Below are 72,089 nucleotides of genomic sequence, written 5' to 3' on the forward strand. Positions count from 1 at the left end.
TGCTTAACTTGAATTGATGTTCATATTGATGTTTCGACATTTTGTCATGAGATTTTTCAAGACCACTGTACTACACATATCTAAGACTCAATGTAGCATGTTAAATGTTTTGTCAATACCATGCACAAATCATACCATATATCATATGCCAGTAATCAATTCAGTTATTTTGCTCTGACATAATATTTTAATTTCATGAAATGTGTTCATTTTAATGTATCTTGTGAATATACATCATAGGAAATGTTCAGTTCACTGTCATTGTAATCTATGGAAATGGTGAATTGTGGATTATGGTTGGGTTGATTTTGGTTCAGTCATCAAAGCTGGGTCTTTTCTTATTAATTTTTAACACGCAAAAACTGAGACAGGCTTAATTTTGTTCCCTTATTGACATGCTTCAAGGAGTTATTAGGGAAGTATTTAACATTTTTGCCCAGTTCAACACCTGAACAGGACATGACCATATTTAGCACTGAGAAAAAGGAGAGGGATCCAAGACAGGGATCAACTACTGAATAATTCGTAATTGGAAAGAGGCTGTCTTGAGTTGCGGTCAACTGGGGTAGGAGTAGGGGTAACATCCGTCTGTGTGTGTGTGTACGTGTGTGTGTGTACGTGTGTGTGTGTACGTGTGTGTGTACGTGTGTGTGTGTACGTGTGTGTGTGTGTGTGTGTGTGTGTGTGTGTGTGTGTACATGTGTGTGTGTACGTGTGTGTGTGTGTGTGTGTGTGTGTGTGTGTGTGTGTGTGCGTGCTGCTTGCCAGAGTATGGCCAGCCCTCTCTACAGTATGTGTGCCAGCAGACAGCGGGCTTCTGTAGCCCGGGAGACAGACAGCTGCTCTGCATTAGAGCTGCTCCCTGCTCTCTGCTCTCTCTCCAGGTCGTATCACTGTACACACTTCTCACTGCCAGCTCCACCGACTCACTCCCTCTCTAAAGCCATGTGCTGCTCAGCCCCTGGGCTGCAGCGTGCTCCACACCGATCTACTACTATCAGAGGGCTCCGAGAAATTAGGCATGTAAGGAGCTTATTTCAGGGGTTTGTTGATAGCGTCCCACAAAGAGATTACACCCGCGTGAATGAGAGTGAAGGGAGTATGTGAATAGAGATATGTGTGGGGTTCTGAGGAGGAGACCCCCAGGATACCAGGGATGCGTCTGTTGGATGGTAATTGTGCATCAGGGGGAGATACAATCGCAATGTATTACCTCACCTATCTTTTAAACATGTACATAAAGGTAGAAGCAGGATCCACTTATATACAGTATCTACTGCTCCAAAATGCTCAATTTGCCAATTTAAATTTGGAATCAGAAATGTGCTGTTTGGGGGATTTCTGTTAGAATAACTACAGTGTCTTGTGTATTTAAGTGGCGGTTGTTCTTTTACCGTAGTAAGCTAAGAAATCTGATATGTTGAGTTTCAGTATTCACTTGTGATGTGTGTAGAGGGCATGTTTTAGTGCCAACTGCTTGTGGCGGTTGCTGAGGCTTGGTGTGTAAATGTTTTATGATGCTATTGCTATGTACAGGGTAGTCATTGACAGTGACACTGAGCACCGTGATGAGTGGGAAACTGGCCTTTGTTTAGACAGCTGTTTTCTCCCAACGCCCCATGCTTGATAATGCACTTGGAGAGGGTGACTGTATTTACCCCCACTTAGCTCCTCTGCTGGTGACTGAGGAGGAACAATAATGGTGGTATTCATGCTGACCCCAGGACGTTCCTCTATACATGCTAATAACTAGGGAGGAATACCAGGAAATTATGGAGCTTGGATTAAAGTCAGGACCAATTGGGATTTTTGCTGGACAAAACGACTGCCATCTTCAAATCCAACCATCCCCTCCCCCGCTGTCTCTCTGGATCGACATTGTCATTGGTCTCTCATAGAAGCCTATACTTTAGCTCTTCGTAAAGTGTTCATTTACAGACACTTCAACATACATTTGTGTTTGGAGTTCTGGAGATGTTATACACATTTCACCTCGACTAGCCCACCTTCTAGCAATATCACCTGTCTGCCAGATGTCTATTCCAACAAAGAGAATGTATTAAATGTTCTGGTACCTGAATTCAAGTAACCCATAACGTGCAAACCAAAACAGTGCTGAAAACATGAGAAAAGAACACAGTGTTTGCTTGTAGATTGGATTGAGTAGTGTTTCCCATGTGAAATCCCACCTTTGGCTATGAATCCCATCTTCCCCTTTGACAGGACTTTCTTACTCAATACACATCAAGCTTTCAATCCAGTAGATTGACCTTGGTGTATTGTGCTCGCTTTTGCGCTTTGATTTTCTGTTATATCTGCTGGTCACATTTGAGACTGACACATACAAATGTATTAGCCTTATAAAAGGCCTTTTCCTGTGTCATTCTCAGAAATTGGCCCCGACTAGACAAAAAGGTCCTGACAGATTAGTCATCACCAGGGAACAAAGATTCTTTCAAAAGAATCCAATGTCTTAAAGTGCTGGAGTCCCAGATGGTTTTAAATGTCTCTCTGATGCAAATGTGAGAGGGAGAGGAGTGGAGCACTGGGTTCTGTGTTCCGGGACCTTTTGTGTTGCCAGCCTCTCCATTGGTGGCGTCCAAGAGATGAACACATGTGGCTGACCCTGCTCTGACACTTTGCCTTTGCCAGTGACCCTGCATTTTGGAATTCATGCACCAAAACGTTCCTGTGACAAGCCAGCCCTTTTGAGAGGAGCAGACAATTTAAATAGGGAAATGGTAAAAGAGAGACCCATAAACCCCAGACCTGGGGTTCATTTGGCTCATACAAGTGTCTGAATGGATGACACTCTCAGTTAGGACACACGACACACGTTAGGCTTTCATTACAGACGAGGACAAACAGATGTCCTCATATCACGGCCAACATTCCTGCCTCGCCATTTCTGAGTGGGAAATATCCTTCCTGTGAGGATGGAAGAAAATAATAAAGCTAATTTTGGCTATTCTGCAATATGCATAGAAGAACACACATTTTGTGTCCTTAAAAAATACTTAGGATACCCTTGAATAACCCCCCAAAGTCCCATTATCAGTTGCATACAAAAAAGAAAAAGACATGGAAATACATCATTTTACTTGGTACCTTTTCATCAAGTTGTCTGCCTCCTTTACCAGCACATTTGTCATACTCATAGTACAGGACTGCATCCACAGTTTGAGGGGGTCGGAACTAGGACCAAGGACAGAGAAAGTCCTCTCTCGTCTGGAACACTGCTGTCGTGCAAGTCATAAATCAGGGATTAGTATAGTAGATGTTCCCCAGACAACATCTATATAAGGTGCTCTTTACGAAAGGGAATTTTCTGTCCACTGTTGACAGATCCAGATTGTCCCTGTCTACACATCACAGGAAGTGAACAATTATTGGGTCGTAAAGCGAGAGGCATGCTGAGGTATTGTCTGTCTGTGAGTGAATTGATTCATGCTGTCCGTTTCTTTATGCATGTTGTGCCTGCTCTTAATGCTACTTTTGTACTGTAAGCAATTACGTTAACAGTCACTAGATGTAACGTATATGCAGAATGACCCAACCCCAGCTCTCTTGGTGTCGGACTGCAACGAGATTGCAGTTGAGCTCATCTTGCAGCCATATTTGATTACCTGTGGTGAGGTGTTAGTTACTTGGTAAGTTTATCTGTCTTCAAGGTTGAGCCAAAATACTGTTGTACAACATTACAATATATCTAGCCAAGCAGAATACAAGCTGATTTGTATTGTAATTGCAGTGTAAAAATGCAGGAAAGCAAGTGAAAGGAATGGGTGGTTTTGTTGTTATGACTGTCTGAGCGAATCAGTGATTGTAGATATATTGTAAAGGCAGCAGAAGAGGTTAGACTAATACGTAACACAAGGTGACCAGCGAGCTCATGAACAATGACTAACATCTATGTTCTCCATCTGGACAGGGCTAGAACACCAGCATGGGGCAGAGACATGGTGAGGCAGTCGTAAAGAATATTGATGGGCTCCCTGTCAGGAGATCTTCACATAATAAAATGGGATTGAGCTAAGCCTGTCTATCATGCATTTCCCTCCCCATGTGCATTCACAGAATCATTATTTGTCTCTGTATCTCAGTGTCAGAGTTGGAAATTGCTTTCAGTGAAATAAATGTATTTTTTCGGTATCGGCCAGACATGTCAGGATGGGCTCCAACCTACCCTTGTGGTTCTATCAGTGCGATACTGCTCATCCTTGGCAAAGTGATCTCACAGTGCATGCAGATAAAGTGTGTCTGCTGGTATCACAGGCATCCACCCCCAGCCTGCCTTATCAGACATGAACACACCAACCCCCCCCACTCCCCCGCTATCTATGCCATCAGATCCGCCAGGGTCACAGAGGACCAATAAACCAAGCTTGAAGTTTTATGAAATCAAGCCTTTTTATCCTGAAGAAAAACAACCCATACTCCCATTTCATTTTCATTTAATTTTATGCTATACAGAGAAAAGAAATGATAAAGCGTGGGATGTAATCAAACATTGAAACAGTTAATTGATTTAATGTGCTTGGACCGGTTTCCTCTTAGTTTTGAGTTGAAAGTTTGTTAAAGTTGATTTAGTGGAATTTGATGGAATATTTCCAATTATAAATGTCACGGAAATTAGCCCAGTTAAAAAGACTAACGAGCACTTGACTATTAAGTTGAGTTTCCTTTAGTACCTCTGTGGTCTGTCAAATGGACGAAGATGAAATACAGGGCCAATTTCAGTGTCGTTTACTGGGCCTTTCATCCATACAAATGGAAGCTAGTGTTCATTACGACTGCTCCAAGCTATTTGTTTGAGTTCAATCAGTGAGCCTAAACCTGCTACAACTGACTGCCCTTTGAAGTATGTACCGGCCAGACAACATAAATGAGCAAGGGTCGTCCACTACCAGAGACTGAGAGGTCTTGTCTGGGGGCACTGGACTGTGTTACAATGTCTAGCCTTGGGCAGAGTCAGTACCATATTTAATCCCCTCACACCCATCACTCTATTTAATCCTTTTCTCTGCAGTGTGAACACATTTGACATGCAAGATGAGATGATATTCATTGATCGCCTCATCTGCGGTGTATGAATTTCTGGGGCAGCATTCTCAATCTCACCGCTCAGTTTGCTCAGCTCAATGCTGTGCAATATCAGCGCAGGTCATTTATGATAGATGAAGAGAGAGACAGAGAGTGTCTTCCACTGTGCAAGGGGATAACTTTGAAACCCATTTGGAGGGCCAACAACATGACCAAGTGCAGGAGTTCGCAATCGATCCACGCCTTGCAGTCGATCCATGTTATGAGTCATCCCGGAAATCCATTTCTGTATTTGATGATAATAACTCACAGCCTATAGTGCTGTCCTCAGCAACTTTCTATCTCTCTGATTATGACCTTGCTGTAGATTGGATCAAATCAATACTTAACTGCTCCAGAAGAGCCCATAAGGAGAACCCCCTTCACCTTGCAGGCATTTGATGATGATTTACGTACATATCAACAGATTTCAATATTAGCCAGTTTATTGTAGACCTACTCTTAAAATATTCATCTGGAGGAATGAGAGAGAGATACATATTTGATCTTTCTTGGCTTGGCAATGAATGGATGCTCTTAGTATGATGGTTGGTTGTATTTGCACATAAACTTTTGATGGAATGGCATTTTCCTGGTCATTTACTGTGGTGCACTATGACAGTAACCACCAATGCATTTGTATGGCGCCTCTGAAGGTGAAAAGACCCCCCAGACAATAACTGTTCATCCAGTCCTCACGGACGACCCAGATTAAAGAGCGTGTGCCAGAGAAGGCAAGCTGGTTTTTGTCATGGGTGACCTACAAAACTAGGCAAGCTTGATAATTCTTCAGAAATGAAAAGAAAGCATGCATCCCCTCTCCCCTATTTAACATACAGTCAAAGGACTTTGGTTGTAGTCATTGAATATTTACAGTTTTTACACATCAAGTGGAGCAGTCAGCTTCATTATTCATTTTGTTTGTTGTCAAGTTAACTTGCAGCTTCCTCCAGTACTCTACAACAATATATCTTCCTCCTATCTTTGAAAAATGTATACTGTATGATGTGTGTTAGCTTCCTTTAAGTCGTACAACACATGTAGCTGCTGCACAAAGTGATGAGGTGTACCTTCCTGTTTTACCAGTATTTAGAATTGTTCACCAACTGGCTGCTATGACAGCCCTGCTGAATGCATGGTGTCTTTGCAGTGATTTATCTTCGGCTCACCATATGGCAGAGTATTAGTAAAGGTAGACTACGGTGATGATTAAGTTTGTCAGCGTGGGGCCAGGCTGAGTTTGAAAGAAATCCTGGCTTCTGCATATGACGTCTGAAATCCTCTAAAAACGGAAATCCCTCTCATCAGTCATAAAGTGGTCCTCCAGAACCAATTGAAAGTAAAACTTGTGTCTGAAAGATAGGAGAAGGAAAGCAAAAAAAAGACTGGTAAAGCAATCATTGACAAAATGGCCATAACTCTTTATTTCCCATCAGACCAGTTCAAGTGGGAAATTAGATAGAACACTGATAACACAAATCTTTACCAGTCAATGTCAAATGTTGGTATTAGTTAGCTTATGGGATTTAAATGGACATAGTGTCCTGGTTTTACCCTCTTGCTTAGCTTGATCCTCTTCTCCTGCTTTGTGTTAAATAAGTGCATTCACTTGATTTAATGAAGGATTAAAATCCCCCTAGATTTACACAATATGGTAGTAGAAAAGAAATACTGGAGAGACACACAAGAGTATGCTTGTTCCTGTAAGGGAATGGATGATCGTTGCTTGCATTGCTTGGACATACTTCAACAAACCATGATTTTTACATTACACTAATGGAACAAGCAGGGAGGTATGGGAAGCAGACTTACGGGGATTACATCTAATCTCTATGGGATCTCACTGTCTCTTCTTTTCCATACAAATGAAGGAGCGTGCATATTAACATTTCTCACATGGTAAGACTGTTTGTCAGTTTAATATGTTTTTTTTTTTAAAAGATGGATGCAATATTACATTTACAGTATGCAGTATTGCCCATATTTCATAAAGGAAGACTGTGAGTATTGCATCTTACTCCTCACTCATGTATTGATTTTTCCATTAACAACTGCAGAAGGATTTTGGCAGGATCAGACGGTTGTATTTGTCTTCACTCTTTTTCTTTTTACTCTTTTTTTTCTGAAGAAAACTGTAGTCAAACAATTGATCATTCAAATAAATAGTTCAGATAACAAGTGATCAAAAAAGAGGGATGTTCAGTACTTTTACTTTGAATCAGATGCTTTTGAAGGGACATTGAAAATGTTTCCAGCTGCCCACAGTGTGAGGTAGAAAACCTTAGTATTGCCTCAGCACTCGTACAATACTGGGCTAATTTAGATCAGTTGCTCTAAATATGTGTGCCAGCAGGTTTCCTCTGGTAAAATTCTCCTCACATTGGCCACATGGCCGCCAACTGGCTTTGTTGCAGTCTGAGAAGCTAACAATAGAGTAAAAACAAGTGAGAGAATTAGAAAGCAGCAGCAGTCAAATTGTGTCAAGTCCAACTGAGTGCCAGCAACCAGCCGCATTTGCATAGTGCCATGGCCACAGGGGTGTCCTGACGGAAGTCCAAAAAGGGAGTCTGTTTTCTGTGTTTCTCATGGTAAAAGAGGGCTAAAACTGTATTCAAATTCTTGTCTCATAATAACCTCTGCTGCATAATGAAATTACGGTCATCAGTAGCTAGCATGAGAGTAGATATAACAGTTCTTAATTCAACATGTGTTGCTGCTTTCCTCTTATTCAGTTATTTTTGAATAATACTGTCTTTTGCCAGGACTGCAGATTTTCTAAGCGCTCACACAAAGAGTAGTTTGGTCTCTCAGGGTTGTTTCTCTCAGAGGTCCATGTGGAGAGTAGCCAGCCTCCAGAGTGAGAAAGCCAACCATCCGCCCAGAACTAAAACCCTAGTAGCAACTCAAAGCAATTTTCTGGCTATTTTGTTGATTTAATCCCTGGTTTGCGATGCTCAGACACAGCGGAGTGCGTGCGTGTGTGCGTGCGTGCGTGTGTGTGTGAGGTGGTGGTGGTGGTGGGGGGTTGCGCTTTTCGCACCCCTGAGGGCCCAGATCTTAGCGCTCCCATCAGCAGGCTACATTAGTGCTCTTACAGTGCGTCCATCACGGAGGCACTCATCCCTGTCTGTCTAATCAGGGGGCTGGGGCTGCTGAAGCCGTGGGATCCCTCTGACTGGAGCTCATCTGTCAGCAAGCCTAATCACACGTCAGCCCAGGTTCAGGAGACTGAGCAGCTCCTCACAGGAAATTACCTGCTCATGACCTCCCCTCCCTGTGCCAGTGCCAGTCAGCCTTCTGCTCGTTCACAGAGAAGAGTGCACAGAAGATTTATCATGGGCTGCTTCATGCTACTACATTCCGTGTGACTCTGACTGAGTGTGCTGTATCCTTTTTCCATTACCCCAGGAAAATTGAACTCCCTCCATCGTTATTCAATGTATATGTTTAACTGCTGAACATGCCTGGGATATGTGGTTGATGTCGGCAATCACAATTGTTTTCCATTGTTCGCTTTTGTCTCATTTTGGTTCATTGAAAGAAAAGCACATTTTGGTTGGAATGCTATATCGGCAATCATATAGTATATATTGAGCGAGCTATAGGTGCACTGTTCTTACCATGTCTGAGTAACACTAATGATATGGTGTCAGCATTTTTGACAAGGTGCAGAGTGTAAAGTTGGTATGTAATTAGGTGAACAACACACATGTTTTTGAAGGCAGGAAGTCCATTGTTAAATGGTAAAACTTTATTTACACTTACCTATGTTCCCCCTTTCTGTGTCCGTAATGAGATGGTAAAAAAAAACCTCAGAGGCCGAGAATGTCATCTTATGTCACTCTTCACAACTTCACAAAAAAATTACTGGAAACTTGATATTTAACATACCCTTAACAAGTGTCAACATCCTCCCTTGTGTTGATATAGTACGTGTAGTTAACGCTATACGTTCAAGCTCAGTTGCACACAGAGGGGAATACTTTAACTAACCTGCATATTTGATGTAACAACAAGATCAAAGAGAAGAAAAACATAAAGTTTTATAGCAGTCTCCATACCACAATTCAATCTCAGCACATTTTCCAGCAGACCGTTACTCTTAAAAGAAAAAACATGTCTCAGGAGCCTTGCGAAACGGCCCCAGTAACTTCTTGTGTAGAAAGAATCATGTTACCAAATGAAACGGAATGGCTGTCTGGAGAGTGGTCAGAGAATGCTGATCTGCCGGTTTGTGAATAGCGCAAGCCCTGCACCCCCGCGCTGGCAGGAACTCTGCAGATGGTCTCCCCCTCACCAGTATTAATCTGTCAGCTTGGGTTGTAGTCTGCGGTGTTGGGAAGGGAGGAGGGTCCCCACATGCAGGTGTTGCCTGCTGTTCATGGCAGCCTGTCATGAGAAACATGGTCAAAGAATAAGCTCCAGCACTCAAGGTCACACACACCACCCCTGCTGTAATTGCCAGTGCCGGTCCTCTGAGAAATAGTGAAAATAAGGCCCCATGTCATCCGCTAAGTGTCTGTCTCCTTCATTGTGAACAGAGGGGCTGAAATGGGTCGCAGGCAGCAACAGGATAATGCATAGGAGGTGGTCTTTTGTTGCGGGCAACTGTGGAAGGTTAATTGCTTTTAGTGAGATACTATGACATTTCACTGAAGCCTCATGGTCCCCCGTGTATGACAGTTTGGTTGGATCCATACTGAATGGCAAGGGCAAAAGACCAAATGAAAACAATTTCATAGATGTGCTTATTTAAATGGACTGATGTGAAAGGAATGTGTGAATATCATATTCAGCCAAAAGAATAACTACTGTAATCTGATTAATATGTAAGGCATAATGCCTTGCATTATGTTTGTGCTGTTTTCAAATGCAGGTAGTCTATGGGCAGTGACCTTCTCTTACGTCTATTCACACCATGCTTTCTTTCACGCTAGGACAAAAGGGCATCTGCGCCATCTCACAGATAGATAGACTCCATTCTCGTCCCCTGCTGCTGACACAACTGAGCCCAAGTGACAGGACGTCATCATGGGGATGAAAGGCCTGCTCCTGGGCTGTGTGGCTGTGGCTGTCCTGCTCCAGCTCTCCAACGCTGGCCTGGTGAAGAAGGTCATCCGCCACCGCAGAGAGACCCTGATGCCCACCGCCAATGAGAACATCACCCTGCCCAACCCAGATGCCCCAGTGGTCTTCAACCACGTCTACAACATCAACGTCCCCTCCAGCTCCCTCTGCGCCGTAGACCTAGACTCCCCCGGTGCCACCGAGGTGAAGCATAAAGCCGCCCCAATGGACATGCAGGACACGGAGCACCTGGAACACACGGTGGACGGGGAGAACCAGATCGTCTTCACCCACCGTATCAACATCCCCAAGCAGGCCTGTGGCTGTGACAACCACCTGCCTGACCTGAAGGACCTCCTGAGCAGGCTGGAGATGCTGGAGTCAGAGGTGTCCAGCCTGAGGGAGCAGTGTGGCAGTGGAGCTGGCTGCTGTGCAGCTCAGGTCACAGGTACAGTAGGCCCTCACTTATGTGATCATCACAATCATGTTGTGACTACATTCATTACAGTGTTACTACTCTCCACAGGTTGAGGCAATGTAAAATGTTAACACTATCATCCGGTTTGACCATGTTCCCTCAGGTGAAGTGGCCACCAAGCCCTACTGTAATGGCCGCGGTAACTACAGCACTGAGACCTGTAGCTGTGTGTGTGAGCCTGGCTGGAAGGGACCTAACTGCACCGAGCCAGAGTGCCCCAACGACTGCCAGGACCAGGGCCGCTGCGTGGACGGCAAGTGTGTGTGCTTCGAGGGCTTCGATGGGGAGGACTGTGGTATCGAGCTGTGCATGGTGGACTGCGGAGACAAGGGCCATTGCATTGAGGCATCCTGCGTCTGTGAGGAGGGCTTCATAGGTGAGGACTGCTCTCAGACTAACTGCCTGAATAACTGCCTGGGGCGTGGCCAATGCGTGGACGATGATTGCGTGTGTGACGAGCCCTGGACGGGCTTCGACTGCTCCGAGCTCATCTGCCCCAACGACTGCTATGACCGCGGTCGCTGCATCAATGGCACCTGCTACTGCGACGAGGGCTTCACCGGTGAGGACTGTGGGGAGCTCACCTGCCCCAGCAACTGTAACAACCGGGGGATGTGTGTCAATGGCCAGTGTGTGTGCCAGTCTGGCTACAGTGGAGAGGACTGCTCCAAGCTCACCTGCCCCGGCGATTGTAACGAGAGAGGTCATTGCTTCAATGGAAGGTGTATCTGTGACCCAGGCTTCGAGGGCGAGGACTGTTCTGTCTTGTCCTGCCCAGACAACTGCAACGACAGAGGCCAGTGTGTCAACGGGCAGTGCGTCTGCGATGCAGGATTCGAGGGCGATGACTGCGGTGATCTCTCCTGCCCCAACAAATGCCTGAACCGCGGCCGCTGTGTCAACGGACAGTGCGTGTGTAACAAGGGCTTCGCCGGGGAGGATTGCAGCATCAAGACCTGTCCCAAAGACTGCATGGGACGTGGAGAGTGTGTGGACGGCAAGTGTGTGTGCTTCCTCGGCTTCACAGGCAAAGACTGTGGTGAGCTGACTTGCCCCAACAACTGTCTGAACCGTGGGCGCTGTGTGAACGGCCAGTGTGTGTGTAACAAGGGCTTCGCCGGGGACGACTGCAGTGAGAAGACATGTCCCAGTAACTGTCTGGATAGAGGCTACTGCATGGATGGGAAGTGTGTGTGCTTCGAGGGCTTCACCGGCCTGGACTGCTCTGTGCTCACCTGCCCGGGAGACTGTCTGGACCAGGGTCACTGTGAGAACGGAGTGTGTGTCTGCGATGAAGGGTTCATTGGAGAAGACTGTTCTGAGGGTAAGAGAGACATCACATTTTGTGGAGGATCATTTGATGGGACATAATTGGTTGATGTTGGCAAATATATTCTGGAAACGCTCAACATTGGTAACATTACTATAAATGAATAATGTCAAATGGTGATATATGGTTTAACAACATTTTCCATGGCCATTGGTGTCATGGTGAATTGATGATTTGGTTTTGAAATGCAATTATATTTTCTGCAGAATAACTTAGATCAGAGAAAAATTTCAACACATGGTTTGGCCAATGGAAGCCAAAGAGTAGTCTTCTGAAAATCTTTTCACATACAGCAGAAATGTCTGTTATACAGGAATTATAGTTTGTATGTGTATTTTCTATGATTCGATATCCAGTACGAAACCCAACCAAGTTAATGATATTGGGAAGAAAGATTCAGCGCATCTTTGCTTATAGTACCACTTTAGAACAGTCATATTCTTTGTACTGTACATGTTCCCTAATTTGCTGTGGCTGTCTCTCTGCAGTCTCTCCACCCAAGGACCTGACAGTGATTGAGGTGACCCCAGAGACAGTGGACCTCACCTGGGTGAACGAGATGCAGGTAACAGAATACCTGGTCACATACGTGCCCACCGCCCTTGGTGGCCTGGAGCTTGACCTGCGTGTGTCTGGGGACAAGAAGACTGCCACCATCCGGGAGCTGGAGCCTGGTGTGGAGTATCTGATCAGTGTCTATGCCATCCTCAACAACAAGAAGAGTGTTCCTGTCAGCGCCAGAGTGGCCACACGTAAGTAATCTCTTTTATAGGCTAACAGCTCTACTGTACTGTAGGTCTGACGCAATTCAGTCAGTTACAATCTGATTAAACTTTTAATATCAACAAATTGATGTCTAGGCTCATGTGAACATCTGTTGTCAATAATATGTAATTGAATAACTAATTGTACTTGTTGTTTAGTGTTCTTGCCCTTGATCTATGCATGGTGGAACCAGCTAGCCATGAATCTAGATGTTTGGGGTCCTGAGGTTTAGTAAACAGAACATCAAATGCAGCTTGTGTGTTCCTATCCCCTCAGATCTCCCTGAGCCTGAGGGACTTAAGTTCAAATCTGTGAGGGAGACCTCTGTGGAGGTGCAGTGGGACCCCCTGGACATTCCCTTTGATGGCTGGAACCTCATCTTCAGAAACACTGTGAGTGAGCCGCACCATCTCCCATGATGCATTGAATGCCGTTAATGGATCTCTCCATATTCCACCAGGAGGTTGAATTCTCTAGCCCACAGCCTATCATTATCCCCATTTTCCTGTGGTAGAAACCATATACGCCCCATGACAGACCCCAATCCAAGCCTCAGTAATTGCCCAATGTGTCTATGTGAAACGGGGTGAATATCCTGTGGAAAATAGTTTAGCAGAGCTAGTGTGCAAAGACTGTTGTCTCAAAGTCAGCAGTTTATGTGACAAGATGTCCTGTGGGGCTGTTTCATTGACAACTCTGATGAGCATGTCATACAGAATGGTCATTGTTTATAAATGCTTTTGTAAGTCCTTATGTAAACAAGTGAACAATAGTCCTCCTGGAACATGGAAGCCGCAGTGAATTAATTTGATTCCCCCTAGTCCAAACATCACAAAACCCACCTAAGTTTGGTTTGGCTGTCCCATTCCCTCACCAAACATTATGCCAAAGCAAGCACTTGAGGTGGGTAGTGATTGCTGCTTTTTCGTGATGGCAGAAAGAGGAGAACGGGGAGATTCTGAACTCTCTGTCCCGGCCTGAGAACACGTTTGAGCAGTCGGGGCTGGGACCTGGTCAGGAGTACGAGGTCAAACTGGAGGTGGTGAAGAACAAGACCAGCGGACCTCCAGCACGCAAGAATATTGTCACAAGTGAGTACCCATTATTTATACAGAACTGACTATCTTGTCATTAGCTTAGTTGACTTAGCCTGTCAAATTGTCCCACTGATACACATTGGAGATGGTGAATGCAGGATTTGCTGAACGTCATGTGGGCCAATGATTTTCATACTGCAGCATTGAATGATTAATCCCTGAAAAAACCTTAGTATTAAATGTTCATAATTCAATCAGTATTACTGCCCAATCCTGCCAAGGCTGGTGATGCACAATTAAACAAGTAAATGAAAGCAATATATCAAAATATGGTAAGCTTTACACAGAGACCTGTCAGCCTCAAACATTGTCTTTGTATTCATAGCATATGGGAATGGGCCTTAAACCCTTCTTACGCCATTCTGACCACTGGATATTCTGAAGATATAATTTCCAGCAACAGAGACTCAAGAGGCAGCTTAAAGCCGTCAATCTTAAACACAAAAACACATTGTCACCTTGATACCAGGCATAGATTCAACTCTCTCTAGGGATCAGTCTCCTGGATATCCACTCTGTGGCTCAGACTGTCCTTCTAAGAAATCTTGATGTGCCAACTTTGAGTGATTAGCTCATTTCATTTCATTGCATCGTTTTGATTTACCAGAGGTAGTAAAAAGGCATCCCAACCCCCTCAGCAGGGTTGACTGTTATGAGGAAAATCATATCTCCATCAGGCTGTCTCTATAAAGGCTAATGGCGTGTATCGGTGAGAAGTACTTGGGGTTTGGGATCAATATAAAGCCAGTTTTGGGGTTGAAACTTGACTTCACCTGCCAGCTTGGCTGCTTTTACCAGCCAAGCTATTTTAGGTGGCTCAAGGGTCGGGTCAAATACTGCACACCAGCCCATTCAAGTCTCTGAGAATGTATTATTTCAAGAATAAGGTCTTGTAGGAACATTCCAGCCATGAAATATGAGCAGTACAGTGTTAGCTTTCACCCCTGTGAGATTTCTGTTTCAACAAATCTGAATAAAGCGATCCCAATATGCGGAGCAATGTTCATGCAGGTTCTACAGTAACTTTTATTGCCTTCTCTCCATTCAATGCGAGGTCAAGCTTACCCTGCTTATTTATGGTTACAGAATGGCCCACACATTGCCAGAGTAAACACAACGTTGCAAGGAAAACCCATTAGTTACCTAACATTTCAATCTCAGGCACCCTGCTTCCTCTTTTAGTTTGTAAATTCCACACAGAAATGCAATCATTTCTGTGTGGAAGTCTAGGGAGATGTTGAACACATGGGACCTGAGCACCATGCTGTGTGGTGTTAAACACACACACACATACTGTCGCATGACAGTGCTGGGATTATGGGGTCCCCAGATCTCCATGTCACTCAAGGCCTCTTAATGCCTGCCATTACATAGGCTTGTGCCAAATGCTATAGGATTTGCATTCTAGGGAACTAATTGCATGAAGTAAACCCCTCTCCTCCCCCCATGTCATGTGTGGGAGACACCACTCAGGCTCACAGGAGGCCTCCTCTCAGGAGACAATTATAACACCAGAATGTCACACATGCAAATCAAATCTGTGTTAAGCTCCAATTTTTGTTTTATCTACTTTCTGCAGAGTGTTGACTTTCCTCAAAGTTACTGCAGCATGTGACAAATCAATTCCACCCGCAGAAAGTGCCTTTCATGCTTTGGGGATTTGATCTGGAATTACAAGAAAAACCATATGAATACAAGAATATGGCATCATTTTATTTCCACTATTAGTTGCAAGCAAGTTGTGTTCTAAGTGAGGTATTCACTCCTATGTCTCCTTTCTCTCCCCTCCCCGTCCTCCTCCCCCAGTGATTGATGCTCCCAGCCAGTTGGATGTGCGTGATGTCACAGACACAACAGCTCTCATCACATGGTTCCAGCCGGTGGCCCAGGTGGATGGTGTGAGCATGTTGTTTGGGCCTAGCTCAGACCCCTCAGACAGGAACACAGTGAATCTGTCCTTCTCAGACTCCCAGTACCATCTGGGCAGCCTCAACCCTGATACTGAGTACGAAGTGTCACTGATGGCCAGGAGAGGAGAGATGACCAGCGTGCCTGTTTATGAAAACTTCCTCACAGGTACTGTAAGACAAGAGACAAGCCTGTCTTTCAACCTCTATTAAATTGACCACCATCTTTAATGGGTTAGGCAAACTAATACATATAGTTGTAAACAGCAGTGTGGTCTGTGCTCAACTGGGGATCTGGACCACACAGTGTATTGTGTTTACGATGTGTGTCTGAATGCCTTCCAGACCTGGATGCTCCACGGGACCTGCAGGCCGTGGAGCTGACAGACAAAAGCATCACTCTGGAGTGGAGGAACAGCCAGTCCAAAGTAGACAACTACCGCATCAAATACGGACCCCTCTCTGGAGGAGACCATGGAGAGCTGCTGATGTTCCCCACAGGGCCCAGGGACACCACCCAGGCCAAGATCACTGGTAAGACTGCTGTCTCTGGTTCTAGTTATTAACCTCTCAACACAGGAAGTGGACAGTGATTTAGGTACATTTTACCTAGATTTTTTTCACCCTTTTGGGGTTTTGTGGGTTAACATTACATTAGAACAACTGTTTAGCTATTCAAAAACTGGGCCCTTTTCAATATGAAAATCTCTACAACAACCACATTGTCTTTGAGAGAGTGAATAGACATTATTCAATGTAAAGCTGCCAATCCTGCCAAGTGTTTGTGGTCCTCCCTCCGAATTGTCAGTATCAAATTCAATGCACTTATTTCCAAATGGGCTTCTTTGTTTTTGTGTCATGAAACGTTCGGCCGACCACAAAAGCCCCCACTTTATAAGAAAACAGCCCGAGGCAGTTTGCATTCAGCCCTTAAATGGAATAACACTGCCGCTTGTTTCAATGTGAGATCCTGGTCAAACAAGAAAAGCAGGGCCATTTTCATCTCCATGCAGTGCTCCCATTATGCGGCCATGCTTTGAGGCGGACGCATTTTTTTCGAAACCATGCGCCACTGCATGGAAGGATTAGCCACCCTGAGAAAAAAAAAAAGGGTTTCAACGGGTAATAGTGTCTTTGTCTGGCCCCATTCTTTGTCCTTGGGAGGCCCATCCCCAGTACATAAGGCAGGGTGTCTATTCAGCTAATGTCCTCCTCAGCTCCACACACACCTCAGCATTTTTTTCACACAGTTATTATCTGTAATTGCCTTCACGCTTGTGATTTTATTGATAATGAGTTTCCTCTGCATTAGGTGTAATTTCATGCTGCAAGACTCCTGCGTGGTGACCTCTGTGGGAGTTAATAAAGGAATTAAAGGCATTTGGACTGAGAGCCCTTAATTGTTGGGCTAAGGGGATCTCAGAGCCTCTTGTATCACAGCAAATGTTGTTTCAGCCCCGTAGAGAGGCCCCCAATACATGAGCGCAAATACAAAATGGAGCTTCCAGAAAGAAGAGGCTGACGATAAACGCAATTATGCTTCATGCAATTAAGCCCTTCAAGAGCTTCTTTCCCATTGTTGTTGAAGCTATTAGCTGCAAACAGCTGTTTTTTTTTTTATAAGACTCTTTCAAAAGTTTTTTTTCAGGAAATAAATACATCTGTAAATACACGTGAGCACAAAAAAACAACAGTGTTTCTGTCGCGTTGCTATGTTTCATGCGGTCTAATGTTTCTTGTCCTTCTGTCCCTCTGTTGTGAAGGCCTGAGACCTGGGACGGAGTATGGAATGGGTGTCACAGCAGTGAAGGGTGAACGTGAGAGCCTACCTACTACCACCAACTCTGTGACTGGTGAGATGCATTAGAGTATATGAGATCATTATTCATAGTAAGAATTCTATCAATAACAGATTCTTACAAGAACTCCCACAATTTTCCTATAACCCACTGCCCACGTGTAGCCTACAGCATTCACTAAAATGAAACTATCGTCAGTAAACTACAGACTCCCCAGTGTTGTTAGCTGAACAATCCTACTGTCCGTCCCTCCAGCCCTCGATGCTCCTAAGGACCTGGATGTGGCTGAGGTGACTGAGACCACCATGAGGCTGGTATGGAAGAAGCCGGTGGCCAAGATTGACATCTACAGGCTGGTTTATGTGTCTGCTGACGGCCGCAAGGCAGAGGCGGTGGTCCAGGGTAGTGCACTGACACACACCCTGAGGAACCTGATGCCAGGCATGCTCTACACCATCACCCTGACTGCAGAGAGGGGCCGCAAGCAGAGTAGCCCTGCCACCATCTCTGCACCCACAGGTCAGTTTGGGCACCACAACGCTCCATATAAGCTTTTGAAACTGTGTTTACTGTACCTGGTATGTACACTTACAGGTTTACTAGCTATTAACATGCTTATCTCAAAAGACAGGGATTTACTTATATGCTTCATCCATGTTGGTTGAAGTATTACAGCACAGTATGGGTCTGAAAGAGAGTCTTTCAGGCTCTGTGTTTTGACTGTGATTTATGAGGTTTTGTACTGTTGAGCCTCAAGCCTTTTCCTCATTAACCATAGATTCATTTTTGCTCTGCAGCCCTGCAGCCAAACCTAGGGAATGAATCGAAGTCATTGTTAGGGCTTTCCATAAGTCTCTCTGTCTCTGTTTCCCCTCTGAGTCTTTCATTTGGGACATGTGGGTTTATTTTACTTTGTTTCTGAAACAAGGAAAGACAAATAAGATGATTGTGACATTTTCTAGCTCCTGTGGTCAGTGTCCTTCCAAGCTAAACATTTCAGGAGAAAGTCTTCCAGTTATGCAATGGGTTGCCCATTAAGTGCATGGCTATGGGCAAAATTGATATGGCATGAGGGAAAAGCTGGTATGGCTCAGAATAACTGTCTTTTGTTGGATTGAAATTGTGTGTCCCATACTGCCAAAGGTGAAGAATAGAGGCAGTGTAAATGTGCTTGCGTGCATGCGTGCATGCATGTGTGTGTGTGTGTGTGTGTGTGTGTGTGTGTGTGTGTGTGTGTGTGTATGTGTGTGTGTGTGTGTGTGTGTGTGTGTGTGTGTGTGTGTGTGTGTGTGTGTGTGTGTGTGTGCATGCATGCTCCATACAAAGCTCATTCATGTGATAATTGTTGGAGTGAGCCCACTCCCCTCTGGTTTTGTGCGATTTGACCACGATGAACTGTGGGGCTGTCAGATAAAAGGCCACATGCTGGGCCCCCTGTTACAACATTGTCTCCCAAATCACCACTCCCCCTAATCCGCAGCGTTCGAATCTCCAAGCTTTATCGTCTCCAGACACGTAGTGCAAACACAGCGCACACACGTTTGCAAGGATATAATGGGATTGGAGAGGAGGGGGGTGGGGGTGGGTGCACCCCAGGTCTGGGCTTTACTTGTGTTTGACAATCATCAGGCATTGAAAGGATTACAAGAATTTGAGTTCAAGTGTTTGGAGACCCACTGGAGTGAGCCAATGAGAGGTACTATACTGTACCTCCAGAGGACTAAGAGTGGTTCTAAATCCTAGGGCCATTTCTATTGCAGTACAAGTAACATTATTGAAGTGACTTGAAGGTGACACATCCGCCCGTCAGACATTTGTTGTTGATACAGGGAAATGAGGAGACAAAAAAACTAGGATTATCATAATTTAAGATAATCAGCAGATTCAGAGAGTCGTGGAGTTGTGGGGAGCCTTTGTGTAAACGGAAGGCTCAAGGACAATGAGAGAGAACAGTTTGAATGATAATATCTTCAGCAATAGTCAAAGGAGTCAATAACCAGATTTGAAGAATAGAATGAACAGGTATGTTGTTTTACCAATGCCATATGCATGTAGAGTATGAAAACAAGACCAAAGATCCTCGTGTTAGTATTCTCCGGTTGGTTTCACACACCTCACAAATTATTCACAAACTATGTTCAGATTAGAAAATATTGCATGAAAAATTGCTCCTCCAATTTGAGAAATGGAGCAAAAAGCATGGCCAGAAGATGCCCTTCATGTATTTGAGATGATCTTTCATAATTTATCTCATACCATCTCCATCTCCATCTCCATCTGCATCCCCATCTGCATGTGCTGAAAACCAGACCAAAGACCAATAGTTGCCTATCATGGCTAACAATGGGAGAAGAGTCAATGCATTTTCATATTCATTTTCATTAAACAGTTTAGCAACATTTCTCTGTCAAATAACAGTTCATGAAGCCCACACTACAAGAGGTTGAACATAGTACTCTTCTCCCATTTGAGCTTCCATAAGCAACGGCCAGGCTGGTGCTCGCAAAAGGTCATTCCCATCCTCATTGTCTTCCATTCCATGTTCTCTCTATTTTGCTCGTCACTCCACTGTGGAATGAAAAGAGGATAATGGTAGCCTTGACGTTTACCTGCCTCTCACTCGTGAATGCTGACACCGCACCATGGTGTTCAATTATAGGGTAGACTGCACTGCACTGCATGGCTTCTTCATGTGTTTGAAGTGGACTGTGTGTACTTCTGCTCACGTGGACTACACTGGACCTTCAAAAATTAATGGCTCCTTCAGGACCATTAATACGCAAGCTGTTTCCGGCAAGTCTAATTCAGGTGCACGGAAGATTTGACTGTTCCCACAGTGGAGCGGTGGTGGTAGCTATAGGCTATCGCTAATGAGTGTGTTGGTGTCATGGTGGTCTTTGTAGTGGTAATGCTGGCATATTTCCCTCCACACACACAGAGAAGGTCTTCTTTCATTTTCTGGGACATAGAGGTGTGATTGAAATACAAATGAGAGATGGCCATTGTTGGCCAACAGTTTCACTAACCTCTTTTCAACGATAATGTTGGCTTAGGTTTTATGAAATCTTCATGTTTTCTTGGCTCTTCTAATTATTTCTCCCATATTGCATTGAACACTGTATTTTGATTGATTCCAAATGTTCTAGTGTTTGTCATTGTTTGTTTATTGTGTCAATAATGAGGAGGGCATGTCTCTGAGAGAAGACCAGCCATTTCCCAAGCCTTCGTTCTATGTATGTGAATAATGCACGTAACATTGTCTTGATGTGTTTGTCATCCAGAGGAGGAGAAGCCTGAGGTGGCCAATGTCACAGTGTCCGACGTGTCGTGGGACAGCTTCCTCCTCGCCTGGCACTCCGAGGAGGGAGCCTTTGAGGGCTTTCTGGTAGAGGTTACAGATGCAGAGGCAGGGGTAGAGTGGCAGAACCACACCTTGCCAGCCGATGCCCAGAGCCTGGGTATCCTAGGCCTCTCTCCCAGCACCTGGTACAGGGTCAGCCTGTATGGGGTGTACAGAGGGTCCCTCTTAGAGCCTGTCTTTGCAGACACCATCACAGGTAGCCCCACACAAGTCAGCCCCAAATCTTTCTGTCTCACTCCTCTTTTGAAGCTCACTTCCTGACAGCTCTTTCCTCTGGGCAGAGGGTCGTTCTATCCTGTGGACAACATCCTGTCTCTATTGTACAGTACATATACACCCCACACACTAACCCCTTCATGGCTACACCAATAGCATTCTACTACTAATCTCTTTTCAAAAACAACTTCACTATCTTATGACGAAAAGGTACCAGTCCAGCCATTGTGGTAGTTCATTGGTCGCTAGTTTTTCGAAATACAGTGCCTCATCACCAAACAATGTATCCAATATCTACCCCTTTTTCTCTTTCTTTGATGAGGCAGTGATTGTAAAACAAACAAACACTCCCGACAGTACCACCCAGGCAACACCCATTCTGTTCTCATCAGGCCTCAGGATCCCTGTTTGATCCCACCTGAACGGCCAGCCTGCCTGTTGAGACATGTCAGGAGTGCAACAGCACCTGGACTGTGGTCTGAGCAAGTGTGTATAATCTGTGATCAGGTAGTGTGAGCAGGTCCACCAGGTGCACTGATGTCCTCCCACACAGCCAATCATAGTAATTATCAACAATTTACATTCTGGGAATTACAATATGGTGTCTTGACAATTTACTTTATCTCCTGAAATAGTGCTTTGATCTAAAGCTAAAATATGGATGTATGCATGTGTTGTGAGAATGTCAATATCTTACCCATCTGTTTTGACACCATAATGTACTGTAGCACAGTAATGAACTCAGCCAAGCATGCTTCTGTTATTATTTAGAGAGAGTAATACCTGTTATTTCAGACCAGTTAGCCCCATGCTACCGCCTACTCGCTCTCAAACACAGCCAGATACACATAGCTTTAGTCTTTTGAGGTCTTTCTTCAACTTGCCAAATATGGCCTCCATTTTCAGTTTTTACCTTCTTACATTTGTTCCATCGTGTATGCTATATTTGACTCATGACAGATGGTGTCTCTCATCTAGTCGCTTAGATTTGTTTTTATTGAAACTCATTGTAGGTTTTTCTTTTGAATTATTATCTGGAAACCATTTTAAAATGGTTAGGATATCAAAAATGGGATCGTATCATTATCATCATTATCGTTTTGTATCATAAACAGATGAAGACACATCCCTTGTAAACATTCGACAAATGGATGGAGGCTCATTGGATTGACAGAGGGAAAACCCTGAGGAGCTTTTGTCACTTTGTGTGAGGGCTCTTTTCTGTATGCACCCCCAGTCCCCCGTCCTAGACTGATCCTCATTCTCATGCTGGCATTGCCCCTCTGTCCTGGGGTTGGGGTGCCAGAGGCTGCAGAGGGCATGCTGAATGTGGGCACACACTCAAGTCTGCCTATTGTCTGCATGCTAATGGCTAGGGAAACCAGCCCAACATTTACATTAGCACCACTTCATCCATAAAACAGAGAATTATCCACACAAGCATCATCTGTCTGTATTGCTTGATACATTTATGGAATCCAGGCCTATGTTCACCACACGTCAAGAAATTTCTGCATTAAGAATGAGTTGTCCAGAAGATGGATGGGGTCAGGCTTGAAATAACAGGATGGTACTGTTACTAGCACCGTTAAACTTCTGCACGCTTCTGAAGCCGGATGACTCCCCACAGAGATGCAATACCTGTCAAAAGACTAGCTCAGTTGAAATGTACATCAACACAAGCTGGCCCTGAGTTCATCGCCCGCGACTGGGACTGGGACCGCTCGCAGAAACCTCTTTCAGCATGTTAGCTGGCGCCTTGTACCCCCTCCAATAACAGGCAACCCTTTGTCAGTGTGGATTGTGTTCCCTGAAGTCTGAGTTTATGGGGGGGTGGGGGTGGGAGGTGGTCGGGGGGGGGGGGCCGGGGGGTCAGTCAGTGGCGACCACATGTTACCACTCCTGATGGATATGGCCCTCCCTCTCCTCTCTGACTGGCCAACTACAGCAGCCTCGCTCCTAATGAAGAGTGACAGCTCCCCAGGATTTGTCTGCTCTGGTTCTCATTTCCACCACTTCTTCTTCACACAACAAATGCCTTGTGCGTTTCACGTCAGCCCGAATCCAATCAGAAAAAAAGGGGATCACACTGGTTCAGGACCTCGAGACCTTTTACATTTGGCGAAGTGTTTTAATGAGTTATATATCCACTATATCTAGACAAGGCTGCATTGAGTCCACCAGGATATGTCCATCATCTACTGTGTTCTAGCTACTTTAAAAACCACTCTGGCCCATCTCTCTATCTGTACTGCTGTTGTTCAGGAAGCGTCTCTTTCTAATGAGCAGACATCCCCTGCTGCAGAGCATTTCCTCCAACAGCTGTAGACTCCTGCTGTCTCAGCTTCTCTTCCCCTGCCATTATTAGCTCCTGCTAATGATTAGTTAGCGCTGCTAGCTTTTACAAGGCCCTATACACACAGTCCCATCTGTACACACATTGGTACAGACATGAACACACGTAGTTAGCTGCATTTTCAAACTGCTTTTTGCCATCATTTGTCTGGAAGGTGCATGTAAAACACTAACTCAACAATTCGCATCAATGTACTATTGAATCAATGCTGAATATTGGCACAGTATGCTTATTTGCAATTACAGCATCAGTAGACTGAGGCTTGTGTTATCTAATTCACTCAAAGTTGCATTGGTTGGCATTGCCAATAAATAACATCACGTCACTGCGCAAAGCAAGTGTATGGTTTTACTGTCAGAATTCACCACAGTGGCTGTGATAGGCACACACTCTAAGTAAATGGTTTTCTACTGCACCAGTGATGGCTATGTCAGAGACAGAGGACATGATTGGGTAAGACTGTAATTAGCAATTGGGCAAACATCAAATGGTCCTCTAGTCAACAAGAGGACCTGTAATGGCTTTGATGGTCAAGACGATAAAGTATCTGAGTGGTATAAACACTGAAAATAGCTGACAGAGTCAACACTGGTGAAACACCCTGTCAACATCAATATATCCCCACCTATATTTTCCTTTTCTAAGGATGGAGTAAGTAACCACTATTTACTCCCCTGTCTTGTGAACCTACTGATGGGTGTAATGTAATGGGTTTAATCCAAAACAATATTGTTATATCTGCATACAGTTTGACTACTGGGGCATACAATATGCAATATTACCCATTGCCTTTTCTTCTGCAATCTTCATAAAATCTTAAAGTACTCTTGAGGTCCACAGTGGAAGAAAAAACATGACATGTTTTGTCACTCAGAGGCTGAGCCGGAAGTGGAACATCTATTGGTCTCTGACGTCACCTCAGAGAGCTTTAAGCTAACCTGGACAGCTGAAGAGGACATCTTTGATACTTTTGTCATAATGATCCATGATACCGGCGCCCTCACCCAACCACAAGAGGTTGTCATGGCCGGCGAAGACAGAACAACAGTCATTAGTGAGCTCATTGAGGACACTGAGTACGCAATCGAGCTCTTTGGGCTAATTTCGGGACGACGCTCCCAATCTATTTCCGGGGTGGAAAGAACAGGTACACTGTATTGCATCACACCAGCAATGGCCTAAGGCTGGTGATTTAAGAATGATATGAACCTACTTCACTGTGTCCATTTCTTTCAATGTAAAATGTATTTATTCTTCTCTCTTTATGTTGTCAAGTTGTGTTCCTATGATAACAGCATGAAAACAGGGTCAAGAAGATCAATGTTCTAACAATTACCCTGAAAACCTTCACCCTAACCTCATAACAAAGTGATCATTTTTGTTCAAGGCACTGAAGGCAGCACTGTGGTCAAATTAGGATTGTTATCTTTAGAAATTGAGGTTAATAAGCCTATTTAATGGAGGATCCCATTATGAATTTTTGATTAAGGCCATCTCAGGCTGCCTTGTGTGCCTTGTCAGCAACTGTGTGTGATGTCTTATCTTGGTTTCTTATCACAACCCTGTCTGTTCAGTGTCTCATCATTTTCCTGTCTCTCTGTCAGCACTCCTGAGTGGTTCCAGTGGAATCAGCCAACAGCTCTCTCATCTAAAACCAGTCCCAGTATCTCTGAACACTGTCAGTGTAAACACTCAGCGCCTGACGGCCTGCCATTCACCCGTGTCCAGAGAACTGCTCAGGAGATTTACCCGATTCTTCGTTTTTCTCTTTTCCCAGTTTTGTCCATGGGTGTCTCCCTCTCTCTATAAGGGGAAAGTTGTCTGTGTCTCTGGCTGTCCCCTGTCTTCCCTGGGGGTATGGCTTTCCTCTTGGGTCCGATGGGCGCATGTTTCACTTTTGTGTTTTGGGAATGGGGGCAAGTTAATCTCCCTGGGTCTGTCACGCAAGATACTGTGGCTCAGCATTGACAACAGACGCCGGGAGCCCTGGCCCTCTTTGTCTCAATCTGTCTCCCTTTCTTTACTTTAACTGGAGATTTTCAATGGTGTATCTGCTCTCAAATAACAATAAAAAAGAATAAGGGTAACTGTTTTGTTCCAGAAAACTCACAATATTGTTTACTGTTACTCATATATGACATATCTAGAATGTTTCCATAATCTGTTATTCATTCCAGGTCATTTAAAGGTTCACCTAGTTTCTAACAACCTACCTTTCTACCTGCGTATCTGTTTGTGATCCTACGCCAGGTCTTGGCGCTCCCAAGGGCATTCGTTTCTCTGATGTCACTGATACCTCTGCTACTGTTCACTGGTTGGTGCCCAAAGCTCGTGTGGACAGCTACCGTGTAACCTATGTGCCCGCTCAGGGAGGTAAGTGTCCAAGTACTGTGCAGTTACATGAAAGCATTGTGTAGTTACATGGTAGTATTTATGTTCTAAGAATATACTTTGTTTTCTTTGGGTCTCTTTTTATTTTATTTACATTATTACAATCTCTCCAGGGATCATTCATTCTGCCTAATTCTATGTTAGTCTTATTCTGCCCTCTGGTGGCTGTCCTTTTCCCAAAAAGTAAATAATGCAACACAGCTTTGATGCGCTGCTGTTTCTTTCAAAATGGAAGATACATGATTGGTTTTAGGAATTATAAGCACATAGCATCGGATGTCTGACATACCTTGTCTTCATGTTTTTGTGTGTGTGTGCAGGCAGTCCTAAGACTGTGACTGTGGATGGAACTGCGTCTCAGACTGTGCTGCCCAACCTGACCCCTGGAGTGACCTACCAGGTGACTGTCATCGCTCTGAAGGGTCAGAAGGAGAGTGAGCCTGGATCAGACAGTGTCACTACAGGTAAGGGTCACACCCACCCATACTGTAACACATGCAGACACTTCATACAAGTTAATTCTATGATTTCTCTTTTTTTACGTTCTGCAAAATGAATGATTTTTCCTTTCAATCTAGTCAGCAAATGTTAACTGTGGCAATCAGGTTAAAATGCAGTCTTTGTAAGCTGAGCATGCAGGCCTTTGAAGCAGGTGTTTGTGTACAGGGCCTGGAGGGCCTGGCCTGGGGTGAATAGCTCATGTTTCCTTACACAAGCAGACAATGGCTTTGTCCATGGGGAGGTGTTTGATGTAGTACCACACTAACTGTGTTGTTTTTGTGTGTGTGTGTGTGTGCGTGTGTGTGTGTGTGTGGGTGTTTTATGACAGCTTTGGACAAGCCCCGTGGCCTGACTGCCATCAACATCACTGACACTGAGGCTCTGCTACTCTGGCAGCCCGCCATCGCCACTGTAGATGGCTATGTCATCACCTACAGCGCAGACACAGGTAAGGTGTCATACACACACACACCCACACACACTGACGGATCAAAGTGTGTGATGATTTTTCCATCTGGATGTACATTACAAGGGATTACATGAGGAGGCATTATGTCTGACATTGCGTGTGTGTCTGCTTATCCTGAGAATGCTGATCTACCCTCTCTCTCTGTGTGTGTGTGTGTGTGTGTGTGTGTGTGTGTGTGTGTGTGTGTGTGTGTGTGTGTGTGTGCAGTGTCCCCAGTGATGGAGCGAGTGTCTGGGAACATTGTGGAGTTTGAGATGAACTCTCTCACCCCCGCCACTCACTACACCGTCAAGGTCTACGCCGTCAGAGAGGCCGCCAAGAGTGCAGCCACCACGACGGAGTTCACCACCGGTGAGAGGCCCGGAACATTCCACTCCTCCGCTGTACTGTAACTCTCTGAGCAAGAGATCACTCCTGATTACCCATGACATGGTTTCAGTACCAACCAATGTTTGTTCATAAAGTCTCAATATCAATATCATTGTGGTTCAATAGGGGAACATTACTTTTACAATTGAAAACCTACAGATGTCCAAACTCTAACCTCCCAAGCTCTCTACTTCAGTTGTAGAGCTTCCATGTTGCGTCCTGCTGTCCCGCTACTCCCCTCAGAGCCTTACGTATTCTCTGTGTCGTAGATGTGGATGCCCCTCAGGACCTGGCCGCCAGTAACATCCTGACCGAGAGCGCCATGCTGACCTGGAAGGCCCCGCGTGCCGACATCACCGGCTACATCCTCAGCTTCGAGTCAGCGGATGGCACAGTCAGGGTAAGTCCACACCTGCAAAGCTGAGCCTCTGTCTCATTTTCTATCTGATGACTAGCTACAGTACCTCCGATTCCTCTCTCAGATGGCTTTTTGGTCATGTCCAAACGGTCGTATGATAAATTAGATTAGAATAGAATGACTTTATTTTTCCTGAAGGAACTTAGTTTAGGACTACATTACTGGGGTTCAATGCGGGAAAAAAAAAAAAAAAGGAAAGTGTGTTTCACAATCATGTTTGTTGTCAGGTTAGCAATATACTGAATCTCTGGTATGTCATTTGACCCCTGTGTTTGGGGTCTTCGTCCAGGAAGTGGTCCTGAGTCCCACAGCCACCTCCTATAACATGGTCCAGCTGAGTGCCTCCACTGAGTATTCGGTGAGACTGCAGGCCATCGCTGGCCCAAAAAGGAGCCGTCTAATCTCCACCATCTTCACCACCAGTGAGTGTAGCGCTATTCTACCATAATACATGCCTTTTGTCCACCCCCTACTGGGAAAATCTCTCTTTATCGCTCTGGTTAGGCAGCTGGCGTTGTGCAGTGACTAATCCAGTGTGTGTGTGTGTGTGTGTGTGTGTGTGTGTGTGTGTGTGTAGTTGGCGTGCTATACAAATACCCCAGGGACTGCGCCCAGGCTTTGCTGAATGGAGACACCACCTCTGGGCTATACACCGTCTACCTGGCTGGAGATGAGAGCCAGCCCATACAGGTGTACTGTGACATGACTACAGATGGAGGTGGCTGGATTGTAAGTCACTGGACAATATCTACAACCCAACAAACTCCGCAGCTTATTGACTCATTTAGATGTAATGGGCTTTTTATTAATTGGTTTCAAGACTGAATGGCCTGGTTTTGTGCCCCCCCCCATCCCCCGCAGATCTTTGTCAGGCGCCAGAGTGGTAAACTGGAGTTCTTCCGCAACTGGAGGAACTACACTGCTGGTTTTGGTGACATGAACGATGAATTCTGGCTCGGTATGCTCTCAATGATAATATCAGTTTCACATCATTGTATTGTTACCTATCACCATCAAATACCGGAGATATTGTCTCCTTAAGGCCAATATTGAACACACCTGTCACCTTTGTCCCCAGGTCTGTCGAACCTTCACAAGATCACAGCGGCAGGGCAGTATGAGCTGCGGGTGGACCTCAGAGACAAGGGTGAGACAGCCTACGCCCAGTACGACAAGTTCTCCATCACCGAGCCCCGCAGTCGCTACAAGGTACACGTCGGAGGCTACAGCGGTACCGCAGGTAAGCCCGGCTTCTCGAAAGCTAACCGAGACAAGCTATTCATTTGATTTCTATCCATTTGATTCTCCTGAGAAGTCGTGTCAAGCAAATGCCTTTTCGTGTGAGTGTGAGACTGCAAAGCAGCCTTCCTGAAGCCTCTCTCTCTGCCGCTCCCTGCAGGTGATTCTATGACCTACCACCACGGTCGCCCATTCTCAACCTACGACCATGATAATGACATCGCCGTCACCAACTGTGCCCTGTCTTACAAGGGTGCCTTCTGGTATAAGAACTGCCATCGTGTCAACCTTATGGGACGATATGGAGATAACAGTCACAGCAAGGTACCGTCATGCATGAAAAATACAAATGCTAGTGTTTTCCCTATTCAGATTTGTATCATCATATGTAAATACGAATGACATTTGTAGTCATAAATCGCAACATCTTATATCATTGTGCTGTGTTCTTCAGGGAGTCAACTGGTTCCACTGGAAAGGCCACGAGCATTCAATCGAGTTTGCCGAGATGAAGATCAGGCCATCCAACTTCAGGAACTTTGAGGGAAGGAGGAAACGATCATAAACCACCATCGCGCTCACTCCGCCCCCCCCTCTCTCTCTCTCTCCGTGACCCCTCCTCTTTCCTCTGCCCCTGCTGATTCCACACACCCCCCTGCAGCTACCAAAGCCACTGCCAAGAGCCCAGCCGCCTCGAACCTGCACCCCTCCTCCTGTTCACTCACAGAAAATAAGCACATCTACACTCCTACCAATCCACTACACATCCCACAGACCCACCCCCCTCCAGGTTGTGTGCAGTAGAAATACTGTCAATGCCAAATTGATGTGGATAAATGGACTTACATGCCACAACAACAAAAACAAAACAAGCCCACACAGAATCTACACACACCAAAGAGAGAATACTCTATGAAACCCAAGTATAAAGCATTTTTCTTGTCACACTCACATGAAAGCACTAGTGGAGGGGTGCATTCGAGTCTGGCCTGGGGCATTAACATGTAGAATACTGATGTTGTGTTGTGTTCCGTTTCTACAGTATGTCACAACCAGCCACTGTAGTTCATTAGGGTTTTTGCAGAGAGGGCAGGCTGTTTACATGTGGTCTTGTTAGATGTCAGGGCCTCTTCTACACTAATACTGGTAACCTCTAAACTGGATGATAGAAATGCTATGCTTTGAATAACACGCGAACAACAAGCGTACAGTATATCTGGATTGAAATGATCGATCCGAAATGGTTTTCTTCATAAAGCCACGACTCATTCAAATGTATATGTTCAGTGGAAAGTCATTTTTATCTTGTCGTTCATTTGTCTTTGTGTGACTCATCCTCGTCACTTTAACCTTCCCTCTTTCCACATACAATCCCTTCATCTCAAACTGTCATCTAAAACAATATGGGCAAGGAAAAAAAAATACATTGGGAAAAGAATCTGCTACATCCCATGCACATGTGGATAGTGTGTTTCCATTGATTGTGTGGGCCTTGCAGGCACTGTGCAATTTGTCTTACACATGTACCTGGGCTACTTTCCAGCTATCATGCATTAGCTACAGGACAGAGAAAAAGTTGTTGTGTTTTGATTTGTTTTATTTTCTTTATGAATCCAAGGCAGGACCTATTATTCAATATATAATGAAATGGGTAATAACATTTTTGCAAAATGTGAATACATATATAGAACAAGTCAGAGAGGAATACTGTGTTGAATACAAAAGATATTAATGCTCAAAATGGCCAATTCCAATTGACATTGTAGGGTTATATTGTATGCTTTGTTGAGAAACTATTGGGCAGGCCAAAATGATACAAGTTGTGTGTCCTCCCCCTTCCCTCCCCTCTGCTATGGCAGGAGACTAAACCACTGACCCCTATGGAATACCTGTGTAAATTAATTTGTTTTTTTGATTTATGTTTGTTTACAACTGGGTGAACAACAGGTGTTTCTCTGTAACCCTTATTACAATAAAACAAAGTTTGTTTAAAAATGATGAGTCGTCTGTGCTCTTTGTCTAAGGAAAACACACTTTTGCAGCATGCTACCAATCCACTATGAGGAGTGAAGGATATGATGTGATTGATACTGTGATTACTTTTACAATATACCAAAATCAACAGTTTGGGATATAATTTAAATGTTTACATTCAACACACACACACACACACACACACACACACACACACACACACACACACACACACACACACACACACACACACACACACACACACACACACAGCGCAATAAAAGAGAGGATGAATGTGTATCTTAGTCAAATAACAGGTCTGGTTTGTGGTGGGAGTTTGCCATAAACAAATAATGGTACAAATAATGGTAATAGATAATAAAATTAAATTCCGTTCTATTCGATTCACATTGATTTGTATAGCCCTTAATCACGACACCAACCATCCTTAGACCCTCGCAGAGGACAAGGAAAAACTCCCATATAAAACCTTACAGGGGGAAAAAAATGGAAACCTTGGGAGGGATCCCTCTACACGACGGTCAGGCGAGTTTGGGCAGGCAGAAAATACAATATACAAAACGCCCTGTCGAGTGTGGGACATCCCGATCTGACGTGACGTCACAGCAGCCAGCAACTCAGTCAGCACCGTCCTGGGGGCGGGGGGAGCACGCAGACGTCAACACTGTCCAGCTGAAACCTGGCAACATGGAAGATGCACACCCTGGAGTGTGCACCGACCAAGCACTCGTACTCACACAGACACACACACAGACAGACAGATATGTGGATAGTAGCATATAGAATTATAACAGAAAATAGAGAGATATGATCATTCATTTACACAGGATATCAGTCATCATGAGTACAGTAAAAGAGTACAGATCAACAGTACAGTAAATGTATATGATTGACAGTGTGTCTGAGTGTACGTGGAACGTTTTTTTAATTTTTTGAGACTTAAGGCAAAGAAAAAAAAAATCAAATCAAACAACAACTGAAGATGGCTGCATCTTACTTGTATGACATCAAATCAAAACTTTTCGAGCCATATGCAGAGCAAATGCTTCACTGTCCAAATACGGAGGGCATGTACATTAATATCCTGTGGGCTGCTTCTATCGTATTGTTAGGCTGTGTCTTAGTAACTTAAACAAAACGCAAACAAAAATCACAGTTGACAGAAAACAGTGACAGGCTCTGTATACATGACAGGCATATGTATACTATCTTCCCTTTCCTATTAGCCTTATTACAATACCTTATGAGCTACAGTACAGAATTGAAGCGTTATAGCGACAGCGCCAGGCTTCATTCCAGTTTGACCTGTTCATCGGTTAGGAGTCTAGAAGCTATTTCCTGGTTTCTCTTTGGCCTGGGCGTGGCATACGCTATATATATCAATGGGGAGTGGTCGATGTGTCTCAACTGGGAAACGGTAACGTGACATTCTACTGCGGTGATTGCGGATATTCCATAACCAGGAAGAAGAGTCGTTTCTTCAGGACAGGAAAGTCAAACAATCCATTCGAGTTTTAGAATCATACTATTGCAATGCTCAAAAGGTGTCTTTTGAGGTTAGTGAAGATTTTGGCCATTGCAGGAGTACTAGCCTTTTCAATCAGTGTCTTACTGAACGAAATACCTCATACTAAGACAACAACACCAAGTCCTGTATCACAAGAACTTCACAAGGTAATATCTCCGGCGACCTACAATTATGTTCTCAATCAGCCTGCAGTGTGTAAGGACAGAAGGCCTTTCCTGGTGCTGATGGTTCCAGTGGCACCAGGTGATAGTGTGTCCAGGAATGCTATCAGAAAGACATGGGGCGCACAGGGCTTGATCCCGAACGTGGATACCCTCACTCTGTTTTATGTGGGTCTACCGAAGAAGGCCCGAGGTTCCCACATTCAGAAAGACCTGGAGAGGGAGAGCCGGGAAAATTCTGACATCATCCAAATGGACTTCTTAGACAGCTACCACAACTTGACCATCAAGACCATGATGATCATGAACTGGCTGGCCACCCACTGCCAGAGTGCCTCTTATGGAATGAAGGTGGATGCTGACATTTTTGTTAATGTTTTCTACCTTATCAGCCATCTAGGTGATTCTCCCAGACATGATTACATTACAGGGTCAGTCATCAGTGACGGTAGGCCTCGTAGGGAAAGTAATAGTAAGTGGTGTCTACGTGAGGACCTTTACCCTGAGGACACATTCCCTCCATATGTCTCTGGAGCAGGGTATGTCTTCTCTATTGACCTGGCCAAGAAGATCTCATGGGCATCCAGGTTTGTGAGACAGATTCCCCTGGAGGATGTCTATGTGGGTTTGTGTCTGCGGGTGTTAGGTGTCCGGCCTGTGTACTCCCGAAGTCTTCTACCTCTGAGGAACCTGTTTGAAATCCGACGTTTGGAGTACGAGGCATGTACCTACGCCACTCGTATTATTGTGACTGGCTTCGAACCACATGAACTACTGTACATTTGGCGTAACTTTCAGGAAGGTCATCTCACCTGCTGACATCCAGGCCATTCTTTCTTACCCAGAAAACCACAAAGTGTATGCTCATTATTTATTTGATTGTAACATTGTGCCACACAATGTGTACATACAGTACCAATGTCCTGAACATAGCTCATTAGTAATATGATAACCTATGACAAACACACATGAGGTTACAAAACATCTCTGTCTGCCTAAACCTGGTTTCTTGTGCTTGAATTATTATCATTAGCTGCTTATTAGCAAATGTCTAATGCATCAGTTTATGCAAGATGAGATTAGAGGATGATTATTAGCCTAACCCTCATTGTCAAGATGTCCACCTGCTGTAAGGGGTGTAGTTACATGATGTCAACACCTGATGGCGTAAGTTACTCACATTTATATTGTAATTCATGTGGACAACAATGATAGGAATTAGGAATCCTATCAATTGAGTGGGATGTCATGTGCATGTGAATGAATGGATTTAATTTTGTTGGTTAAACTTCATTGTTATCATAAAACATTGTGCAATTTTCCAGTTGTCACTTCAGGAAATATATTTTCATTGTGCAGCCTAATGTATTGTATCTTATTGTCTGTTTACCAAGTAGGAATATGAGTTATAATCTGACGGTCTCTTTATGGCATTTAATAAAGATGTTTTTCAGTTATAAGTCCTAGCATGTAATAGGGTAATTAGAGGGTAATTAATTAGTTAACTATGTTATGAATCAATCATGTTATGAAATGTTTGTTGTTTTATGGATGTTGCATACTTGCTGCAGAAAATGATAAACTAAAAAGGAAAAGGAGTCCTTAGATGCTATAATTACAGGGTGGTTGGATGCTAGAATCTCTCAGCAGCAGAAGTGCCAGTGAGTGGGATCAGAAATAGGCTGATGATTCATGATCACTAGAATCCGCCCCAGCCCGAGCAGATGGCTGACACTCAGGCTGGGAAACCAGTCACAGCACCATATCACACAGTGGCAAACAAGTTTGAGCTTTTGTTTATGTTCCTATTCCCCCTCTTTCTCTATGCATACCCCCCTCCCCTCCCCTCCCCTCTCCTCCCCTCAATTTGCTCTATTCTTTTGTCCCCATTTCATCCATTCTCTTCCCACGCTATGAGAGGGAGTTGATGTGTTGACTGATGCTCTCTTGAGACTGAGACACATTCTGTTGCTTTGCGGGTCCCTGCCTCCATTATGTTACCTTCATGCAGCAATTGTTTGATAACACAAATATGTCCCCACACATATGAATAGTTAATATTGGAAGGATACACTGATGCATATTGATGCCATAGGTCTTCATTTACATTACAGTTAAGTTAAGTTTTAAAAGCAAAAAACAAGTGAAAGTGAATGTGGAATTTTCCGTGTATTTTGATTATTATGTTCCAAAAATCATTCTTTTTCTTTCTGTTCCCTTTCCACACCTGATTGAGAAGGGTGCACCACACCTAAAACAGTGGGTAGCTTGTTATAGCTTGTTATTGTTGAGTGGGGGAGTTGAGCAATATCTACCGACGCACTGAAGATGGTTCCCTAAAACAACCTATCAAACATGCATTTAATCAAGAATGTCTTCACCCCCTCCGTCGTGCGAAGGGGAGCGCTTTTTTCAGACTCAAAGCCTGCGTGCGGCGAGCGCATTGATTGGAGACTGCAAGAGCAGCACAGTGCACGGAAACAGCGCGCACTGGCAACAGCAAAAACCACTACTGCGATGCACTCCATGTAACGCAGTTAAAATACAGGAAAGTGTTCAATAGAATACATTTCTGGAAGAAAAAAAAAGAGCATTTGCCTTTTACAAACGAAGTGGATTGTCGCAATAACAATGTAAGTACACTTTGAAGCTTATCAAGGCTATTTGTGCACGTTTGTGTTCAAATAGGCTACTTTAGTTTAGAGTTTATTTTCTTTTTGATTATATTCCGCCATCCTTGACAAAACGTCAACGAGTTTACTTAACCGTCAGGAAATACAGATAATCTGTTGTGATTTACATTTTTTCCACCGCTTTGTTGACATTTGTCATTATAATGCAGGATACTTTTGAAATATATTTTTATTTGAAAAACTAATTATGAGATGGTACAGAAAATGTGACGGGAAAAGTGTTATCATTTCTTTGCCTGGAGCTTTTGCGTATGATTATAATAGGATTCATTTAATATCACTGGTGAATGCAACAGGTGGCATGAACCACAAGTAGAAAACCGGACGTGTAGATTTCATATAGTCTAAATCTGATTTTAAAAAAAGAGTCCAAACTTAAATATTAGTCCTGCTTTAGATAAAGCTAGTGTACAGTAAATACGACATTGTGCTGTATTAATGTTTGTTACAGTATGTGTGATGCATGTCATTGATGTTTTAATGTAAGTTCATGTGTGCAATTATAGTGAACCATATTTCCTGTTCAACACTGTACATGTTGTAATGATGTCTACCTCTAAATATTGTCAGCATCAACGCAATGCCTATATGTTGTTGTCACTGTAACAGTCCTGAGTCTGTCTGCTTCTGCTTATTGTTGCATGGTCGTTTGTGGTTTTCCCCAGCATCTGGATAAAGGCATTAACTGCTGCCCAGCTCCTCTGGGTGTTGTGTGCTGACGGACAGTGCATTTCCACCCACCTTCAAGATGCATATGAATAGCTTGTTAAATCAATGGAGTAAGTACTGTAATATTAAGATACTTTACCTTCTAAGCCCCCCCCCCCCTTCTGCCTTGCAGACCTAAAAAGCCCCTAGCATTGTTGTGACGCTCACTCTTTTGACAACCTTTTTTATTTGTTACAAAAAACATACACATACAATATTTAGACATACTCTATCTATGAGAAAAGGCAGCACTTGACAGTGAACCTGTGTGCTTGACATTTTAAAGGAAAAGGCATCGTTTGATTAGTGTACGTGGTAATGTCAAAGTTGACGTGGAACACCTGGTGTTTGTGTAGTTAGCTGTTGCTGTTTGTCTTGCAGTAGATTGACTTGAGTCTCGACATTGTTTAGATGTGTGCGTCTGTGTCTTTATTTCAGCGTTCAGTGTGTCATGTTGATGTTGAGTCTCTCATACACTAGTGTGTGTGTGTGTGTGTGTGTGTGTGTGTGTGTGTGTGTGTGTGTGTGTGTGTGTGTGTGTGTGTGTGTGCGTGTGCGCGCAACCAAGATTGTCTACCTGTGCATTGTACTGATATAGAAAGCCCTCAGCTCAGCACTGTGCCATCCTAACCTTGTCCTAAGGTGTTGAGTCAGGGAAGTGTCTTGTTACCCATCCTTTGTGGTCTGGACACACTCATATTGCTGGAGCTGCTCCAGGTGAATAGACCTGGGACTTACTGTACTGATATGATGCAGATGAATAGACATAGGAGAATACCCCGGCGTCAAGCTTGCTTATGTGTCTGTGGATTGTTGTTTTCTGTCAGAGTTTCTGTTTACTGAGCGCATGTTTACAGAAGCTGTAGATTGTGCAGGACCTTTGTGAGTCTCTGCTGGCCATCTGTGTTACTTCTATGACCAACACTGGTCTGATTCATGTGGAGGCTGTCTGTCTGTGGGAGTCAGTGCAGCGGAGCAGAGGGAGGAAGGGATGGAGGGAGGAAGGGAGGCGAGGTAGTGGCATGGAAACCCTTAATGAATCCCCCTCCTATGGCTTTATTGATGATGATGTAATCAGAGGATTTGAGTGTGTCCTGCTCAGCACCAGCAGACTACACTGGCAACACAGATCAACATGTGTCCTGTGTCTTGACCTGTGATCTGAGCCTACTGTCAGCCCTGACCTCACAGATGGCAAAGATGACCCCAGGTCAAATACTAGGGATGATAAGACCTATTTCTTCTCCTCCTGTGTGTTTCTAATGATGCATGGGCGGTGTACTTTAGCACTGAAACTATTTCGATGAGGTTTTTTGGGTTTCCTCCCACTGACACAGCGCTCGTCACTCTGAGCGATGACTTGCTAACGATGTAATAGAACCTTCTTATTAGCTTCTACAGTCCAACAGAGAGACAAACTGTTCTTTGTTACCCCTCCCAACATTTCAACTACGCCCCAAACTCTTACTAAACTTCAATTTGATATTTTCATGCTATATTGTCCCCCTCCATCATAACCACAGAGTAATTCCTAGATTTTATCGCTAGGCTTTTACAGCAGGATGCTGTAAAATGTGTGTTCTTTTATGGAATGCTAGTGCTGTCTTTAATTGTGGTGTGTTTACATACTGTATCTCACAGAGTGTAACCCTGAACGTGACTAAACCAACATTCTAGTTGGCTGTGTAACCACAGCACAGGGTCTACAGTGAGAAGTTGGAATCGAGGAACAGAGCTACATTGTGTCCCCTCTGACATTCCGTGTGTGACCTCCCATACTGCATCCAGCCCACTCCCAATCCCACAAATGCAGTGTTGTTCTCGAAAGTCATTATGCTAGCGGAAAGCATTTAGTGCACAATTGATCCATGATGAGTAGAGCTCCTCGTTGCCAGCATTTCAAATGCATTAAGAGCTACAGTATGTTGTTGGACAGCATCACATTGCGGTTTGTTTGGCTGCTACACTGAATTTGAAAAATATAAATCATGTATTCACTTTGGTAATGAGGCTTTGTTTACAAAGTTGATATATATATATATCTCTATTTACTGGATATCATTCAGTATTTGGAAGGTTTATGGCTTGTGCCTGGTCCATAATAATGAGCCTTGAGTACCTGCTCTCAGGCCTCACAGTAAGCCAGTGCAGCCTGTGTAACAGCCTCAGAAAGGCCCAAATGGATATAGTTACACAGCTCTCCAATGGACCTAGACGCCTGAGACAGATCTGATAATGCCCTCTGAATTATGCACTGGGTGTGAAGAATGGGCCTTTTACGATGGACTCCCTGTCGAATAATGGCAGATACATATACTGCAAAGTCTATCTCTGTTTATATAGAACCATGGTTTGCTGTTGACAGTACCTTCCAAAGGTACAGTATTTCATTAGTATGGTCAGATTTATCACGTATTGATATAGTCCTTTGTGGCTCAGTTGGTAGAGCATGGCGCTAACAATGCTTAGGTTGTGGGTTCGATTCCTGCTGGGACCATATATACTGAAATGTATGCACTCACTGCAATGTAAGTTGCTTTGGATGAAAGCGTCAGCTAAATGGCATGTATTAGTATGACCTATTTTTTGTTGCAAATACTGTGCTTAGTCCATATAGGGTGTAGTTTCCATGTGAACAACATCATTTTGTGGAATTCAACAGGTTCTGGCTTCATTGAATGATGATATAATACTCTTTTCCACAAACAGGCACATCCACAGCCAAAAAAACACAGAACTGTGACTCAGTGCTCAGAAATGGCACTTCCTGTCTCGAATAGGAGTCTATAAGAGAGCAGGAAATATCAAATCAGATCTGAATACAAATAACACACTTCACAGAAGACTGACATTTCCACACCTCCTTTCGTCTAATTCACGAGCAAAGCAAGTCGCCGTCAATCTTGTATTGTCACCACAGTGGTCTCAGAAAGCAGCTCTAAGAGGATGAATGCTTCCTTCTAATTGGTTTGGTGTGATTTCAGCTTGATTTGAAAGGACACATCTAAAGCTTCAGCTCCCACTTCTCCACTTCTCCTTATCCAACATGTAAATGCTTATTGTTGACTTGTCCGTGGGAGTGCAGCATTAGGACAGCTTATCTGATTCACTGTGCCACATTCAGGACACCTTGAATTGATCGTTCTGGTAACCAGGGGTTCTGTAATTGCATTAGCAGTGGCTTTGCGTCATGCTTCATTCGTTATCAGAAACCAATTATTATTCTCCCATTCCTTGATTAGGGTCCTGGCAGTGAGTTTCAGGGAACAGTAGTAACTGTGTGTATAAAATTAATCTAATCTCCACAGTTCACTGGCATGGGATTAACAGAGTGGAAAACAAGGTTGAATAAGTCAGAAAGGCTTCAGGCTGATTGATCGGTTGCTGGTCACTCACATGGAATGGCTGGTCTTTGCCTCAGGGAGGGTGATTACAAAGAAATCTAGTTGAAGGTTAATGTGGGAGTTCTCACATTGAGAGGTCTCATCCTGGAACACCCAAATGATGTAACAAGAGTAGATGATGAATAGAGAAATGATTTGACACAGAAGTGAACACGGTGGTGGAACGAGCTTCCCACTGCTGTCAGGACTGCAGAATCACTACCTATCTTCCGCCGTAGACTGAAGAACCATCTCTTCAGGCTACATCTTGACTGTCCCTCCTAAAGACCTCTTCATCCACCACTACCTCTCTGTACAGTTCCTCTACTGTAAAAAAAATAATTAAAAAAAATAAACAATAATAATAATCCTTCCTTCCTCTAGCATTGTGACTGCCCCTGGTCCTAGCATAGATTATTTTATTTATTTATTTTAACATTATTTTTATTTTAATTTTTGTTATGATGACTGATTAGTACTTTAGACAAAAGATCTCTTCATCCCCACTACCCCCCTGTACAAGTTTCTCTCCTATTAAAAAAAATAAATAAAAAAAAGTATTTTTTCCTTCTTCTAGCATTGTGACTGCCAATGGCCCCTAGTCCGAGCATTGATTACTTTTTCTTATGACGACTGATGGATAGCTGATTCACTTACTTAAACAAATGTATTTGTTGTAAGTCGCTTTGGATAAAGGCGTCTGCTAAATGCCATAAACCATTACAACCGTCATGCTGCATACTGCAACACCTTTTGTTGTTATTATAGAACTTATTCCTAGCAGAAGCTCACCCCTCCCCCCCCCCCCCCCCCTCTCTCTCTCTCTCCCTCAAAACATGTTGTATAACCATATGTCATTGAGTTATGCCTTGATTTGGACTATCCTGCCACAAGCTACAGGCTATGCAGGACCACACTGTACATTTACAGGCTATATATCACACGGTGCATACAGGACATTTTTAAATAGAACGTCACTCTGACATGTTCCACTCCCAGTGTGTAGGGTGAGCCATCGCCAAGACTGAGCACTGCATGTGTGGTCTGCCTGTTTCAGGAGGTTTCAGGCCTATTGATCTGATGTAGACCCACGCAACAGCAGCCCTCCTCCTCCAAGCTGTTCCGTTGTTGGTCACAAAATTGCAGACGCAGGCAGCGTCGGGGCTCCTGTGGCGGTGTGGCCACTGTCTCCCCCTGCATGTCTGAAGATCCGTGAGGCAATTAACACATTAAGTGTTCCCCTCTAATGCACCAGACTGGAGCCAAGTGTCCTGACTAGATGGCTTTTTTTATTTTTTTTATCAAGATGAATAATGCCCTATCCAGCACCATGAGGTTTTATGTCTGAGATCATCAGAGCCCTGCGGATGCAATTTACCATGATCTATTCCGGCCCTAAATCTGACTAGAGTATCCTGACCATCCTGTACTGTCAGTCTCTGAGTGTGTTTGGGGAAGTTTGGTACAGTTCCATGAAGTTTATTATTACTCTGTTTCCGTATATGAGAGTGAGCAGCTTGAGAGACTAAGAGTCATTGTATCAGAATATGTGGTGGTGTGACTTGTATCGGTTGCGTGACAGTGCCAAGTCTGTGTGTCATCCTTTTGACGTGATTCCACCTCCAGTGGGGAAGTGGCCCTGCCTTGCAGTTCAGAAGTCTCTCAATCTCTGACTCATATTTATCAATCATCTGTAAACACACATCTGCCTCTGAACTCACAACACTGTCAGATCTTTTGGGGCTTCATCAGAGAGGACTTGTAAGAGAGCAGTCCCAGAGGAATGGTCTCATCCTGGTGGGAGCTGATTTAGCTGTTAAGGTCTCATAGCTAGCATTCCTTATCAGTAGGTAGGACGTCAATTGGGCGGTGCCCACTGATGGTATTTCTTGTAAAGGTGGTTGTGGTCAGACGCTGTTAAACTTACCGTGTACTGTGGCTTTTCCACAGGAAGTCACAGAGTGCCTTTATTTTTAGCAATGTACAAACATTTTGCTCATGTCAAAAGCTGAACTAGACCACCCAAAGAAAAAGCAGATTTGTTAATACAAATGTGATCTAACACCATGAAATTTAGAGAGACAGAGATTTGTTGATACACAATTCATACACAGAGACGGACTCTCGATTAAATGTGAAAATGTTGTTGCCAGAGGAGCATGTCTCTCTGAACTGATCTATCCTCCAATACTCATTGAAAGAAAAGAAGCCATCATCTACTTTATATACTATATAGGTCTCCCTGTGTTCCATTAGAAAGTCCTGTGTGATTGCTCTCAGAGAGACTGACTGTGGTTAACCCTGAAGGCTAGGTTAGGTTTCATGCTGGGCTATGGCTGTGAGACTGAGTGTGTCTCTGGTGTGAGAGACAGACATGATAGGGCTGCACTGTAAGCGTTTTCTCTGGCCGGGTGGTAGTGGTGGTGGTGGTGGCGGTGGTGGTGCAGCAGAGCTGAAAGTGCAGTGTTTGTTTACTCCAGGGCTAGAGACAATGACAGCATGTGTGGGCCTCTCTCCCATAATGAATACCAGGGGTTGGTTGATTCCCCACTTGATTGACAAAGCCCTGCCAATTGTGTCAGCGTGTCAGTCTGTGCTTTTCACTGGCGTCATTGTCAGGCCGGGGGACTGTTGTCCTGGAAAAACAAACTCTGCCCTCAACTAAGTAACCCCAATAATGGAAGTCACGTTAACCTAAACCTCATTTAAGTATTTGTAAGTGATAGGCTATAGACCTTAATATGGCAATTCATGTTTTATTGTAGACCTATAGACTGTATATGTTCAGTCTAATTAAAGGGAAGTACATTCCTGTATGTGCACTGTAATGTCTGTGCTTCACGGTTGGTATTTAGGTCTTCTCACTTCTGTGAAAAGGATGACAGTGGTTTTATTTAGTACCCTAACTTCCTGTTCTGATTTCTTCTCTTAGCTACAATTTCCTGTGAGCAATGAGTCTCCAGTCATTAGTGTTTGATAAAAGCTTTGAGCAAGAAGGCCTTAAATATATATATATATTATAAACAGCTGAGGGATGAGGCTGGACAAATGTAACCACTCTCAATTTAATATACAGAGCTATGGATGCGAGGCCTGACCATCCATGAAATCAAAATGATAGTTTTAACCATGTTTTGAAGCTATGCAGTGTTTGTTTACAATTGTAAAACAGGCTTATATTGTGCTTTCTGATGGGGTAATGCAGTTGAACTAAACACGAGGAATTTCAAAGTTGTATTCTTCAAGAATAAATGGATATATCTAATTAATTTAAGTCAAAATTCATGTACTAATCCCAAATTGGCCTTTTAAAGATAGAATACACTAGCTGACTAAATTAAGAAGAAAGAAGAATGGAGGTACATTCATCTCTCACTGGTTTACAATTCCTTTTAGTGGAAGAGGAGCACATTATCCCCGGATCAATCATGAAAAGAATCCATTTTACTTTCAAATGTTTCCCCTCTTCCCGTGTCCACTTCTGCACAGTACATCTACCGCATATCATCTTCTCTCATTCAAATAAGCCCTCCTTCAGTTTTTCTTCTTCTCAGTTCCTTATGATGTCTCTGGAGGAAAAACAGCTCACTTGATCACTCTTGACAGTCTCTCAGCCCCATTGACCAGCCCTAATACACGTCCTGCACCTCTCTATTTTAAGGTCCCATTATTCCGATCTCTTTGTTTCACTCCATAAAGGGGAAGCACTTTCCCCCTCATCCAGCTAATGAGTGGGACTAAGACTAGGCCTTTGTAGCGCTCTCTGCCTTTCATCCAATCGCACCCACATTGACTGTGCTTTATTTTACATGAAGCGTTATTTTGGTCATTATGGACTCTTTGTTCAACAACATCCATTCTGTCAGCACTGATGTGGTTTATTATAATAATTCTGTTAATGTATTATGAATTTCACCTAAGCTTTGTTGTGACTGACCTGTGTGTGTGTGTGTGTGTGTGTGTGTGTGTGTGTGTGTGTGTGTGTGTGTGTGTGTGTGTGTGTGTGTGCGCGCCCCCCTAGCGGACATCACCAGGATGTGTGACGTGGATGTGTCATCAGAGCCCACCAGCCCTACTCTCTACGGGGAGTCCTCTGACAAATACTACCAGGTGGACCGCTGGCAGAAGCTGCGCACCGCTGTCCGCAAGCTGGAGTTCTGGGAAAACTTCACGGCTGAGCTGATCGGGAGTGGCTTCTTCTCCAAAGTCTACAAGGTACAATGTGCTAAATCTCAAAACTCTTTCCTTGATTCCTCGCAACCTCTCTCAAAATGCACCTCTGACCTTCTCTTCCTATGCATATTGAGAAGGAGGAGGTAAGGAAAGAGGATGCAAGGAATCCAGGAATGACGTTTGAGATTTGGGCCCTGGTACGTCCTCAACTGTGCTGAAAGTAGCCCCCCCCCCTTTGCATGCCTCCAACAAAGCACGCGTTGTGTTCGCCCTAATTGGGACATACTTGCAATTCCACGATAAGCTTCTAGACAGCATGGATGCCTGAGCATACAAAGACCTGGGGATGCTCAATGATACCCCACTGTGCCTCTTACATAACACCCCCTCTAATCTGCAATCTGTACAGGAGCAAAGCAATGGGGAACCCAAAAATGGCACGCATTTAGGCTTTGTCCTCTGTCCGATGAAGTAGAAAAGGCTGATGGGCCGAAAGCGAGATGATGATTGTTAATTGATGAATACATCCAGATGGGTTTGGAACAAAGAAAGCCTCGAGTCGTTGTGAGAAAAGGGAGAGAAGGAGGCTACCGTCGCCTTTGATCAGAGCGATGATGTGTGTTGTTTTTGACGATTAAAAGCTAAGTATTGCTAGAAAGAGCAAAGGGGTGGGGGTGGGGGGGGGGGGGGGGTTGAGGTGATGTGTCAATGTGACTGACTTGTCTGCCTCTCAGGTGATGTGTCAATGTGACTGACTTGTCTGCCTCTCAGGTGATGTGTCAATGTGACTGACTTGTCTGCCTCTCAGGTGATGTGTCAATGTGACTGACTTGTCTGCCTCTCAGGTGATGTGTCAATGTGACTGACTTGTCTGCCTCTCAGGTGATGCACAGTACGTCCCGTAAGGTGATGGTGGTGAAAATCTATAAGAATGATGTGGACCAGGACAGCATCGTGCGGGAGATCAGCCTGCTGCAGAAACTCTCCCATCCCAACATCGTGAGGTAGTAGGCCTAAGAATGTTACTCACCCCTGTCCTCCATGTTCCAACACATATCGTTGGTACGGTATGCTCTCGTTAAAACACCTCATATGAATGTATTGTAACAATTGCTCAAGATGAGGACTCAATCCACTTTGAACTGTTTGTATTGGCTAATCTTTCGAAAGATTGTCAAAACACTGAATGTGTAAGTGTTTGACGACCATTGTTGTTTCCAACGAAAGGTGTGTGTGCTGAGTCTGTGTGTGGTGGGTGCAGTCAATGCCATTGGCACATTAAATAAAAAAAATAACAAAATAAGACCATGTCATGTACAGTTGGTGTATTTTACCCACCTGATGTGGTTATATAAAGTGAGGGCATAGTGTTTGACTAAGCAATCTGAATACAGGCTTTTTGCAAGGTCATGGTGGAACGGTTATCAAACAGCAAACATATCTGCTGACCTCACTGCGTAGGGAGAGCCACTGATGAAAGCGATCTGAGTCCAATATGTACCTGGCACAGAGGACCCAGCTCCCTCTGAGTAGGCCTTATTCAAACAACAACGGGGGAATGTGTATTTGAGGAAGGCTATGTTCTCAGGCTCTGAAGTCAGAGCTTTTTAAGTAGGAGACTGGCATTTCTAGTGTCTGGATATGTTTTTTCGACTTTGCTGAACTTTCCCTTGCCCAGGGAATACCTATCTTTTGGGCATAGAAAAATACTAATCTCGGAACCCAGATTCTGACAAAATTCAGCCTTGACCCTATATGTAGCTATGAATACACATGTACTCTTTTACGATCATTACGATCACTCACTCCAGTTCTATGGTGAAATCTTTGAATGAATTATTGACTGTACGAAACAGCTCTAATGATGACATACTTCCAGGTATCTGGGGATCTGCGTGAGAGAGGATAAACTCTACCCTATTCTAGAGGTGAGTGTTGTGTTTTCTCAGCCTCTAATTGATGATGTGTTGATTAGATAAGAAGTATGAGACATGCGCCTGAGGCATGGGTGTGAGAATCAGAACAGGTTGTGATAATAGACCACACAGCAAACACATGCAGTGATTTAAAAGCCGTGTGTGTGTGTGTGTGTGTGTGTGTGTGTGTGTGTGTGTGTGTGTGTGTGTGTGTGTGTGTGTGTGTGTGTGTGTGTGTGTGTGTGTGTGTGTGTGTGTGTGTGTGTGTGTGTGTGTGTGTGTGTGTGTGTGTGTGTGTGTGTGTGTGTGTGATATTCCAGTATGTAAGCGGAGGCTGTCTGGAGGAGTTGCTGGCCAGGAAGGACGTGTCTCTCTGCTGGAAGGAGAAGGTGGATCTGGCCTGTGACATCACCAGGGGAATGATCTACCTACACTACAAGAACATCTATCACAGGGACCTCAACTCCAAGGTAGGGGAAGTCCCCCAACAGACTGCTCTCTTCAGCAGGGCCAAACTTAAGATCAGTGAATAGTACAGTACATCAGGCATTCATGTTAATTGGGGGATTTTTGCGAAACTTGGGTCACACTTGCAGATCTCAAGATTAACATCTTAGACCATAGACAACTATAGACATCAGGACAAACCCCTATTTGTGTGAAAAGGTTGGCAACACTCACTGCTGTGACATTTATTAAGTGATTGTGTTGTTTTAAACGTTCTACACAAAGCAGCATATGGCACACACACACTCTCTGGTGTAGAAAACACTGTGCAGACAAATCTGTTGGCACTCTCCTGGTTGCCAGGTTCCACAGAAGTGCTGGCCGGTAATGCAGAGGGACGAAGCAACAAGGCCGAGCCTATTGTCATGCTAATACGCTCCCACTCTGAGTGCTGTTATTGCACATAGGCATTATATACACAGCGACTCACACACACACACAAACACACAAACCCACATACACATGCATGCAGACACACACAAAACGCACACACACACACACACACACACACACACACACACACACACACACACACACACACGCTCAGACAGCCAGTCGCGCTTTGTCTCAGAAAGTAGGGTCAGTAAGCACAAAAAGTAGGGTCTCTTTCACTCTGCCGCAGTTTCACATCAACATCCGTGGGAATACAAATGGCCGCTCTGACGTGGTCTATGCTGACATTTAGCACGTCACCCAGAGGCACAATCAATTTAGCTCTAGTCTCAATGGTGGCATTTTACTGGAAGGTAATTGGGCATGCTGCGATGTAATACTGTTTTCCCCCCCAGAGAAGACCCCCCACTGATGTCATTAGAATTGGCACTGGGATGCTCACATCTATCTTAAGATAACCAAACAACCGCTGTGTTCACAATGACTGGGGGTGTTTGAAAAGAGAACCGGCAAGATTGATTGCACCAGCATTTACATGAGACAGGGGCTGTTCTCATTTTGTCTAAATAGACAGAAAAGAGACCTCAGTCCCCATCAATTAGGTAGGAGCCCAGACGTCCACCAACGCAAGCATTATATTATGTTCAATAAGAAATGTACAGAAAACCCCAAATCCAATTAGTGTAGCAGCTGGAATCATGAGGCTGCCAAGGACAAGTCGTTCGACATCTCTCTTGTAGACGTCCTCATTAGTTGCCCAAGATAAGTATATAAGAGGCATACTGGACATAATTGTAAACGTGTATAGTTTTAGTGTGCTCTACAAGTAACTGAAATCTAGTATTAGTTCTTGGAGCGACTAGGCCCATTCCTTAGATGCAACGTTACACAGAAGTCCCAGTTCTGTTCCTCCCAAAAACTGTTGCTTTCTTTGGCTCTGAGGTAAGGGCCATGCTAAATTTAGCGGTCAGGTTGGAGCGATCCCCAGATAGAGCAATAATCACAGGCTACTGAATGGAAAGAGAGAGAGAGAGTGCCTGTGGTTCCTACTGTAATGGGATCCAGATGCTGAGACGTCACTCCAGAGTCCTCCGTCTGTTTTCACTCATCAGCAGATCATGCTCCATCCACACCCCGGTCTGTCTGCCTGCCTGGCTCCCTGCTTGCCCGCCTGTCTCTCCTGCCTGCCTGCCTGCCTGCCTGCCTGCCTGCCTGCCTGGCTCCCTGCTTGCCCCCCTGTCTCTCCTGCCTTCCTGCCTGCCTGGCTCCCTGCTTGCCCCCCTGTCTCTCCTGCCTTCCTGCCTGCCTGGCTCCCTGCTTGCCCCCCTGTCTCTCCTGCCTTCCTGCCTGCCTGTCTCCCTGCCTGCCTGCCCCCCTGCCTGGCTGCCTGGCTCCCTGCTTGCCCCCCTGTCTCTCCTGCCTTCCTGCTCCCCCCCCCTGCCTGCCTGCCCCCCTGCCTGCCTGCCCGCCTGCCTGCCTGCCTGCCACACTACCTTATGTAACAGTACCTGCTATCCTCCAGAGTGCTGTTAGTCGCCCACTGTCACTCTACTCATCCCACTGATGCTCTCCACTCCTGCAGTATACAGCCTCTGGTCATGACCACCAGAAGACAGTGTCACAGAGCTTATCCCTGACTATTGGGCTGTGTTGACTGAAAGCATAGAGGCCAAAGCAGGGTGGATTATGTACACTGTAGTCAATCAGCAGTGCCCAGGTCAGGTGTAAATAATTGAGTGTGGCGGGGGAGGTGATGACGCAGACCCCATGGAACCAGGCTATTGAAAAACGTCTGGTCTGACTGGCTCTCTGCAGCAGGGTCTCCCCTTTATGCCGTTGTAGATCAGCTTACTCTGTGGAGAGAATGAAGAGACGTGCCACCAGATGTCATCGTGTTGACTTTTTGCTTTACCCACCGATTGGCTCGAGTCACGCTGTGTAAGCAGACCCGTCAAGTTTTAAGCCATCAGAGTATGACTGTGTGTGACCAGTGAAGGCAGCGGATGCTTGGTTGTATTGTCGGTGTTGTTATGCTTTTGCGTTGACACAGGAGCTGTGCCCTAGAGGATTTGTCCGACAGCTCAGTTATTGGTTTGATTGTAGTGTTATGCTGCCCTCTGCTGGCAAGCAGATGTCACAGGGTGGATCTTGCCACTCAATGTTTATATTTCATATTGAACATGACATACACTATGTCAGTAGCTTTCATGTTGAAATTGGGTGAAACACTATTGTGAAATAGCTATATTCAACATGATTGATTGAAGCAAGCCATTTATTGTGTGTGTGTGTGTGTGTGTGTGTGTGTGTGTGTGTGTGTGTGTGTGTGTGTGTGTGTGTGTGTGTGTGTGTGTGTGTGTGTGTGTGTGTGTGCGCGTGTGCGCGTGTGTGTGTGTGCAGAACTGTCTGATCCGGGTGACAGCGCGAGGCAGGGAGGCCCTGGTCACAGACTTTGGCCTGGCCAGGGAGGTGTTGGATCTCCCTGTCAAGGACCCTGAGAGGAAGCTCTCCCTGGTGGGCTCCGCCTTCTGGATGGCCCCTGAAATGCTGCGTGGGGAACCCTACGACCGCAAGGTAAACATTGGACCAAGGGCCATGTGGTTTAGAGGCCAGGTGGTTTAGAGGCCATGTGGTTTAGAGGCCATGTGGTTTAGAGGCCATGTGGTTTAGAGGCGCTCTGTGGAAGCGTTGTCTCACGTCAGATGAGGCTCGGAATGTCGCGTTTTATTGACGCCACCTGACGTAAGACAATGCGACTGAGACTGATGAAAGACTTTGGGAGTTTATTGTAAAGCTGGCCCTGGGATGGGTCGGGTGCTGTACGCTTGACATGTGCTTTTCTGTGTGAACGCCAGGTGGACGTGTTCTCCTTTGGGATTGTGCTCTGTGAGATACTGGCCAGGATCCCCGCAGACCCAGAGATCCTACCAAGAACCCAGGTAAAGCTCATCTGGACGACGCACGCACACATGCACGGACACACACACACACACACACACACACACACACACACACACACACACACACACACACACACACACAGTAAATCCATGATACACTAGAAACATGGATATAACACCACTGTAAGGGTAAGCATGGTGCCTGTGTAGTATACCATGTGTTAAAGCTCTCTCTCTCTCTCTCTCTCTCTCTCTCGTACGCTTGTACTGCACTGTACTATATGTTCCAGATGCTGTCTTTCATCCACATTTTTGTCTTCATCTCTCTCTTTAACTGTTGCCCTACTGTTTTTTTTATGTCTGCTATGTTTCCCTTTTCTACTAGGAAAGTCCTAATGTACTCGGTGTTGTTTACTCTCTGTGTAGTGTGTCTTTACTACTCCTGTCCCCTCTCTCTGTCTCGCTCTGGGAACAGCCAGGTGCTTTGGACTGGGAGCACCCCTCTAATCTGGTCTCTGTTTTATCCTTTTATCTCTGTCCTTGTGTGTGTGTGTGTGTGTGTGACAGGACTACGGCCTGGATGTGAGTGCGTTCAGGGAGCTGGTGAGCGGGTGTCCTCAGCGTGTGTTGGAGCTGGCAGCCAGCTGCTGTCTGGTGAGTAGATACAGACACAGATACAGATACAGTACATGACCACTAGAAAGCCCGAGTGTAACCTTAACACACCGTGAAATGGAGGGTCAAAATGTATCTCTGGTGCCAGACCGTGAAATGGAGGGTCAAAATGTACTGTATCTCTGGTGCCCAGACCTCTTCTATCCAATATAGTGGTTCAGAATAGGATTTCAAACCACAAATAACGCCCACACTCATCCTCATTTCCCCTCTATCTAAGATGGAGTCCTTCAGGAGACCAGCTTTCACAGAGCTGTTGGACGAGTTGGGGGAGATCGCAGACACTCTGGAACCACCCCCTAATTCAGAGCTGACCACTGGGTGAGGGGTTCGGCTCGAAGCCCCACCCCCATCCTCAAGTGGATTGGAGGACTTGGGACCTGCCAAGCTCTGTACTATACATAGACAGACAGCTGCACAGGACCAGGGGGCACAACACAACACCAGGGAACACCTCTCCATGAAGGAACTGTCCCTGTTCTGCACAGGATCTGGAGGTGGATAGATGTCACAACTTACACATTTGAGACAGCTGGACGGGTAGACGGATGGGGATACTCTCTACTGTACTGTATGTGTGTCGTCTTGAAAAGGAGGGTTTCTTCTCGGAAGTTCTTCTTGTACCTCTCGCAAACGCTTTACTTGACCAGTTCACACAAGTTGTGTAACAGTACAGTTGAACATAAATCACACTGCGTTCGTTTCATTTCGGCCGATTGCAGTGAACAAAATTCATTTTAGCAGCATGTCTTACCTTATTTCAAATACTTTTCTTGACTCTCAAAATACTGCTTTTTGTTGGAGTTTTGTTGTTGTTGTTGTTGTTGTTGTGGTTATTTGTGACAGTGTTTCGTGTTGTAAGTTGTACCTGATGATGCAGAGTTTCATCTGTTGATGTATTTTTTCCTACCACCATAGCTGTGTCTTTCTCTACCTGCCTAGGGACACCATTGACCGAGAGAAGTCATGTTCACCACTCCATGTCCTTTTCTTTCAGACACAAAATTGTTTCTGTCAGTTGGCTGAGCTGTGAATAGGCCTCTTATTGTTCACAGGTCTACTGGCAACAGCAACAAAGACCTCCCCAGAGCTCTGACCTGCCTGCCATTAGTTTAGCTGTCACAATGCAGACACGAGGCTACCGTAATACTGCTGCACGGAGATAAGGCCAACGATTAGCTACACTGATCAAGTCATTGGCCATGAAGTCGTATTAAGTGCTCAGATCTTATCACACGTCACAATGGATTTGTCTTTTTCAGTATATCTGTCATTTGTGTCTTACTTTTTAATGGACCCAGTTACTTTGGCTCTGACTAAGCACAGCATACAATCTTGACTTGCTTTTAAATTGGATCTGTCAGCATGGTATCTCACGCTAAAGAAAAGCATTATTTTGGAGTTTCGTTTAAACTTTAGTGTATTGTTCACATCAGTGTGTGAGAACAAGCAATATCAGTCCTGATCTATTTATTTATTTATTTTTCCTGGAAGGTACATTTTGCAGTATATACAGTACAGTATGCACATTTTGACATATTTTGAGTACTTTGAGTTACATGTCATCACACATCCAATCTGATAGTTCTTGTCATCCAGTGTTGCGTCAAGCCTTGGCATGTAAATATGTACGTTTTCCTTATCTTATAGCTCAGACAGTCTTTGTCCTCTCTGTACAATGTGTGTATATTCAGTAGTGCTACATCAGCTGTCCATTCTCTTGCCAAGTTACCAGTATTTGCCAGTAAGTGTGTGTCATCTCAAACAGATTCGACATGTTCCCCATGAAGAGTAGTCTCACAGGCACAAAACCAGGCAGCTACTATACAAACATTACTAAAATCACATTGGTTCCTTAAAGATTTGGGATTTCAAACATTTTAGTTGAGCTAGTGTTGAGCTACAAAATTGTATGGAAATGTGTTGTATTCCCTTTGCTGGCATATGAGGGAATAATATAGATAACACACCATTTTCATCATTCTTTTTCAATTAGGTCATTTAACGCCATAGTTAACCCATTTTCATTTAATAATGTTTTTGCATTTCAGGTTGCCTGACCTTTGTGATATCTTGTGAAGGTTCATACTTTTGTTTGAACATTGTTTGCACGTTGTGTGCTTTTTCATTACTCTGTATGAATCTTAGTACATTTGTATGAGATAGAAATAGGACAATACGATGAACCTTATATTGAAGTATCTGAACATGTATTTTGCAAATGACTTACTTTCAATAAAATTGTTTATCTGGTTTAAGGTTAGACAGAGATGTGTGTGACACTGGTCTTACATCATCAGTCTGGGAGAGCTGGCTTTCCTTTCATATCTGGTTACCTGGCAACTTTCTGCCTCATCAGGTGCTCTTGACCATGCTAATTCTGTTTCCATACCCCCTCAGGGGGCTTTGAAGCTTGAGTCATTGGCATATTCAACATGGAAAAGTAATATTCATATTCATGTATTACAGTCATGGCCAAAAATATTGGCACCCCTGCACTTCTTTCTGCACCACTTCTCCCAGAAAATTGTTGCAATTATAAATGCTTTGGTATTCACATGTTTATTTGTTTTGTTTGCATTAGAACAACACAAAAAAGCAGAGAAAGACAAATCTGATATCATTCCACATAGAACTCCAAAAATGGACTAGACAATAATTGATACCCTCAACTTAATATTTGGTAGCACACCCTTTGGAAAAAATAACTGAAATCAATTGCTTCCTGTAACCAATGAGTTTCTTACACCTCTCTACTTTTTAATTTTGGATCACTCTTCTTTTGCCAACTGCTCCAGGTCTCTCAGTTTTGAAGGGTGCCTTCTCCCAACTGCTGTTTTGAGATCTCTCCACAGGTTTTCTATGGGATTTAGATCTGGACTCATTGCTGGTCACTTCAGAACTCTCCAGCGCTTTGTCCTAGACCATTTCTGGGTGATTTTGGAAGTATGCTTTGGGTCATTGTCCTGCTGGAAGACCCAAGACCTCTGACGGAGACCCAGCTTTCTGGCACTGGGCCCTACATTGCACTCCAAAATTCTTTGGTAGTCTTCAGATTTCATGATGCCATGCACACAGTCTAGGCATCTGGTGCCAGAGGCAGCAAAGCAACCCCAAAACATCTGAACCTCCACCATGTTTGACTGTAGGGACCGTGTTCTTTTCTTTGAAGGCCTCATTTCATTTTCTGTAAACGGTACAATGATGTGCTTTACCAAAAAGCTCTATTTTGGCCTCATCTGTCCACAAGACGTTCTCCCAGAAGGATTTTGGCTTCCTCAGGTAAGTTTTAGCAAACTCCAATCTGGCTTTTTATGTCTCTGTGTCAGCAGTCCTCCTGGGTCTCCTACCATAGCGTCCCATTTCATTCAGATAGCGACGGATAGTGCGAGCGGACCCTGTGTCTGCAGGTCAGCTTGAATTAGTTTGGAAGTTGATCGAGGTTCTTTGTCCACCATTCGAACGATCCTTTGTTGCAATCTTTCATCAATTTTTCTCTTCCATCCACGTCCAGGGAGGTTAGCTACAGTGCCATGGGCTGTGAACTTCTTGATGACGTTGCACACAGTGGACACAGGAACATTAAGATCTCTGGAGATGGATTTGTAGCCTTGAGATTGTCCATGCTTTTCCACAATTTTGGTTCTCAAATCCTCTGACAATTCTTTGCTCTTCTTTCTTTTCTCCATGCTCAGTGTGGTACACACAGACACACAACACAAAGGTTGAGTCAACTTTTCTCCATTTAAATTGGTTGCAAGTGGGATTTCTATATTGCCAGCACCTGTTACTTGCCACAGGTGAGTTTAAATACAAATGAAAGGAGCATCACATGCTTCAAATCCAATTATTTCTTACAATTTTGAAAAGGTGCCAATCATTTTGTCTAGCCCATTTTTGGACTTCTATGTGGAATGATCAGATCAGATTTGACTTTTTTTCTCTGCTTTTTTTGTGTTGTTCTAATACAAACAAAATAAATAAACATGTGAATACCAAAGCATTTGTAATTGCAACAATTTTCTGGGAGAAGTGGTGCAATTATCTGAAAGAAGTGCAGGGGTGCCAATATTTTTGGCCATGACTATGTCTTTCAGAGACATTTAGTATCTGGTCTGTTTTTCTCCTTCTATTGTGTGAGTGAGCCTACGTCTTCTTCTTCTGTTGGGGAAGTGTTCCAGAGAGGGTCATGTCAGTGTGACTTACAGAGAAGCAGCTGTGCTGTCAGACCTGCCTATCATTGAGATGGATGTCCCGGTCCTCACCTCACCTCACCTCACCTCATCTCGCACTCACACACTCCGCCTCACCTGTCCCTGTCACTGTCCTCGTTCCCGTCTAACATGAAAGGACACTAAACAACCACATCAAAAGACCATGAAAGATTTAGCAGGTCCATTTAGTGTTTGCACAACATCTCTCTCTCTCTCTCTCGCTCTCTCTCTCTCCCTCCCTGTGGTCTCGCCGTGTCTCTCTCGATATTAGAATAATGAACAGAGGAGGATGAATAATGCAGGCGCTGTTCTATTTCTTGCCGGGGGTTTTGTCTGACGGGCTTTGTTGAGCTGTGGCCCTCCAGATCAAGGCTATTAGCGCCTGGCGGAGGCCGTCCTCTGATGAAGTGTTATTTATTATGCATCTTTGTTGTGTTAACTTGGGCAATTACACAGTCTGACTTACTAGTGGAACTATTTCCCACAAAGCTTTGGTTCTAACAGTTCATAACTCATCGTGGAATCCACGTTGTTTAAGAAGCCAGGAAAAGGCACTTCTGTCCTGTTTCAATATTCAATTGAAGCTTGATAAATCAAACTTGACATTGCAACTTTTGTGAATGAGGTAGCATACGGTACTTTTTTTTACTACTTACTATGAGTAATGTTGAGGAGGTAAACTTTATTGTCTCAACATCAAACTTATTTACTGCATGATGCACTGATTGAAGCTGTCCACAAGGTGACAGTGTTTTCCAACCCATGGCGTCTTTACAGCAGCAGTTTGATCATGTTCATTTGGTACAGTATTACGAAAAAATGTGTGTGGGCCTTGTCCATGGTGTGTGTGTGTGTGCGTGCGTGCGTGCGTGCGTGCGTGCGTGCGTGTGTGCGTGCATGCGTGCGTGCGTGTGTTCTCTGTGTGTGTGTGTGTGTGTGTGTGTATGTGTGTATGTGTGTGTGTGTGTGTGTGTGTGTGTGTGTGTGTGTGTGTGTGTGTGTGTGTGTGTGTGTGTGTGTGTGTGTGTGTGTGTGTAGGTACCTGTTCAATATGCAGTGTTGGGGAGTAGGCTAGTTCCACTGCATCTAGCTCAACTATTAGTTTAACTATATTTTGCTGTAGCTTGGTGGTAATTTAACTAAATTCAAATATTAGTAGTGTTTTTGCCATGCAGCAGTGCCGTGAGCTACTGTCTAATTTTCCCCCCAAAACAAAAACTATTTACGAATTTAACTATTATTCCAGCCCTTGAACTTCAAATGACCCTACATTTTATTCCCTCACTGCTCCCTGTCTCCCCACTTTGCTCCACCTCACCTGCTTTTATCTTTTTTAGTTGTTTCAGTTTTTGCCATATGGGACTATCTTTAAGTCACTGACTGTCATGTGTTGGATAAACTGATCAGACGTCTCTTCCTGTTCCTCAAAGTGAGTTAGCATCAAATAAACTAATACAGCAGAGTGACTATGTTTGCATGTATACTGGGGACATCATCTGGTTAAAGATGCCCAAATTGAAGAGTGTTAGAAAGCTCCAGTGTTAGAAAGCTTTTACTCTGTCCCTCTGTGGTTTAGTGATGATGTCATTTCATTTAGTGCATATATAAGTGGCTCTTAGTGAGGTTGTATCCCTTGGGGGACTGTAGTGAGTCAATGCAGTAAATGATTAAACTGCAGATATCCAGACATTTCTGTTATGTACTGTTTGAATAATTAAAACACTGCAAAAGCTGGGTTGCAGATGTGTTGAGCTGCACATTTCCACAGCGTATATGCCTACAGGTATCATTCCAAATTAAAGAGTAAACGGTGCTTTTGTAATGCTACTGCACTGTAATTAATCAGACTGGGCAGGTATAATGACTTTCTATTCTAATCATACCTGCAAAGCTGAATTTAGGTTTATGATTGACCACACAGCAAACACATACAGAACCAATACAAGTGATTTAAAAGCCATGAATGTGTGTGTGTGTGTGTGTGTGTGTGTGTGTGTGTGTGTGTGTGTGTGTGTGTGTGTGTGTGTGTGTGTGTGTGTTCATGCATGTGTGCCTTCACGTGTGCCTTTGCGTGTGGCATGAAGGGGAAATTGAAGCAGGATAATAAAACCTAACCTTTTTTTTTTCCGGACTGCACTAATAATCAATCTTGGCAAGGCAGCCAACGTGTCCTGGTTTAATGTTGTGTGTAGAATGGGTGGTGATTTCATCCCTGGCCGTATAAGCCTGAGCTTCAGCAGCCTGACCTTCAGCTCATCCCCTCCTGTGCCAGTCAGAGGACATGGGACTCCAGCGTGCGGCTGGGCTGCTCCACATGGCAGCAACACATGGAACCAGTGATCAATGAAGAGCTGGGAAAATGTCAAGCCCCAGGCACGGAAACGTCTGCCAACGTATGGAAACAGGTCATCTTTATGGTGCCAGCTCACATTTATACACTTTGCAGAAATGAGTAACCTCTAAAGTCAAGATAAGGGAGATGAGTTAAATGATGCATGGGGTTGGACTGGGCTCCTGCCTTTCTAAATCAATAGCTGGAAGGTAAAAGGGAGGTTATGCTGCAAGGTTTATGGTGTGTGCCGGTGAGCATGAATGCCTGTGGGCTGAGCAAAAAACTGGGTTCACTTGGGCATTGGGTATTTGTGTGTGTGTGTGTGTGTGTGCGTGCGTGCATGCATGTGCGTGTGCGTGTATGGGTGTGCATGTGTGTGTGTGTGTGTGTGTGTGTGTGTGTGTGTGTGTGTTTGCCCAAAGTAGGTCAGGGAGAGACTTGAGGGGTGATGGGGGGTCCGTTTGATCAAGGTGACCTGATACTATGTCTAAAGATACATCCAGAATCAATCAGGGAGGCTGGATTAGCATCCATATACCATTTTTGGCCAAGTATCTTCAGTTGGGGAAAAGGACTACGTAAACAGTTAGTCATTCACAGAACCACAGTATTTGGGAAAGTAACGCTAGATACAGCTTGGAGCAATTCTCAATAAAAATTGTCAAAGATGGTTTGACTCAGTCGCAAAAAAGCCAGTGAAGGGGGTTCAGAGGGTCATATTTGACTCTGGGCGCTAACTTTACAAACAGGCTAGCCACGTCAGACTCTATAGTATGCTCTATAGCTGTGTGAAATATCATACGTCCCAGGGAAATAGTTTTAGGAGGAGCTAAGAAAATATAATTTATTGCCCAAAATACATATACTTTGACCTAAATGACAATCTTCGGACTTGAATCATTGTGCAATAACATTGTGCAGCACCACGATGTCATATATCAGCTAAAAATGTCAAAATTGCTAATGTGGGCCTTTAAACCAGGTCTTGCTAAGAAATAGGTCTAGGTTGAAGAAACATATTATTGACCCCCTCAGCAAGTCAGCCTCTCATTTAATGGACACTTCAGCCCTGCCAGGACCACAGATTATGAATCTGCCCCCCCAAAGACAACCCCTAAAGTGCTGAATGGAGCAGAATGCAGAGTGAATGTGGCTCAACGTAATGTGTCTGTGTTAATGGATAGTTTGAGGGAGATCTATAAAGCTTACTGGAGGGGAGTTATAGCAGACCCCTACAGCTGGAGGTCACACAGTATGGATGAACCGGGGGAGCTTCGTGATCTGTATTCCAGGAAGGCTCCCCACCCGCCACTTTATGTAGGTGTAAATGGGGTTGTACATTACTGTTGTTTTCTGTAATTGAAGTGCTGCGCTGACAGAGGATTTACTGTTGTGCCAATAGCAGGCGTTTGCAGATAGATCACAGCTGGCAAGCCCAGGCAGATTGTGTTGGTCCCGGGTGACAGAGCCATTTATTATCTGATGACCACTGGCCAAATCCTTTCAGACTCAAGCGAAGGGAGTTGGGTGTGAAACGTGAGCAAACAGTGATAAACTACAGCCAAAAGTATTTTGGGCTGCCACAGAGGGGAGGAAGGATATGGAGAGAAAAAGAAATGAGGTTGAAATAATGTGTGACCTGAGAAAATTCGTAAAAAAAAACACTTCCGTTAGATGACATACACAAACACACACACACACACACACACACACACACACACACACACACACACACACACACACACACACACACACACACACACACACACACACAGGCTACGGTATATTGCCCCTCCAGCTTGATTATGATTATATCCTCTCATCAATACAGTACTATCTCCATCAACGGGACAAGAGGCATGGGACGTTGTCTCTCTGCAGCAACGTGTTCCAATTCATGGAGAGTGAGTAGACACACAGAGGGAGGCAGAGGGAGGAGGGGACGGGAGTAATTACTGCTCCTGTTTTAAGAAAATGTGTCACATCCCGTTAAGGGAAGGTCAAGGGGAGGACAAGTAAGTAGATCAGTGGCAAGGAGGAACACTGATGTACTGTACAATCTCCCCAGCCTGGTACCAAGTCTGAGCAAGGACACTTGTGTAGATTTTATATGACAGTGTCTCATAAAGTCAGAGGTCACATTAATTATTAAACGTAATAATAATGGCCAAGGAAGCTGGCCATTAGAACAGGGAGCAGGGCATGAAGCTGTTGCGTTTTGATAAAAATGGATCTATAATGCTTTTATACACAGTGTTATCAGTTTTTATTAGGATGTGTCATCTTTATTATGAAAGCCTAAGGCTGTTCCAGTTTGTTTTCGATGGCTTAAACTATTCGTATGAAACTGGAGTTCACATGCCGCCCACAGGAATAACGTACACGAGCACAGCAGTAATGTTTTCAGCAAAACAGTTCTCATTGCTTTCACACAAAATGCAAATGTTAAGCACCTTTTTTGCAGTTAACACACAGAAATCAATTGCGTCAGTTTTGACAAACAAAACTAAATTATTTCCTTACAGCATATATTATACTGTAGCTATTTCCCTCATTACAGTGACTCTTTACTCCATACATGACTTGTGTTCTACAGTAATGCAATTTTTGTTTTTGTAACTCCCTGCTTGATTCTGAATATTTTAGATGAATTTGATTTATATTTATAGTAAGCAATCATATTTTCTGTAACAGGCGCAGTACTACCATAAACCATACAATGTTTTTCTGCTGAGGGTAGTTCTTTGTTTTCAAATAAAAGTAGTTTGAACCTGAAATGCATATTGATGGTTATAGTTACTATTTAGTGTGTCATTACAAAATGAATGGTGGACTGCACTTTTAGTGAGATGAATAATGTCTCAAGAAATGTGCTCAAACTATCAAGGAAAACTGTAGTAGTCTACTAATCTCCCCCCCAGGCTATTTGGGGCGGAAGTGTCCAGGAGCGAGATTAGTAGTCTTCAATACCATATTTCATACACATCAATACGTATTTATGTTTTATATGCGACAGTAAATAATGGACAGTGTACATAAACTCAACAGTAGGTTTATAGTACAGTGGCACGAAAGAAAGAAGAAGAGGGCACTGTAAATAAAGAGAGTGTACAGAATACGTGACACAATTGATGACATTGGAAATTCAGCCAGAAGAGGAAAAAAAAGGGAGTGATACGAAACTGGGGAGATGAAAGTGTGATGAGAGGAAAGAGGAATGGAGGTGGGAGTGAAGGAACAAGGGAATGGGAACAATGCATGATGAATGGTCAGTTCTGCACGGTGCAAGATGATAAATGCTGGAGAAGAGGCAGAGAGGCGTTTTAGGGGGCCATACTGTATGTTTTATGAGTGTGCATGGGGGACTGATATTCAATGGGTGGTGCAGATAGAGAGGGAGGGAAATTAATGGGAGCAAAGTTTGTGTGTGTGTGTGTGTGTGTGTGTGTTGGGGAGGGAGTTATTAGAAAAAGGTTTTCCACAACCTTGATTTTCTCAGAAGTGATTGAAAAGTGCTTTTTCAGATAGAGGGAGAAACTGAATAAATCACCTCCAGCATGACTCACAGGTCATGGCAATCCAGGCATCGTAGAGGAACACCTTTGGTGCTACCAAATTAGTCCTGTGTGCTTTTACATCTTTTGCAAATCGCTCTACTTTTGTCCCCTCCGTCTGGAATAAGATGTGCAACCTTGACACAGTTTGACTCCACACCTCCACACATACAGTACAGAAACACCAGAGGGCATGGTCTGTGAGTGGTTTAACAGCATTGGCTACATATGAATGAACACGGCCCTCTCATGTTCTACATAATGTTTCAACAAACAAAGCTTGTCACCTATATCACATTCTTATTCATCTGGGTTTTCAATAAATGAAAGTCAGGAGATTTTGAGTCTGATATCGCATATTGCAACACCGTCTCCTCATTAAAGCGTATACCTACACGACAGGATGCACTCCCGATTGCGTGTCCCGATTCACACCGTTTTGTTTCGCTCATCATGCCTTGCCTACAGGGACCCAATTTAGACGCGCACCGCTCAGCTGGCAGTGGAATAATAACGAAGTAATCAGGCAAAAACAAAAACCAAATATCACACCAACAAACTCCTGTTTACCTTGCAGCCAAATGAACAAAGTCAGTCATCACGTTTCATTTCTACAGTATATTCTTAGCTTACCTCATGAGTATCAAACAATGCTCCCTCACCTCACGTAATACTGTGGCCGTGAACGCGCCCAAGTAGCTTAATTGTTACTGTACATTGTGTTGGGTCAAGGATGGATCGAGTATGCGCTTGATGACGTGACAGATTGTTATGCTGAAAAGGTGCTTGACCGATGAAGAGGGCACGGCTCAACGTTGGCGATGAGGATCCTTGAACCAACAAGCGGAGGGTGGAGGGTGGAGGGTGGAGGTGGAGGTGGAGGGCGGAGGGCGGAGGGTGGAGGGCGGAGGGCGGAGGACGGAGGGTGCCTCTCCAGCTGCAGCATCCAGCTAAGTGTTCAACCCCGCCACCTCTGCCCTACACAGCAGCATGACACCACTGCTCCAGCATCACCTGTCTGCTCCACAGCCTTCGTCCCAAATGACAGTCTCTACCGAGCAGTGCAGGAAGGCAGTAATCTTCTGTTTGGAGTCATAGATCCCACAGAAACTAATAGGAAAAAAAAAAACATCCTGCTGCAGAGTTGCACCTCTCAACGCCTAGATATGCTTACAGAGTGTACCAGCAAATGTCTACACAGTGGCTCAAGCCTTGAAACGCCGCAGAGCACCCAGGTGCTGAGAGAGATAAGGACACCCTAGCCTACCTTGGGCAGTTGTGTGAGTTGTGAGTCGTGAGTACTGTGTGTGTGTGTGCGTGTGCGTGTGTGCGTGTGTGCGTGTGCGTGTGCGTGTGCGTGTGCGTGTGCGTGTGCGTGTGCGTGTGTATGCACTGGGGACTGGGGAGAGTAAGCGGAATGCTGGGAGGAGGTACTGTTAGGCTGATTACTATTGACAGGCCCATTGGCCTCGGTGCCCTGATCCCATCACTAACTGAGCTGTCCCTGCATGGACCTGCCCAAAGGACACCTGGCCCGGACCACTGCCAAATGACAGCCATGAGGGATCAAACACACACTCTCTCGCAGACACATCCACATCACACACACCTGACTGGCTGGTGAGTGGAAATATGACCATTATTGATTATTGAGGTGTGAGGTGTGCGTGTGCGTGTGCGTGTGCGTGTGCGTGTGCGTGTGCGTGTGCGTGTGTGTGTGTGCGTGTGTGTTTGTGTGTGTGCGTGTGTGCGTGTGTGTGTGTGTGTGTGTGTGCGTGCGTGCGTGCGTCTGTGTGCAGGTGTGTGGTGGTGTATTCTCTGACAGCATGTCTGTTCAACAGCCTGTCATGTTTCGTGTGTGTGTGTGTGTGTGGTGCCAATGAAAAGAGTCTCTATGGACCTGTTAGAAATGAAGAGCAGCTTAGTAGATAGTGCCCAAGCTGAGTTTGCTCCAAAAAATGTGTCCCCTGTTCCACGCCATCTCACCATCTATCCCCGCGTCGTGATCGGAGGAGACAGAGGACACCCGCAGAGCTGTCAGGGAGGGGTTGGACAGCAATGAAAATAAACCTGAGAGCGGATGGGGACGACAAGGCATCCCAGCGCCCCGTCCCTACCACTCAGGACAGCGCTGTCTCTGATTTTCTAGGACAGAGAGAGAGGGAGAGAGAGAGAGAGAGAGAGGGAGGGGGAGAGAGAGAGAGAAAGAGAGAGAGAGAAGGGGGGGGGGGCAGAGAGAGACATTTACATTTACATTTATGGCATGTAGCAGACGCTTTTATGCAAAGTGACTTACAACAAATGCGTTTGTCTCAGTAAGTGAATCATCTATCCATCAAGTCTTCATAAGATAAAGAAATCTATGCTAGGACCAGGGGCTATTGGCAGTCACAATGCTAGAACAAGGACGAATTACTCTTTTTTACATTTTTATTAATTTATTTACAGTAAAGAAACTTGTACAGGGAAGTAGTGGGGATGAAGAGGTCTTTAGGAGGGAGAGTTAAGATGTAGCCTGAAGAGATGGGTCTTTAATCTACGGCGGAAGATAGGTAGTGACAATGCAGTCATGACAGCAGTGGGAAGCTCGTTCCACCAGCAGGGCACCAGAGAGACATAGAGAGAGAGACAGAAAGAGGGAGAGAGCTAGAGAGGGAAACGTTTGACTTTTAAGAGCTCTTTATTCATCAATAATTAGTTAAATCAACATAGAGTGTCATATACTGTACAAATTAAAAGATTAAAAATGTCCATTCAACAATTTCATCCCCAAAAAACGTAAGCCTATCATCAGCATTGCACAGTACATTATTACAGCACTAAATGTCCTTGAAACCTGCTGGGCCACTTGCAAGGAATGTGTGTGACCATAACGTCCTTGCTTATTACCAGGCCAGTGTGTCCTGGATAGTTTAAGACTAAACCCACTTGCAAAGAAAATATGTCAGGGTCTAATTGTGCAACAATGCCGAAGGTTTAATCTCACACGCAATGAACCACTTTCAGGTAATGGCAGAAGGATATGTTCCCCTAACTTGCAAGACCTAGGAATTCAAGGTTCTTACAGGAGTGCTTCTGTGCATGTTTTGCCCAGGAAAATCTGCTTGGGATTTGAACCCACAATCTTTTGGTTTGTAGTACACTGTTCTGTCCACAATGCCATTAGTCCACTGCTGCAACAGAAGAGTAATAATAGGGTTCAGATTGTGCTTCAGACAAATTAGACTTCAGGAAAATACTTTCCTTGAGGTTGAAAAGACATCCTGGAATAGAATATTTGGACATGTTGAACATTTATAAGAATAAAAGGTTTTCTTGTTGTGATAGCCTTTTCAGCACGGTCTTTATCCTCTTTTACTACTTTTACTACTATCTCTTTTGTATTCATATTCATATTTTTTTTTTTTATGTTTTCATTCTAGTTCTGTTTTTAACCTCATGTGCATGGAGTGTCTACTATTGTTACATTATCCAATTATTGATATAGGTTATGTATCATGTTCATTTTGTAAACTTTCTAACATTTGTGGGCCTACTGGAAGTGTATAATCTGTCTCCCAAAATGTAGCCATGAGGGCGTCATTTAATGAGTGAGGACATGGGTGAGTGTCCCAAGTGAGAGCACATCAAACAGTGAGTACTGTGATTTTAATCCTTATAGTAAAATGCTTAATGTCATCCTGATTGTAAAAGATGCCATCATATCAATGACACCATTGCTCAGATAAATGAAATACGGGGAAACACTAAAACAGATCAAACTTCTTTTTATTTTTTAAGTATCCATTTGGTAAGGAAGTTCACGCTACGAACATTATACTTTTAACGTTGTATTCACGTAAATAGGCAACATTTACAACATTTACCATTTACTATAAATAGGCAACTATTATTTTCAACTGTGAGATGGTATGATGCCAACCGTCAACTGCCAATGTTAAGAAAAAGTTCACTTTCAACCCATGTGCGATCATGAAGCAACGTTAGATGAGGAGCATTAAATGACAAGCTTAAGTCAGCGTTGATGGAACTTGATATGTTATGTGATAACCATCACATAACGTCTCATAAACTGTTAAGTATTCTATGTATATGATAAATAAACTTTGATTTGATTTGATTTGATTTGATTAGTCCATTAGTACATGTCCAACCAACATGTGACTAACCAAAAACCATCAAAAAACAATGTCAATACAATATTGCAAATTTTGTAAAAAAAAGATTTTGTAAAAAAAGGATCCATCATTTTAATTATTGCACTGTACTCATGTACACATCTCTGCTGTTGGAATTGTGTTGTTTAGAAATATTATATAAGGTTTCTGATGAGCATACAGTAGGCTTAGTTGAGATGTGTTATTTTTTTTTTTTTTTAAGCCAACTCATTATAGGCTTATATAAGCCCATCATGCCGACAAATCCAGTTTTGGATACAAAAATGTTTGATGGAATGGCAGATTGGAGAATCCGCCAGAGAAATTCCCCAGTCTCTTTGGTGGGGGGGGGGGGGTGGCATGTAGAGCAGCCTCCATGAGGGAGAGGTCTCCTATGAGACCTGCCAGGGAGGGAGAGAGAGGGGGAGAGGGAGAGGGAGGAGGGAGAGGAGACTGAGACAGAGAAAGAGAGAGAGAGGGAGACAGAGAGAGACAGAGAGAGACAGAGAGAGAGAGAGCGAGAGAGAGAGAGAGAGAGACAGAGAGAGACAGAGAGAGAGAGAGAGAGAGAGAGAGAGCAGCCAGGCCACATGGTGAGCCACTCAGTGGTCCTCAGGAGTCTGGGGTTCCTCCAGGCTGGTCACAGCGGGAGAGACAGAATGCCAATGCAAACAGTACTTACCTCAGTCATGTGGTATTTCAGCCCAAATTACCCCTTACATAACACACACCACCCTGACCCTTCTGCTCGAGCAGAGCAGAACAGTGACTAATGTCTGCGTGACAAATCCAGTGGCCCACCTTCGTCTATGACTCGTGATGGCTGGCTTCGGGCTCTGACTGACATCGTTTTTAGAAGCAAACTCGTACAACTGGGAGGGGATATGGACTAGGTATACTGTAGGGGCAGTAACGCAACACACGAAATATGTTGACTTTGTCATTCCAAAGGCACTTATTTTGTACTGATGTTCTCATTGTAGTGGATGATGAATGTGATTGCAGTGCAAATGGCTCCTGCCTCTGGGTTCTTCCCAGTGTGAGGAGCCTCCCCCCCCCCAGCTCAGTGTAGGGTAGCTGATGTGTAGAAATCCTCCAGCCACTCCTGGTCTGCTTCAGCCACCTCAGCAGCCCTTCCTCCCCTCACACTGGTCTCTCTCTCTCTCTCTCTCTCTCTCTCTCTCTCTCTCTCTCTCTCTCTCTCTCTCTCTCTCCACTGCTCTCTTACCTACTCACCCCAGAGCAATTAAAACACACTGATTCGGCGAATGAGGAGCGAAATCAAAGGTGTGAAGCAGTGAATGAGCTCAGCTGGAAAGCCAGAGACAACACAGGAGAGGCTGTGCTCACACACACACACACACACACACACACACACACACACTCAGAATGAATACAGTACCACATTAAAACACACATAAGAGTTCAGCATTTGTCCCCATGCTTACTGTAGATAAAGATAGCACTTGACACCAAAGGCAATGTTTGTGTGTGAAATAGCCTTTCAGGTTTTGGGATGTGAAAAAAAGTGATCACATCTTTCAAAGGTACTGCATTGGCGGTGGTAAAAAAAAGAAAAAAGAAAAAAGGAAAGTGGGTCAAGGATCTGCTGAGAGAAGAAGAATGAAGCAGGTGGTTTACTTCGTCAAACTCTGACTAACTCAACGGAAAAAAGAAACTCAGCAGAGAAGGAAGAAATACTCCGTACCAGCAGGTGTATGAGCTCAGCTCTGCCGTCTCCGCTCCATCCCTCCATTCCCCCCCTCTCTCGGATTTGCCACCCTCCCCCCACAAACGAAGAGAGGAGAGCTGACAGAGCATGTCGTTAGAGGGAGGGATAGAGAGAACCGAGAGAGAGAGAGGGGGGGATGGAGAGGGAGAGAAGAAGGGAGGAGAGACTGAACAAACCAGAAAGTTTGCATTTCTCTTTGCAGTCTCTACTTTTGGGGAAAGTAAAGTAGAGAGAGAGGGGGGGGGGGGGGTCTATGCATACAAATGTTTGTAATTTCCGAATGGTGAAACCAATATGTACACAAATATCAAATAAAAGCTGAGAACCTCATTGTCCCATTACTTACAGTACGCATGGCACTGTATATGGCTACCTTTGGAAAGATTTATAAGAACTTTGGTCGACTAACGGCTGGAGTTCAGAGCTACAAGCGACATCTGAGAGGAAGCTATGAGTTCAGTCTCCCTTCACACATCCAACCTGCCTAGGATCAACATTATGATAGAAATGTACAAAAATAATGTAATTTTCTTTTTTAAACTAAACACTGACGGTTTGAATATAATATACGCCATTTAGCTGACACTTTTATCCAAAATGACTTACATTGCAGTGAGTGCAGACATTTCAGTATATATGGTCCCAGCAGGAATCAAACCCACAACCTAAGCGTTGTTAGCGCCATGCTCTACCAACTGAGCCACAGAGGACCACGTTTCAGGCAGTTTCTGTGGTACAGAATGCATGTCAGAACACAGTATAACCAAACACTCCATCAGGGGAGGCCGGTGGAGGTAGAAATCGGAGGAACGGGCTCATTGTAAATGCATGAAATGGAGTGAAGAACGGTATCAAACACACAATGTGTCCATGTTTCAACCTCAGTACACCTGAGTCAGCAGAGAGACACATCAACTCAGCAGTTGCTCTAGTTCCAGAGACTGTTCACAACAAACATTGCAGGAGACCCAGTATTACTAGTGAGCATTAACGCGGCTCATTGCTTGCTGTCAGTCTCCGTCCTCAGGGTCTCGGCTGCCTAGCCCTCTCCCCAGTGCCATCGTGGTAGTTATTAACATCCTAATGGCAGACAAGGTGGGCTGAGCAGGCTCCTCCACCCTGCGTAATCAAGACGGATCCCCTCCTGTCAGCCAAAGCCGCCAGTAATCACATAAGACCCCAGCACACTCAGACGAATCCTGCTTAATAAAATGGACAGAAATAGACAATGTCAGTGGGCAGCCGCCCTGTATGTGTGTGTGTGTGTGTGTGTGTGTGTGTGTGTGTGTGTGTGTGTGTGTGTGTGTGTGTGTGTGTGTGTGTGTGTGTGTGTGTGTGTGTGTGTGATGACGCAGGAGGGGAGGCTTTAATAACCCCTGTTTTTTTTTTGGGATAACCCGGCCACTGTGGGTTGCTGTGCCACGTGTCTGAGGGATACAGAGGGCAGTGAGGCTGGTTGTGAGAAGTAGGTGGGCTTACTAGATAACACTGCAGGTGCATTCAATCTCCCAACCCCCCAACTCCCCCACCCCCCACACCCCCACCTCCCACCCGCCACCGCCCACTCCCACCCCCACCCCCTACCCCACCCCCCTCTAGACATTATGATCTGGGTTCAAGGCAATTAACCTTCAAACATTAGGATGGGGGTGGGGAGGGGGGGGGGGGGGCTTGGGGCTGCTGCTGACAGGTCCACCATTCCATCCTTCGTGTGTGTGTGTGTGTGTGTGTGTGTGTGTGTGTGTGTGTGTGTGTGTGTGTGTAAACAGGGGAACCAGAAGAAAAGGCTGACAGGTGTGAGCCAAAGGTTAATTTCGCAAACAATATTCTGTAGTGATCTTGTTTGGGTGAAAGGCCACTGAGGAGCAGCCACTGAATTGTGGAACATGAGCGTGCTCAGATGGAAGCATCTATCAAAACACCCTTATGAAGGATGGAGGCTTGATGCTAGAGCATATTTACATATTCATATGTAAATATGACCGACCGACCATCATCGTACATCTCTCTAACTGTTGTGGAGCTCCTTGAGCAAATACTGATGTTGGGAAATGATCATGCACACACTGAAATATTGATCAATACTACCCTGTCGGGAGCACATTGATAACTCCTTACTAACTACTTTTTTGTAATAACACATTTGATACATACATACAACTGTTATTGTATTTATCGATGGATGCAATGTAGAGATAGTAAAAGAAAAATAGAATGGTTTACTGAATCCTTTTATGATAATGCAGTATTCGACAATCTCAAAATGGTGACAAAAAAATCCCCAAAGGAGCCGGCAGAAGAAACAACCTCATGGAGGCATTTGATTTAAGGGCTTGGTGTAAACGATAAAGCCTCCTCTCTTGGCAACGTTCCTCAGCGTTGAGTTGTGAAGTGTTCCCTCAACGCGGGTCAGGGCTCCATTAAAGTGTGAGGGGAAGCGCAATGACGCAGTGCCCTTGGGGGGAAAGAAGCGGCGTGGTGTTGGAGCCCTTCATCAGTAAAGACAGAGGCAGGCTTGGAGGGGCCGCAGTCTGTCTCTACCAAGCGTCAACCTGTCGTAGGGGCACAGTCGCAGATTGATCACCTGCGTTTCCCTGCCCTCATTCATGTGGCTTGTAATTGCCTGGCCAAACCACAACCTGGGCGACACACCTGCTCGTGAAAGTGTTTCTACTTCAGAAAGTACTTCTTCTACATCTGGGACACAAACACACACGCACACACGCACACACACGCACACACGCACACACACACACACACACACACACACACACACACACACACACACACACACACACACACACACACACACACACACACACACACACACACACACACACACGCACCTGCATACTGGGGACACAAAGTACATTTTGTGCCCAGGTAAACTATAAGGCCTTAATCACTGGCTGTGGTTTGTTAGTTGTAAGTGGTGAGTCACTGATGTTGATGAGCGCAGCAAAAAATCTTGAAGCTAATGATGTTATCGGATTCCGTATCGTTAATGAGCACCATCTCTGGGGACCTTTAAATATGTCCCCAAAAGTCACAGCACCAATTAAACAAACTGGGAGAATGTGTCACTTAATTCAATCGTGTGGCCTTTGGGGAGTATTAAGTTTGGGGCTTAAGACAGGGGAGAGAGTGGCCCAGATTCCCTGTCACGTGTAGTGGCTCTCTCCCCCTCTCTCTACCTCTCCCTCTCCCTCCCCCTCTCCCTTAACCTCTCCCTCTCTCCCTCTCTTTCTCTCTCACTCCTAATAAGACACAGTGCAGCCAGTCTCACGAGCGCTCAGCACCACTTTCCTTCTCCCTTCAATTATTCACCTGCATGCTGTTTATAAGAGGGCTGTGAAGAGCCACACTTCAGTACATACAATATCATGAGATGGCAACCGCTGAAGACTGGAAAGATGTGAGCATGTGCAAGCATTTGATTGTCTGTGTGTGTGTGTGTGTGTGTGTGTGTGTGTGTGTGTGTGTGTGTGTGTGTGTGTGAGAGAGAGAGAGAGAGAGAAAGAGAGCGAGAGAGAGAGAGAAAGTTAGCGGGAACAGATTATTAATTAGTCATTCTATGGCTGAGAGAGATTATTGAGGATAAATGGAGATGTCGGACTAGATGGATGAACCATTCAAATAGTGGAGTAAATGTAGTCTTTATCTGTCAGTGTCTTTTATCTCCCAGCTTTCACGGCGGTTATGAAAGAAGCATAATTCAATTTGTGAGGTCTCTCCCTTGTTGTCACTCTCTTTCCCACATATTTGAGCAACAGTTCAACAAGTCAGGTAATAAAGAAGACAAAAACGATTTGAATTGGGTATTTTAATGAAAAAGAAAAGCTCTAAAAACATTTTTCACTGGCTAGTACCATTATTGTACAATGTAAGTCATACTGTACTGTTTGTGGTATTGGTTCAGTTACAGTTTTCACCTTCAATTAAAATTCTCTTCATACAGTACATTACTATTCTAAGTAAAGGTACAATAAACTACCCAATTTGTTTTATATATCATCTCCAAGTATCAAAGTCACCAGAGGTACTGTACTGTTGCCTACATAGCGTTTTATCACTTTAATAATTGTCATACTAAACAATACTTTCATCAAGACATTTGGAGAGTAAACCTGACTAAAGACCTACGGTAACAGTTAACACTGCTAAAATCTCTCTTACATTATGTCATAATGCTATGTAAATCGATCTAAAGAAACCTATTAAAAATGTAATGCTCAACAGACAAAGACTTTGCAGAAAAAGTTAAGGACTGTACGAGAGGCGTCACACAATATGAGAGCTTTGCACTGTCCCGTCCTAAAATACAATCACGTCTCACCATGAGGTGTCAGTGCAATCAAGGCAGCATCAATCAATCATCATCAAACTCAATCATGCTCCAATCTGAGCACCAGGCACCCTCTCGGTAGGGTACAGTGGCAGAGCAACGGGGGACGAGACACATCTATTACCGCTAGGGGAGTGGATTGAAATGTCTTATTTTCTCACGGGGTGACAAAGACTTTCATTTGGAATTAATAGAACACACGAGGCGTGTTAAGATGAATGTCTTGATTTGTGTAATTATACTCCCCTGAAATGGGAAACGCCTGCGTCATTGGGCCAGAACGATAAGTCATTTCGGAGCGCGTGCTTTGCCAGGTCGTAATGCATCAGCTTTCGTCTGTACGGTGTATGGCCGAGAGGAACTTCTCATTTGCGAGACTTTCTCTTGCAATCTCAAACTTATTATAAAGCCTTAGCACGCCTGTCTTCTCATGCCAGATATCCTACAGAGAAACGCCATGGAACCTTTTATGATACTGTTGATGTCATTGCTTTGTTCTCTCTAGTCCACATATCATTAGTAGTAAATAGTCCTCTGCTTCCTCCTCTGCCGACAGATCTTTAAAATTCCGTTTGATGATACACACCACTGTAAAGACGGGAGTTTGGCTTTGGAGTTTGGCTTTGTTAGGCAAGAACAAAGACCACCATCTTTCTTGTGTTAAAAGTTCTATAAAACCAAATGAATAATGTATTACATAAATGTGGATGACAACAAACAAAGCAATGGCATCAGATATGACTCATATATAGTCCCATTAGAGGCGGTAACCGTTAATGGCTTGGTGCTTCAAAGCTTAATTTGAGCCTTTAGCTTTGCCCTTCAGACAGATATCACAGAGAACCAATGTGCAGAGCAGGAAGCAGAAAGTCACTTAAGATGCATCTAAAAGACCGGTGCATGGGATGATCACACACACACGCACGTGCACGCGCACGCACACATGCACACACACACACACAGTGCTTTTTGTTGCATTCCTACTGACTTGACTGCACAGCAGTAGGCTACCACACTTGAAATGCTTGTGCAATATTGCTCTATATCCCTCCATCTCTCTCTCTCTCTCTCTCTCTCTCTCTCTCTCTCTCTCTCTCTCTCTCTCTCTCTCTCTCTCTCTCTCTCTCATTCCATGTTACAGTATAGTCAGTGATCAGTGGAACTGGTGGAGGTAGAAATCGGAAGAGGGGCTCATTTTATTGCTCATTCCTCATCCCATACCATGCATTACAATGAGCCTGTCCTCCGATTTCTACCTCCACCAGCCTCCACTGTCAGTGACAGAATCAGGTTTAGGGAACCAGTACAGTACAATGTCCTGTTAATATCAAAACAATGCAAAGTCAATGCAAAGAGTATTCTAATAAGAGTACAGAGTAAATGTTACAAAGTCTATTGCTACACAGTAGAGTTTGAAATAAGGTGACACGTACATGTAGATAGATGCAAATCGAAATAGACATGTTAGGAATTCCACTCATCCTGATCTTAATGATTAAAGTCAGTTACAAACAAACAGCTCAGAAATGTGACGTGTCAGTCGCTTTACAATAGATTCTCATGTGATCCTTCTGACCCAAACAAACAATCACACAATGACAGTCAGCACATTTGGACATGTCAGTCAATCTAGTGTTGGAGTTCTACCCTATATATCGGCAGACAGTCCCCTATGGAGAGGTCAACTCCAACACAAGACTCTGCAGAGAAACGTTAATCAACATATTGATTTACATGGGGCAAAGGTCTCGCTCACAGAGAGAATCCTAATTCTCCTGCAGGAATGAGCGTTGTATTGTACATAACAGTTTTGCTCCATTTCTTGGTAAATGCACTTACATACAGTATACACAACAAATCAAATTGAATGTTGACTGT

The 72,089-nt window shown here is 44.3% G+C and overlaps 3 protein-coding genes across 4 annotated transcripts; all 3 read left to right on the top strand.

Annotated features, from left to right (window-relative positions):
* Positions 1 to 10,065: 10,065 nt before the first annotated feature.
* tncb (tenascin Cb) lies at positions 10,066 to 30,979 on the top strand. 2 transcript variants are annotated; one of them, XM_083673572.1, is made up of 22 exons: positions 10,066 to 10,597; positions 10,731 to 11,951; positions 12,446 to 12,709; positions 12,999 to 13,114; positions 13,660 to 13,813; positions 15,626 to 15,895; positions 16,072 to 16,260; positions 17,490 to 17,579; positions 17,781 to 18,044; positions 20,807 to 21,082; positions 24,333 to 24,605; positions 25,709 to 25,835; positions 26,174 to 26,313; positions 26,679 to 26,798; positions 27,027 to 27,170; positions 27,458 to 27,588; positions 27,896 to 28,028; positions 28,184 to 28,335; positions 28,468 to 28,564; positions 28,685 to 28,846; positions 29,006 to 29,169; positions 29,300 to 30,979. In XM_083673572.1, exons 1-22 carry the CDS (start codon positions 10,114 to 10,116, stop codon positions 29,408 to 29,410), a joined length of 5,082 nt encoding a protein of 1,693 aa, XP_083529698.1. In that variant the 5' UTR covers positions 10,066 to 10,113; the 3' UTR covers positions 29,411 to 30,979. The 2 variants fall into 2 exon arrangements, with proteins under 2 accessions (XP_083529698.1, XP_083529699.1); XM_083673573.1 differs by lacking the exon at positions 24,333 to 24,605.
* Positions 30,980 to 32,299: 1,320 nt separating this feature from the next.
* b3galt8 (beta-1,3-galactosyltransferase 8) lies at positions 32,300 to 34,012 on the top strand. The gene has a single exon (XM_083673777.1). It carries the CDS (start codon positions 32,374 to 32,376, stop codon positions 33,346 to 33,348), a length of 975 nt encoding a protein of 324 aa, XP_083529903.1. The 5' UTR covers positions 32,300 to 32,373; the 3' UTR covers positions 33,349 to 34,012.
* A 1,045-nt stretch (positions 34,013 to 35,057) lies between these two features.
* On the top strand, positions 35,058 to 52,146 carry LOC310806744 (dual specificity testis-specific protein kinase 2). Its single transcript, XM_083672952.1, has 10 exons — positions 35,058 to 35,162; positions 35,888 to 36,001; positions 43,335 to 43,528; positions 44,369 to 44,490; positions 45,366 to 45,414; positions 45,723 to 45,872; positions 48,703 to 48,876; positions 49,158 to 49,241; positions 49,770 to 49,856; positions 50,098 to 52,146. Exons 2-10 carry the CDS (start codon positions 35,971 to 35,973, stop codon positions 50,200 to 50,202), a joined length of 996 nt encoding a protein of 331 aa, XP_083529078.1. The 5' UTR covers positions 35,058 to 35,162; positions 35,888 to 35,970; the 3' UTR covers positions 50,203 to 52,146.
* The last annotated feature ends 19,943 nt before the right edge of the window (positions 52,147 to 72,089 follow it).

The sequence above is a fragment of the Argentina silus genome, assembly GCF_951799395.1.
Source record: "Argentina silus genome assembly, chromosome: 7".
Lineage (NCBI taxonomy): Eukaryota > Metazoa > Chordata > Actinopteri > Argentiniformes > Argentinidae > Argentina > Argentina silus.

Excerpts from the sequence above, each read along its gene's own strand:
- b3galt8 (XM_083673777.1), top strand. The coding sequence starts at position 32,374 with ATGCTCAAAAGGTGTCTTTTGAGGTTAGTGAAGATTTTGGCCATTGCA.
- LOC310806744 (XM_083672952.1), top strand. The coding sequence starts at position 35,971 with ATGCATATGAATAGCTTGTTAAATCAATGGA. Across the intron at positions 48,877-49,157 it reads GGGAACCCTACGACCGCAAG|GTGGACGTGTTCTCCTTTGG; the intron begins GTAAACATTGGA and ends TGTGAACGCCAG. Across the intron at positions 49,857-50,097 it reads TGGCAGCCAGCTGCTGTCTG|ATGGAGTCCTTCAGGAGACC; the intron begins GTGAGTAGATAC and ends CCTCTATCTAAG.
- tncb (XM_083673572.1), top strand. The coding sequence starts at position 10,114 with ATGGGGATGAAAGGCCTGCTCCTGGGCTGTGTGGCTGTGGCTGTCCTG. Across the intron at positions 17,580-17,780 it reads TACCACCAACTCTGTGACTG|CCCTCGATGCTCCTAAGGAC; the intron begins GTGAGATGCATT and ends CCGTCCCTCCAG. Across the intron at positions 29,170-29,299 it reads GAGATAACAGTCACAGCAAG|GGAGTCAACTGGTTCCACTG; the intron begins GTACCGTCATGC and ends TGTGTTCTTCAG.